The sequence below is a fragment of the Lontra canadensis genome, unplaced genomic scaffold, assembly GCF_010015895.1.
Source record: "Lontra canadensis isolate GAN:19392208 unplaced genomic scaffold, GSC_riverotter_1.0 scaffold118, whole genome shotgun sequence".
Lineage (NCBI taxonomy): Eukaryota > Metazoa > Chordata > Mammalia > Carnivora > Mustelidae > Lontra > Lontra canadensis.
Window position 1 is genome coordinate 2,237,637 of NW_022631112.1, and position 71,294 is coordinate 2,308,930.

At 47.2% G+C, this 71,294-nt stretch overlaps 1 protein-coding gene across 3 annotated transcripts; it reads right to left on the bottom strand.

The window, feature by feature from the left end:
* Nucleotides 1-317: 317 nt before the first annotated feature.
* Nucleotides 318-42,155, bottom strand: ELF5 (E74 like ETS transcription factor 5). 3 transcript variants are annotated; one of them, XM_032841021.1, is made up of 7 exons: nt 42,136-42,155; nt 24,457-24,581; nt 14,178-14,411; nt 11,121-11,171; nt 3,725-3,793; nt 1,980-2,175; nt 318-1,536 (listed from the first exon to the last, which is right to left on the bottom strand). In XM_032841021.1, exons 2-7 carry the CDS (start codon nt 24,575-24,577, stop codon nt 1,440-1,442), a joined length of 768 nt encoding a protein of 255 aa, XP_032696912.1. In that variant the 5' UTR covers nt 24,578-24,581; nt 42,136-42,155; the 3' UTR covers nt 318-1,439. The 3 variants fall into 3 exon arrangements, with proteins under 3 accessions (XP_032696912.1, XP_032696910.1, XP_032696911.1); XM_032841019.1 differs by lacking the exon at nt 42,136-42,155 and adding an exon at nt 31,301-31,432; XM_032841020.1 differs by lacking the exon at nt 42,136-42,155 and adding an exon at nt 29,273-29,439.
* Nucleotides 42,156-71,294: the final 29,139 nt, after the last annotated feature.

Sequence of the window (71,294 nt, forward strand, 5' to 3'; positions counted from 1 at the left end):
AGAAGTGTCCTCAAAGGTTTTTTAGGTCGCTATCGCTTTCCTGAGCCTGCCTTGCCGAATTTAACAACACAGAGACACTTGAACATGTTAAATATTTTATTCACATTGTTTACAAACTATATCCACCTGGAAAACACGAGTCCAAAAATGGATTATTTTACAGTAATTCACATTTTTTTAAAAACAAATTGCTACAAAGTGAAGCTCTAAGCACGGAGGTCCTCAGCCTGTCTCGTGGTTCAGTGCCTGGTTGCACAGAGCCCCCCCACTCTACTGGGGTAGCAGTCCTCAGGGCAGACGGCCTCATCGCAGGTCACCAATGACTTCCCTACCAGTGAGCGATGAGGAGATGTCAGTGCAGACTTTAACCGGTGAACATTTACTGATAGCAATTCACCGTTCCTTCTTTTATCAAGGAAATAGTTTTAGAGCTTGAGTACATGCCAGGAAGACAAAACAAAGGAGACTTCTCAGGTAATCAGCCATTACAGAGTTATCAGGACCTGGCCCGTTCTATAAAGGTTGAATGTCTGGGCCGCAGACAGAATGGACAAGCTACAGTTTTGTGGTGTTGACGGCCCGGATCAGAAACAGTAGTGATTTGGAAATTGGTGCGAGGATCTGTGGACTAACTCAGCTACCCTCCCTTCCCACCACCACCAGGAGAAGAGGGGAAATAAACTCAGTAGGAATTAATAATGTGCCTAATTTTAAGTGTGTGGCCCTAGAAAGATGGCTGTGGGAGTTGGCTGAATGCCCCCAAAGATACTGTGGTTCGGAAGCTTATTATTTCCCTATGCTAAATCCAATCATGCCCTCCAGAATGGGGTCCAAAACAAAAACAAAAACAAAAACAAAATCAACAAAGCATGTCCCCTTTTCTTTTATTAATTAAGAAACTTTTCTATGGCATTTGGCTTTAATGATTTAAAATCTATAGTAGGTCTGTCTTACCCACATCTCACCCCCTCCTACCAAAATAACTACCAAAGAGTCACTTTTCCTGTTTTTCCTTTGCGAGCTGCCACAGTTAAATATGAGAAAACTTTTGAGCCTTTGGAAGGGGAGCCCCTGGTTGAATCTCAAATGGCAGAAGTGGGTCCTTTTTCTCAGAGTAGCACCAACAGCACGGGCTATCGTGTTTCTGTAACTCTCGATTAGGGGAGGAATGTTTGTCAGGGAACCACAAAAGACCATTCCTTCCTTCCCTTGGATAAGAAAACACAGAATTCCTTAAAGGGTTGCTTCACCGTGGGAGCAGACAACAACTCTGAATCCGAATGGAAGCTGAGAGGTGGAGAAATGTTAGCACATTTGCAGGTTAACACGATGACACAACAACAACAACAACAACAACAACGAGACTTTCAAATGTCTATTGCGATGCGATTGTTTGAGAAGACAAGAAATCTGTAGAAGGAGCTTGATGATGGAGCAGATCATAGCTTGTCTTCCTGCCACCCGTGTGCATTTTTTCCAAACTTGTACACTAGCCTTCGGTCGACCCGTTCCAAAATTCCTGTTTTGTAGTAGTACCTGAGAAAGACAGCAGAAGAGAAATGTGGGGAGACCCGCACCCCAGGAAGACAACAGAATAAAAACACTCTTCTCATTCCTCTCGGGTGACCAGGCTGGTTTTCGGTAACCCTGGTATTTCCACACCCTGCTATCAGCTTACACTTAAACCTTTCCCAGACAGCTTGAAGGCTAAGCCTCACCACGCTCAGATCAAAACGCATTTTGTGTATGTATGTGTGGGACGGCCGGCATTCAGAGTGATCCCCAGGGCCATTGCCAAGAATGAGGACGGCGTGTCCATTTACAAACTATAATCCCACCTGTAACTAAGAACCAGAGTGTTGTCTCATGACCTTTCGATTATCAAGGAAAAAGCTGCAAAAACAGTTTTAATTTTCTATGGCTGGCCGTTTTGTATAACTCTGCCCGAAGGCTCATGGTGTTTCATGCTATTAACTCACCTCAGAGCTCGGCTCAACTTTTCATACGTCATTCTGTCATTTTTCTTCCTTTGTCCCCACATCTTTGCCAGGGCTTCTGATTTTACTACCCGAAAAATACCTTGTTCCCTATCTTCCCATTCCAGAATACCGCAGTTTTCTTCAGGAGAGAGAAGCAGGTCTCGCACAAATTCCCATAGATGAGAACTTTGGAGGCCTTTTGAGAAAGAAAAAAAAAGTTACTTAACAGTTAAAAAAAATTCTAAGAGTTGTACCATTTCTCATTAACTCCGAGAATTGCAGCTTTTTTTTTTTTTTTAAGATTTTATTTATTTATTTGTCAGAATGAGCACAGGCAGACAGAGTGGCAGGCAGAGGCAGATGGAGAAGCAGGCTCCCGCTGAGCAAGGAGCCCGATGTGGGACTCGATCCCAGGATGCTGGGATCATGACCTGAGCCGAAGGCAGCGGCTTAACCAACTGAGCCACCCAGGCATCCCAAGAATTGCGGCTTTTTAAATGGGGATATTTTCCATATTATGACCAAGTGCTCTACTTGGACCTGCATTGGGCTGTGAAATATTTCTCTTCTATTAAAGCAATTGTAAGGGACACCTGGCTGGCTCAGTCAGTTAAGTGTCTGCCTTCAGCTCAGGTCATGATCCCAGGGTCGTGGGATCGAGCCCCGCATTGGGCTCCCTGTTCAATGGAGAGTCTGCTTCTCTTTCTACCCCACCGCCTCTCTCTCTCTCTCAAATAAATAGAATCTTTAAAAAAATAAAGCAATCATAAAATACACATACAGGAACACCGAATTTATACCGACTAGAAACACCGTGGCTCCCAGCCTGTCCTTGCTCTGTGGAACTATGGAATAATTCTTAGGAATTAATAAAATGACAGTCATATGATCTTTCTGACAGACAGTATGATGGTACTAATATTCCATAGCCACGCCAGTCTGGCAGACTGATTCTACAATGAATTTTTTCATGAGAAGCTGGTGTTTCTCTTGGTCCATTAGAGTTGTCATTAAGACCGGTTCTAGTGTCCAACCACCTGGGTTTGGGGCCTGAATTTACCTCTTTGTAGCTCTGTAATCGTAATCTCTCCAGTTATCTGTAAAATGGGACCAGAGGGTTACCTACCTCATGGGAGAAGTTGGAGGATTATGGTTTAACAATAAAGTGACTGGCATCGAGTGGGGCAGACTTGATTCGGCCCTGGGTAGGTCTGTCTTAGGGCCAGGAAAGGCTATGAGAATTGCTAACACCCAGTGTTTACTATCGTCCCTGAGGACTTAAGAGAGAAGGACCCTTGGAGTGCCTCGGTGGCTCAATGGGTTAAACCTCTGGCTTTGGCTCAGGTCATGATCTCAGGGTCATGGGATCGGCCCCACATCGGGCTCTCTGCTCAACAGGGAGCCTGCTTCCCCCTCTCTCTGCCTGCCTCTCTGCCTACTCGTGATCTCTGTCTGTCAAATAAATAAATCAATAGAGAGAGAGAAGGACCCTTAGCAGACCGGGAGAAATAAACCCTTATTCAGAAATTCACCATGGTTAGACAATTTCTTCGCTTCGCCATTTTAATTCTCACAACACCATGTCCAAGTGAAAAGAAATGTAATTCTGATAACAGTTTATCTGCTGTTTTCTTTGGGGAGCCCCTGGTCCCCTTCAAACGTTCAGTGTCCAAGCTTATTAGAGTGCTTTGTCTCCTGAACGGTTTTAGGAGATTAGAAATGAGGAAGGGCATCGCTACACTTACTTGTTCGACTATGACTGTGACAGTCTTGACTTTTGATGCCGCTTGTTTTCAAGCAGTTAGAATCAGCATCTGCAATAGAACGAGTTACAGCAATAGAATGAGTTCAGACCTCCAATCACACCAAAATGAGCAACTATGAACGGGACACATTTGTGGTAGGAGATCCCACAGGAGGCGCTTTGGGGGTCATTAGGAGGTCGGAGGTGTTTGCCTTTGAAGGGGGCAGCATTTGTATTCAAATACTAGGGACCTGCCTGGTGCCAGGTTCTGGGCTCTGTGCTGGGAATAAGCGAGAAAGAGTTCTGGTCCCCATGCACTTGGAATTCAAGGATTCGTGGGCAAGGTACAATACTAGTCAAACAAGTCCCCCATAGTGAGTGTTATGAAAGCAGCAAGACATGGGGTAGAGAATGAAGGGTTGGTGGGGGCTGCCTGCTTAGAGTGGCCAAGGAGGGCCTCGTGTGCAGGAGGCATCTACGCTGATGTGAGGAGGCTAGAGAGGCATCCAGAGGGAAGGAGCAGCACAGACAGAGAACCACTGAGGCATGTGGTGTTCCCAGGGGCGGGGAGGAGGGGGGTTAGATGATGATGCTGGGGAAGCCAGCTGCCCACAGAGCCCACGGGGCCTTCCTTGCCAGCCCACAGTAAGCACTTGGGATTTTGTTCAAAGAATAAAGTGAAGACTTGGGAGTTTGACAAGATACACATTTTAAGAGAACTTCTGTGACTAGTGTGTGGGGAACACACTAGCAGGGACACGAGTAAAAGCTAAGAGACCAGAGCTTAGGAATAGCAGGGAGCAAGGCATCAACTCAATACAGAACTCAGTCAGGACTCATGCTGTAAGTAATAATCTGAGACATGTGCACAGCGTTATTTCAAAGGAGTATATGATATCTAAAAAAAAAAAAAAAAATGGTAGTGCCCAATATCCTCAGCCTTGCCGCTCCCCTGGCTCACTTTGCTCTAGCCATACTGGCCTCCTGCCTCTTTCTGAGACTCCCCCTCACCTTCTACCCCAGGGTCTTTGCACATGCCCTCCCTCTGCCCTAAGGCCTCTTTCTTTGGATATCCATGGGTTGGGCCCTCCTCTCAATCTTCACTCCAAGTCACCTTCTCAGTGGAATCACACACACTCACTCCTACCCAGCATTCTGTGTCTACTTCCCTTATTATTTTTTTGGCCACAATACTTATCATCATCGAACATAGGATATTGTGTATTTATTTATTTAGTTCACTCTCTGTTCCCCAGAAGTCAGGAATTGATGTTTCCAGAGGTATCCCCCAAACATGTAGCCCTGAGCACGGCACATAGTAGGTGCTCAGTAATGTACTGGGCAGCCGCTAGACCAGATGCTAGTCTATAGCAACCATATACATGGTATAGTCTAGTAGGTATATTATGTCATAATCTGGATAAAAGAATAAGTATGTTGTCAAGGAAAGGAATAGTGTCTTGTGTACCACACTGCTGCCCAGGGCAATCTCAGTGCCACTGGCTCATGTCATTCCCTGGCTTACCGTCCTGCGGTTGCTTCCCCATTGTCTCTCAGATGAAGGCCGCCACGCTTGTTAGGACTTTGATAGACTGATCCCCACTCAGCAATCTGGCCTTCTCTGCTGCTGCTGCCCAACTTCTTCCCTTTTGTTGGTTTAGAGGGTCCCAGTGTTGCTTGGCTTTCTCCTGCCTCAGGGCCTTTGCATGGCTCCCTGCTCCCTAGTTCCACTGAGCTGACTTGTACTCTCCAGACCTCTTCAGAAAGTCTTCTCTGAACTTTCCGTCTGGGTTAGATCCCCTCTCTGTTCCACACACTGGTGTGTTCCTTAGTATCACAGCACTAGTCCACACCACTGTAAGGACAGACCTCGTCTCTTCTCTACTATAGAGCACTTACTAAATGCCAGATGCCTGTTAAGTGCTTCACATACATTATCTGTTTCAGTCCCTGCAGCCACCCTATGTGGGACTAGGGCTACCTCTATTTTATGGAGGAGGAAATTGAAGCCCAGAGAGTCTAAGAATTTTATCCAGAGTGGTGGAGGCAGAGCTTGAACCAGAGCAGGTCTGTTCTCAGAATTACTACTCTATCTTGTCTTTCATAGTAGGTGTTCAATGCACACTTGGTGAATAATTATTAGCTGTGTTTGGTGAGTGTTTACTATCGCCAGGCACTCAATTTCACCCATCCTTGTGATGAACGTCTATTTCTATGCCCATTTTACAGAGAAGTAAATGGAGGCACAGTGAGGCTCACCGCAGCTCATGCACTCATTCGCTCATTCATTCATGAGCGTTGAGCCACAGTGTGCTCACTGGTGCGGGAGGCACAGGCCGAAACAAGTCACTCCTCTTGGGGACTTACATCCAAGTGGGTACAAACATCTAATGAACAAGCAGTAACTGTGGAGAATACTGAAGCAGGGTGAGGGTAGGGAGACCTTGGGGGTAGGAGAAGGGGGGTGAGCAACCTTGCACTCTTAATTAGAGCCAGTGGACAAGACTCCGGAAGAGGAGTGGGCAAGCAGCCAGCCCCGGGGAAGTTTGCCGGGCACAGTTCTGGTCACGTACCAGGCCAGGGGCAGAGCCCAACTCTGCACCCAGGCCCACTGGCCTTAAGCCCTCGGCTCTAGTAGCTACGGCGCATGTCCGCTGGAACGAACAATGACAGGAACGCGGGCCTTCAGCTTTCAGGGTGCTCTCTGCACCTTTTTCACGGGCTATGGGCTGGAAACGCATCGATGGGGAACACCAGGTCCATGCACCCAGGCAGGGGTGTGCAAAGCCCAAATGGAGGCCCTGGAGGACTCAGCTGACAGAGCCGCCGGGCGGAGGGGGTGTGAGCGCTTGGGCAGGGGCGGAAGGGGTGCAAGCACTTGGGCAGGGCCAGCAGGGCGGTGACTGGAGGCGAGCGGGCGGCCCTTCTGCCTGCGGAGCGCCGTGCTGCCTGGCGCCACCTGCAGGGCACGCCGAGCGCTGCTTCAACTTCATCTTTGAAGAGGAGAGAACGCAAACAGAGGCGCGAGATAAACCCAGGTGAATTCTGAAGCGGTGAGAAGACCGAAAGCTTGCCCTGAAATGCCAAAATGGCAAGAAGAGGGAGGGAAACCTCGCCCTTTTCATGTGTGGGATTTCTCCTGTGTGCCGCGGATGAGGGATCTTTGGCTTGGTGGGCGGATCCCGGGACAGGTCAGTGTGATGTGGAGTTGTGTGGCCCGTGGGGGGTTTCTCCTTGTGGGTCTTGTCAGAGATGTCCCTATGTTGTCTGCTCCCAGTTCCCAGTGGTGGCTTTGATGCTACTCCCGGGTCCAGCTCGCTCTCCTGGGGGTGGCCGTGGGGTGGCCATGGGGGCAAAGGCATAGTAGCTGTCACCAGCATAGCTGGGCTGAGAGGGGTCACCAAGTCACAACCTCCATGGCAGCCCCCGGACCCCACTGAACTCCCCTGCAGATGTCCCCTGTGCACTGGCGACAGTTCCCCCGACTCCGAACTATCTTCCTGTCAGAGGGGTCCCCGCAGCTGGGCGGTGCCTGGTGTGGGGCAACGTAGCCTGGGCTCTCTGCTGTCTGTGCGACTTGGAGAGGTTCGGTGCCTTGAGACTGGAGACTGTTGAAAAGTGGCCACAGGATATATTCTTGGTCATTGACTGAAGTCCCGAAGCAGAGACGGGGGCTGGAGGGGCAGTTTCCAAAACCAGCTCTTGATGTCCCTAGGCCACGAGGGCTGCTAGAGAGCCCACCCTCTGTGCCAGGAGGAGAAGCTCTAAGCCTCAGAACAGAAGGTTCCTGGGGCAACCCGAGGCCTGCAGGCTTGGTTTTCTGGCATTTTGGCAGTGGGGGTGAGAAAAGGGTCGGGGGGGAGCAGAGACAAGTGGCAAGTGGCTGGGGGGTATCACTTGGGCCAGCCCGATGGCTTCAGAGCTTGTCGGGGCTGGGCCCTTTCCACAGGTACTGAGTTAAAAATCATCTTGTTCTCTGGGTCACTGCAGACCTGGGCCCAAACCTAGAAGAGTCTGGAGCCTTGGATCTCAGCTGAGGTGGGCAGTGGAATGAAGGGAAGGGTTTAGAGGTATGTGCACCTGTGTGTGCGTATGTGTGTGCGTGTGTGTACATATGAGCATGTGTGTGTGTGTGCATAAGTGCATATGTGTGTGCATGTGTATATGGGAGTGCATACGTGTGTGCGTGTGTATGCATGTGGTGAATGGCCCAATGTATAGAAGCACAGACGTCGAGAAAATGAGTTGGAATCTCATCTGTACACTTCTTTGCAAGTTCCTACTCTTCTGGTTTCCTCAGATGTAAATGGGGGCAAGCATCCTACCTCAAGGAGTTAGAATGAGGATTCAGTGAGTTAGAGCAGGTAAAACCCTCCGCCCGGCGATGCCCGGGGCACAGGGCTCCATAGGCGGTCAGGGTAGATGTTCGTCTTTGCTGCAGACTGATGGGAACGCTGCTTGCAGCCCTAGGATGTCAGCTGTCCTTGTTGGCCCGGCCTTGGCCTCTGGCCAGCACATCTCCTTTCTGCATTGGGGGTGACAAAGATCACGAAACAACAGCCGGGCCATAGGCATCGTGATCATACATCCTGGATTTTCTAGAACAGGCTCATTGGATAATCTGTCAGTACATTGTCTTCGTTATTAAACCATATGTTGGGGGCTCTGCTTTGGGAGAGCTGTGGGGGAGCCAGAGATGGGCCTCAGGGGCCACATGGGAAGACCATGGTTTCCTGACTGTGGCAATGGAGGCCGCCATTTGGCAGAGCTGTGGTGCTGCTTTTCGGTGTGCTCACGGACCACTTAGCCCTGAATTTGGTCTAGAAAAGGTGCCTCTCTCTTTGGTAAGCCTGGCAAGGCCTGCATGGGGCAGAGCCTGGGGCAGCTGCCATCACGAAGGGTTTGTCTCCATAGAGATGCCAGTTCAGAGCCCGTGTCTTATCACCACCTTTATCTCCAGAAAATTCTCTCCATCCCTCCCATCACTTGGTCTGGGCCTCCACCATCACTCTGCCTCTTGGATAGCAGCCTCCTGGCTGGGCTCCTTCCTGACCAGATACAGCAATCTGGAGGGATCCTCTTAAAATACAGATGAGGTTTTATTGTTTCCTCTTTCAGTGGCTTCCAAGTCTGCTCAGAATGAAATCCAAACTCAAAAGCCGTATGTGACCTGCTCCTGCCCTGCTCTTGGCCTCAGCTTCCATTCCTCCTCCTGCTGTTGTCGCTGATGATCTACCAGGGTGCTATCCAGGAGACCCATGAAGCTGGAAATCTGAGCAGTCCCGAATGGTAGCCACTAGCTGCCTGTGCTATTGAGCACTTGGAATGTGACTCAGCAGCTGAATTTTCACTTTATTTAATTTTAATTAAACTTCATGGCTGCCTGTGGCTACTGCTTACTGCATCAAGCCTCCTGGTACTAGTTTTTTGATTCTTTCTCAAGGACTCCAAAACCGTTCCTGCCTCAGGGCCTTTGCACTTGCTGCTCATGCCCTGTACCCTTTTCTTCCCTCTTCCTGGCTAACTTCTGCTCATCCTTTAGGCTTAATTTAAATAGTTCTTCCTCCAGGAGTTCTTCCCTTGTCCCCAGTTGAAATGTAATCTGTCCCCCATCACACAACACATTACCCTGTCCTTTTCTTTTTTAGTATCATCATACTTAGCCATTGCAAACTTACAACAGGGATTATTTGTTTAACATCTTTCTCTCTCTCTGCTTGCTTTATAAGGGAAAGACCAAGGTTGCACTCGTTGGTGCAGCCATGGCACATAGTAGGTGCCTGGGCCTGGCTCATGGTAAGTGTATACTAAATGTTTGCTGAATGAATGAAAAGGGAAAGGCAGGGATGCATGAGGGAAAGAAGGGGTTAAGTGCTTCAGATTTAGCCACACCTGGGTTATTGGTCACCTTCCTAACCTTGTCACCTTTAATCTCTAAGCTTTAGTTGCTCTGTGGTACAAGGTCTTGTCTTACAGGGTTATGAGAAAGATTACCTGAACTTTACCAAGATTCTAGCATGGGGCCTGGCTCATTTTAAGCACTTGGTGAATGCTAGCTGCCATTATTATTATTACTGCTATTGTTATTATTATTATTATTATTATTATCATTGCCATGACTCTAATTGGGGCTCGGCCTATACTCAGGTAACAAGTTTTAAAGAACTTATGGGACACACTATCTCTGCTGAGCTGTGAGGCAGGCAGGCTGGCAAAAAGATACCCATTTATAGGCAGAGGCACTGGTCAAACTCTCTGCTGCTCAGGAGTATGGCAGGTACCTGCCCTGGGATCGAGCCCCTAGACAGAATCAGTAATGGCCCCCGGGCCTCAGTGGGCTCCTTTCTTTCTGAGGGGCTTTGCCTGGACTGGGCTGGGTGGTTCAGCAGGGTTTGTATGCCACAGACCACTGTGGATGGATGGGAAGGGATTCCAGGCCGGGCCAGGAAACTCCATGGGAGCTTTGTTCACAGGCAGGAGGAGAGGCTCTGCCCTCTGGCCTGAGAGTGGGGAAACCTCATGTTGAAGGCAGAGCTGCTCCTAGGAGGGCCGTGAGGGTCTGTGGGGCACGGCGGGCCTCTGTAAGTCTGCAGCGTGGGCTTGATGGACCCAACTATTCCTGTGCTAAAACTCTGAATGAGATAACCTGCTTTAACCAGATAACCTGAATCCTCAGTTGATTGCTTGGGACTCTCAGGACAGGAAAAATGTCATAAGAAACCATCCTTCCATGTCGGCCCCTCTGAGGCCTCGGGACTCCTCCCCTCCCCCCCAATACTCTGTCCTCCCTCTGCCGCTAAAGGGACTGAAGTCCACAGAGGGAAGGGGCCTGCCCAGGACCCACGTCTCCCAGTGGCCCCGAGGCCAGGGCCATCGTGTGGCACTCAGGAACCAAAAGCAACAACATCATCCTGTTTAAAACAATGAAAGCCTAAACCTCCATCTGCAAAAGCGAGACAGTGTTAATTCTCAGAATCAACAGGCCGCTGGAGGGCCTCCATCATCTTAGAATTACAAAGCTTCGTGAGCTTGGATAGAGACATTGTCCACTGCGGAGCCCCCTGGGGTTGTCATTATGGTAATTGTTGTTCACAGAGAGCCGTACTTGGAGCATCTGGGTCACAGACACTTCATATGTACTGTTTCTCTAACTCACCACAACTGGGGAGGGTCGCTCTGTTTTACAGATAGGGAAACTGAGTCTGGGGGAGGACGAGGAATCTGTACACCCAGACCCCACGCTCTGCCCCCCACATTTTCCCTGCTGTCTTCTCCTGGTCTGTGACTGTTTCGGTCATCAACTTCTTGGTTGTGGTAAAAAAAGAACCGTCAAGCCCATGCGCCCACCGGTGGCCTTGGGCACCACCGCCTTGGGCCGCCTGAACCTGGTTACTTACAGTCTTTGATGGCAGCCTTGGTCTCTTCAGTGTCAGTAAAGAAGGAGTAACCTGGGAAGGAAAAAGAAGTCCACAAACTGTACCAGACGATCCTGGTTTCCCGCCTGGAGAGGGGCTGCCTGGGAGAAGGGGAACACTTAACTGTCCCCTCTGCTGGGTAGTTTTGTTTCAGAAAGAACCTTCGAGAACACCTGGCTCTTACTAGGCCATGCTGAAGGCACCTTTGAGAGAGGACAGTCTCCTAGTTTTTAAAGGGCTCCTGGAGCGGGGCCCGGGGCCAGGCATTCCAGCAGGGGGACCTGGGCCCTGACTGAGGTGGGCTGTGTCACTGCCCCTAGTGTGACCTCACTCAGTCTCCGGGCAGACTGTGACAAGACTCCCACTGAGTGAGTTCCCCTTCCACTTCAGCTCGCAGGGTCCGTGGTCTGTGATGGGGCCTCCAATCCCTTGGGGGTTTGAATGCCATTATTATCTGTCAGGGGGCAGACCGACATAGGAAGCTTAAAGGCGTGCAAGACCCACCAAGAGGCTGTAATAAGAATTTGGGAGATTATGTTGGGGCCTTGGTTTGCTCCTCTGAAGAATGGGGTGGGCTGGGGGCCGCGGATTAAGAGTCTCAAATCAAGTTACCACAAGGAGGCACAGGCCAAGGGACATGTCTTTTCTAGCTTGGTGTCCAATAGGATTAACTTCCACTGACTGAGGGGCCTGGAACAGGACACATTTGTAACTGTTTTATTCAGAAAATGTGCCATTTTCTGATGGGTTCCAGTCAGCCGGGGCTCCTGGGCGCACTCTGCCTGGAGGGCTGCCTAAGAACAGGTTGGAGGACTGACCCATTCCACTCCCACCGTGGAAGCCACTCACGGCCCCCCGCCCTCCCTGCTGGCCTCACCCTCCAGTGACCAGTGTCCCCGTGTTTCTGGGCCCTCGAATTCTATTGAGATGCCTCCTGAGCCAGATATCACACTGGGCCCTACCCCCGTGTAACTCCTTCTGCTGTCCAAACTGCCGGAGTCCTAATCCAGGCAGTAAAAAAAGGCCTCAACGAGGTAATAATCAGATTACCATCTAATTTATTGTACAAATGCAGATGCTTTTGAGAATGAAGTGCTGATAATAATTAGTCTGTGGTAACAGGTGAGACAGCGTGTCCTGGGAACACTGAGATGCTGTAAACTCTGGTCTCAACACATGTATTATGGTCGCGATACGCAGTGTACATTCCTGCTTGAGGAACATTGAAGGAGGAATTTCAGCGTGGAGTGGCGTGGTGTGTAGGTAGTTCTACTCCACACGGTAAGGACCCTGGCCTGAAATTCCTCCACTGGAGTTGGCCTAGTGACCCCAGGGATGCCTCAGAATAAGAGGCAAAATACAGCCTGTTGGAAAAACAATTGTGTTTGGCTTGTTTTGTGTGGGTCCTGAGGTGACGGTGCCCAAAATAGGGACTCGGGGATGTAACAGTGTCAGGGAAGGGAGGCGCCCAGGCTGAGAGAACCCAGCATAGGGGCTGCAAGGGTCTGGAGACAAACTTGACTGACGTGATGTTTGGCAAAGGCTGGCAATGCCAAGCTGCATCCCCTTTCAAGATAGAACACGTCCCTCTCCGTGGCCTGGGGATTCTCCGGCTAAGCGGTTCCCTCAGAAGGTTCTGAATGGAGCCCCTCCCTGAGCTGCTGTGATTTATTCAAACTTTCTCCTTTTTGCGGAGGGCCCACTCTATGCTCTGGGCCACTGCTCCTGGCAGGGTGCTGTCACTGGCTGTCACAAAGCCAAGACTGGACAACGATGGACAGAAGGTCTGTTGGTCCCTTCCTCACCCCTGGTGGGTCGTGGCTCCCAAGGCAGAAGCTGAGAAGTAAGTGGCCCAGGGCCAACATCTATAGCTTTCCTGCCCTTGGGCACCCATGATGGGGGAGAGCAAAGGGGAAGCAAAGAATTTTAGAGTTGGAAGATCCTCTGTGGTTTCCTGGCCAAACAGGAATCCCTGCCTCCGCATCCCATCAATCAGGGGGCGATTAGCCTGCTTGATTATCTCTAGTGATGGAGAGCTTCTTATCTTTAGTATCTTCCTGAAGCAGTCTTTCAAAAAAAAAAAAAAAAAAAGAGGCTAACTTTTAGAAGTCTTTCTTAAAATTGAACTGAGATGTGATTCCTTTATTTTTTAAAATATCTTTCCCCTTGGTTATATTCATAATGACAAAAACAGCTGCCATTTACTACATTTGCATCTTTATGTGCTGCTTCGGGTCCTGTTTGACAGAGTCCTGTCACCCGTGAAGGTGTGTGTTATTATCTCACTGTCCAGACGAGACAGAGGACCTGTGGCTTCAGAGTGCTGGAGTCAGTCAGGGTTACAACCCAGATCCTTCCAAACTCAAAAGTCCTTCCTTTGTGTTGACTTTCCATAAAGCAGCTGTGTGTGCTGTGTGACCTTGAAGAAGTCACCCGATTGCTTGGGACCTTAGTTCCTTTATCTGTGACATGGGGACACAGAATTACACGTTCTCAAATAAACCTTTCCAGTCTGAAAACACCTGTTCATCCACATTCTGGTCTTGCGGGGCCTCATGAAATGTTAACTAATCCCACTGGCGCCACCTTCCGGCCGTTTGATCCTTGACCATTAGGCAAGCGCGGATGAAATGTCAATGTCTCTTCTGGAAACGGAAAGGGAAAGGGTCTAGTTCATTTTCTTCTCCTCCTGCCTAATGAAAAGTCGAACAGAAACCCCCTTTCCCCCCGTGTCTTCTGGTGGCAAATCTTAACAGAATACATTATTTTGTTGTATCTGCCTGGTTCCTGAATGTCTTTTTAGGTTTTCTTTTCTTGCTAAGAAAGTACTCAACTTGCTTCCTTGTAACTTGCTCCTTCTGACCTACAGTCTCTAGTTCTAGCAAACAAGCACTTCCAGGGATTGAGAAATGTGGGTTAAGGGGCGTTCCAGTTCCTGAGATCCCCGGTGTGAGTGTCAAGGTGGGGAAGGACCTCCCGCGGTCACGTGGCCCCACCTCCCACCCCTCCCCCTCCCCGAGGCCGGTCCCAGACACTGACCTTGTGAGCGGATGTTCTGGAGGATGAAGTAGAGGTACTCCCCGCAGATGCCGGCCGCCTCGATGAACTCGTCCTGTGTCATGCTGCACAGCTGCGGGCCACTGATGTTGAAGTGGCAGAAGGAGATGCAGTTGGCGTCCAGCTTGTACTGGTCGCAGCAGAACTGGAGCCATTCCCAGACATGGCGCTTGGTCCAGTACTCGGGGTGGACGGACGTCCAGTAGGAGTCGCAGGCTACGGCAGGAGAGAGAGACAAGTGAGGGACCGCGGTCCCCAGGAAAGTGTCCAGGGGGCCCCCTGAAGGAGGCTCCCACCAGGTTATCATCTACATCTCTTGGCTGTAAGTTAAAAGGGCCTCCGGCTTTGGGGTGTTCTTTGGGGGCCCAGGTTTATCTATTCCACTGCACAACCCAGAAGAGACTGGATCTTCCGGGTCCACCTTGGGCCAGGAGAGAGATGGACCTGCGAGAAAACCTGTCATGGCTTGGGAGTGCTGGGGCCTAGTTTTGGTACTTGGAAAGGGGGACTAGAGGAGAAAGGGAAGAACAAGGCCCTTCAGTGTGGTTGGGTTTCAAACAAAAGGGTATCCAGAGCTCAGTCTTTGGCGCCTGACAAGCCTGGGTTCAAACCCAAGCTGGGCTGCTTTTGATCTGGGCAAGGCCATAGACAGTTAAGCCTCAGTTTCCTCATCTTTGCAATGGGTATAATATGCCCAACTCACAGGGCTGTTACACAGTTCGGAGTGGACATGTGTAGGCTATGTAGTGCCCAGAAAACGATCAACCAGTTTGAGAGTTACTAAATGCCTACTGTGTGCCGGGCACAATTTGAAGCCGATTTGATTCCCTCTGCTCTTAGGCACAGTTGCCAACACCAGCTGCCGGTTTGTGCACTGCCTCTGGTCCTCTTGGGCCAAGGGCCTCAAGCTGGTGAGACGTTGCCCAGAGGCCAAGGGAGCTGTGGAGAGGAGAGAAGTCGGGGAGCCGGTTGTATTGTTGCTTTTGTGGTTTTGATGATGTTTTGAGGAATTTCCATCCCAAAGCTGAGACTCCTTCAAAGGAGCCCCATACAAACCCAGACAGAGGTGGGCACCATTTTGTCTGGGAGGCTGAGAAATGGCCATGGGCCTGGCTTGGAACAGAGATTGGGTGTACCACAGATCTGTCCCAATGCAAGGAGAAACAGAAAGGGTGGCATACAAGGGGTGTGGAGGAAGTGAGATACCAGGCATTTGGTTAGTCCCCTCTGACACACAAGTCTTGTGGCTGCCATGGTGCTCATTCATTTATTCATTCATTCGTTCAGTAAATGAGCTTTAGTCTCCTCATTGGCAAGATGGGATAATGATAACACCTATGTCATAGAATTGTTCTGTGGATTAAATGAGCTACTATATGCGGAAGTATTTAGAACAGAGCATGGAATATTCTAATGCGATTACTAAGATGGTCACTGAACACCTGTTACGTGTGAAGCAACAAATTGTGAGCTAAAGATTCATGGTAAGAGGTTTGGTCCTTGTCCCCTGGAAGATAACAGATTTTGAACCTGAGGGTCACAGAGGACTTGCCCTAAAACCCACAGCAAGTGTGTGGCAGAGCTAGGATTTAAACCCTAGTCAGAACTTGAAAGCCATCGCTCTTCCCATTCCGTCATACTGGTCCTCGGAGCATCAGGGCAGAGAAGAGACAAAACAGGGAGAGGCAGGGGCAGACAGAGAACCAGAGAGAGTGAGAAGGCCTGAGGAGAATGGTGGAGAGGAGAGTGTGGCTCAGGCTATGTGAACGACAGAAAAGGTCACTCATGAGCTAGACACCACAGCAAATATCAACCAGGCTATTCTGATTCTCCCATAATGTTGCACGTACTGCCACTGTCCCTAGTGAGTCTGTGGCTCTTCCAATCCCAGGGAGGAGAGATGTTCTCTGCCCTGTCAGGGGTATTGCTTCCGTGGGAGCAACTCCTGTGTGTCCCCTGCTTAAGTTCCTGAAATCCTCCTAAACAAGTATGATTTCACAAAGGAGGAAACTGAGGCTCGCCCTAAAACTCAGAGCCCTCCCGGAAATCTCCTTTCCCACCATGGAGTGGATTGAGGGGTTATCAACTTAAACAATAGATTTGTTTTAATTTATCTTACATTTTTAATCAGAATTTTATATGCATGTGAGTAAAGGTTTGGTACTCTGCCAGGATGGTTGAGGTCAATGTTGTTACCTGTCCCTGGTGGGTAAGGAGATTAGGGGGCTGGCTCTCTCCTTACTTGCTGGTTGCTGCCTAGAGCTGGCCTACTAGCCTGTGGGGGGCCCCTTGCGGCCAATAGGGTCTACTGAGAAAATAGGGCGGCCATTCTCAGGTCTGGTCTGCACTTTCATCTACTGATTTCTGGCTTGAGTAAACCTAGGGGGCCTTTGACATTCCTGGTATTCTGATGAGGGATGTTTATGACCCTTGAAATTCTACCGTCCTTGGTCCTGAGCTGAGCCCCCAACAGAGTGGCTATCGGTGTGCAGCACTTGGAGGACAGACTTTATTTCTTTTCATGAAAAGATTTCGCCAAGTCTCCATTTTCTCCTCTCTCTACTTCCACCCCCTTGTTATTTTCTTTGGCACGTGAAGAGGGCCATGTTGTTTCTGGAAGCCAATGGGCCTAGAGGATTCGGAGAAACGCCCGGGTGGGGGTGGGCACTGACATGAGGAGGTGTTGCTGGCAGGCTCACCTTCCCTTTAGCTCTTTCCTTTGAAGCTCACCCACAGAGCAGGCTTTGTGTGTGGCTCCTTCTGGAAGGAAGCCAGAGCCAGAGCCAAGAATGGCGGGCTCTCCTCACCAGGAAAGGCCTTCCCCCAGCCTTGGGAGCTGAGAGGAAAATGGCTGTTCTCACTACATGGAGGGCAAAGAGAGCCAGCATCATGGGCTGCTTTCTGGTTGTGGTGTGTTTCTATGGTCCTGTTCTCACTAGAGGGGTGCAGAGGTGAGACCAACAGAGGTGAGCAAAGCCTGCTTCATCTGGCCTCTGCTTCATCTGGCCCCATCGTTCCCTCAGGATTGCTCCTGGCCCAGAACAAGGGCTCCATCTACCTTCTCCTAACTGATTCCTACTCATCCTCAAGACCACAGCTCATGCCTCCATCTCAGAGAGACCTCCCATGCCCACACCTCCTCAGGTGTCCTTCTCAGAAGGATTCATGCCTCACAGCCCCCCCCCCCCCCGCCAGCCATGAACTGCACACAGCTGGCCAGATCTGCTTTGCTCACCCTGAGTCAGGAGTGCTTGGGGACTGGCCTGCCCCGCTGTGGGTGCCCAATGAGTGTAACAGACTGGCCAAATGACCAAGGCTCATTATCCCCACTTTATAGGTGAGGAAGAGGAGGTTCTGGGGGATTGTGTGACTCTACGAGGGCTGTATGGCTAGTCAGTAAGGAAGTTAGGTCCAAAGCAATTCTTCTCTCTTTAAATGTGAGAATTTTGTGTCATATCATGGCCTCACTATTCTTGGTTGAGGAGGACCAAGTTGGACACACATCTCCAAGACTGAATAAAAAAGATTTGGACAAAGGCATACGTACACATTACATATAGATATATATATATGATATGATATATATATATATATGATATATATATGATATATATATATATCATATATATATCTTTTACATATATATAAATTTAGGTTACAAGAGGTTTAAAAAATCAGAAGAAGGATGAGATGCTGGTGATGACAAGGTTTGCAACCTCTGTGGTGACATGAAGACCCTATTGACACTTGGAAGAGATAAACTCAGAGTAAATAAAAGTAGGGTTATGCACCCACAGGATATGTTATCTTTAACAAATTGTGTTGTCTGGAAATACAAAGTGTTTTTTTCAGTGCATGGAGCATTTATAAAATAACCAAAACCCTTTGGAGAAGCTGAGCATTGAAACCTTTCTGCCTGTGTGGACGGGGTTGGGGATGAACCACTTCCCCTACCTGGTACCCTTAATCTAAATGTCCACAGGCCACTATTAAGCATGGTCTCAGTCAGCAACTTTGAAGTTGGAAGTAGGTCAGGACATTTGTTCAAGGGCCAGCTACACTGAGAGGAAGAACTGAGCAGCTAAGGGGGTTTTCAGCAATTCCGGGGGAGGGGGTGGAATTCTCACAAGTGATGCTATAACTTGGGATGTGTTTAAATTCAGAGGGAGCACTTAAGCCGGTAGAGCATGGGAGGCACACCCAAATGCCCACACAGTCAGCAGGGAATGTCCACGGAAGGTGCTTAGAACAGAGGCAGGCATGTAGTAAGTGCTCATTAAATACCATTCATGTATACTTGTTAATATTGGGGCTAGCCATATAACTACTTTATACTTTCTCAAATACTTCTAATATGTTGTGTGTGTGTGTGTGTGCGCGCGTGTGTGTGTGTGTGTGTGTGTCTGTGTGTCTGTGTGTGTGTCTGTGTAGGTCAGTCACTTTGTTCCTTTCTAGAGATTTGGATTTATTTTCTTTACAAAAACTGAGGAAGATATATTATAAATGAAGCTCATTTGTCCTTGAATAGCCAGCTTGAGTGAGGTGGCCAATACTGCTCAAAATGTGGGGATACTGGCCAGTCTGTGTGATTTTGTAAAATGCTTGATGCTCAGGTCACACATGAGACCCATGCTTCTGACACTGGGGTGGAGGGGCAGGGGCTAATTCCCATCCCCCTCGCCTACAGTGGACAGAGGGTGACAAGGGTAACTGTGCCCACATGATTAATGCCTGTGCATCTCCCGTGGAAATGCCAGAGAGTGGGTCCAGTAATCCGCGACTTTCATTCTTTGTTATAGACACCTGTGGTCTTCTGAATCTTAGGCAAAGTGCTCTTAAAAAAATTCTAGATCAGTCCCTTTGCCATCTCTTCCAAATGGATTGCTGCCCCTGAGCCCTTTCTACATTGACCAGCACTGTTCATTTTGGGGGAACCTCCCTTGAAGCAGAAATGTGGGGGAGAGTTTGACTTTTCTTCTTACAACAACATAGATATGCAGCAGAATGCAAAATTGGTGAGACCGGAGATTGTGAGAGTTGTTTGAGCTTAGAGCCCTGAGTTAGGTCCCCGGACCTTCTGCAGGAGAACTCGGTCTTTCTCCTCTGCTGATCGGGGAGCCTCGGTGAGAAGCTCTGTGATGCTAAATGAACCTTCCAGCTCCCGGAATTCAATCAGACTCTCGTTCCCATCCTCCATTCCATGGTTCCATCAAATGACCTGAAGAGGAAGGGACCTGCAGGGAGGGGCCTGGAAGAGAGCTGAGGATTGTGTGGATTTAACTGAGCGTGGGCTGGGGACAGGACCTCCCGATTTGCAGTTCTGCCTCCTCATCATATTAGCTGTGAAATCCTAAAGGAGTTTCCTAACCTCCCTGGACCTCAGCTTCCTTCTACAAGACAAGAACAATAGTGCATACCTCGTAGGAAGTTTGCTGTGAAAAGGAAAAGAAATGATACACGTAAAGAACATAGCCCAGTTATCTGGAGGACAGTAAGCCTTCAATACAAGTCACCTGTAATTCGTTACTATTTTGAGACTGCGTTTGTTCTCCAGGGAAATGAGGCCTTCCTCCCTCTGAAGCCTTGGTCTAGCTGAGGGACAAGCAGAACAAAGCAAGCCCAGGGCTCGGCGTGGGGAGGCAGACAGTCTGGGTCAGAGAAGGCCCGAGTTTGACAGCCTGGACCATAATTAGTATGATTTATTAGCATAGGGAGTTGGGAAAGTTTTTTGCCTGGGGCGGCACTGGAGAGAGCAGGCGAGTGGACTGGGTAGCACGGGACATCATCAATTGTGGCTTTGTCACCAAAAGGAAGGACTTTATGGGCAAGGGGAGCCTGAAATGAAAAATTGCTTCCAGGTTTCCTCCCAGAGATGGTTGAGCTCCATCCAACAGCCCTTCTTGGCATTCCTTCCAAGCCTGTGGAATGATTTAGACCATGAGATGGTGGAATGGGAGGGAAGTCCAGAGTAGTTTAAGGAACTGGATGGAGAAGAGACTAGAAGGGCAGGTGGGGATCAGCATAGAGCTACAGCCTGGGGCATGTGGGGTTGGGAAGGCACAGGGAGCACCACGCCCCAGAGTGGTCCTTAAGCCCCAGTTGCCCAGAAGGCTCAGGCGTGTGGAGGGTGGGCTGCTTGTGGTGAGTGCTGAGGTCTCTCTCTGGAGCTGCTCCCAGGATAGGATCATGAAAACGGGCCCACCTGACACTCTTCAGTGATTTTGTTGATTTGTCTGGTTTTGATTTAGAAATTCTTAGACTCTTGCATGAGCTTTTGGACTTCTATACCCAGCACATGAATCTTGCTGAGAAAAGCCCACGTAGCACCCAAATGCCTTGTCCCCGATCTTCTGGATGTTAATACCCGAAAGGCTTTGCACCTTTTCAGATAAAATTCTTTCTTTAAATAAAATTTCCCAAGGTATAGCAACAGCTGACACATTTTTCGAGCACCTAGGATGCAGCAGTTAGCATGCTGTCCTCTGTGCTCATGTGAACCCTCCCCCCCCCACATGCCACCAAGTCCTCTGAGGAAGTGGCAGGACCGGAAGTAGGTCATGTAAGTGTTCTCCAGCTCCTGCTGCTGGAACTTAGTGCCTTTGAGGTGCAAGAGCTTTGCTTGACGGCGGGGATGGAGAGCAGGAGCTAGAGCCCGGCCTCCTGAACCATCACCCAGGGCCCTGAGGGACCTCTCAGGAACCCCTGGAATGGCCCTAATCTAGAAAGTTCTGCTACAAAGTGGAAACCAGAATCCAAAGCAGAGGGGCACCGCATGTCGGCGTGGTCACCTCAGCAAACAGGGGAAGGATGAGTGGGTGTGTGGAGGTTCACGGCGGAGAGCCAGAAACGAGGTGTGAGGTCAGGGTACCCCATGACTTGTCAGAACTTCAGTGGAGAAATCATCTTTAAAAAGTATCATACGCTTGTCAAGGTCAGACAGCCGGCCCTGCACACTTCGATCAACTTTTCCAGTATCGCTAGTTCTTTATTTTGAGAGAGCGGAAGGGAAGGCCTGAGGGAGTTAATGAAATTCTAGAGTATTTTGCAATCTGTGACAGTCCACTCCAGGGTCTTGCAGGGAGGCTAGGCAGAAAGCCTGCTTCAAAGAGCAGGTCTGATCCTTTGTGGTTAGCGCGTGGCAGGCCCGGAATCGGCTGCTGTCTGCTAAAGCCATTGAAAAAGGTTGTGAAGACAGCTGGTTTTCCGGACTAAGCTGATTATTCCTCCCTGCCCTCCTGTAGACATTGTTCTTCTAGTGGACACATCATTCCTTTCTCCCTTTCTTTTCCCTTTGGTCTCGAAGTACCTAAGCTGTCACATCCTGAATTGGAAAGGATGAGACAGGGCCCTTTGCTGCTTTGGTTCAATAGGAAAAATGACGATGGGAGAGAGACCCAGCTGTTTTTCCACTAGCGGGGGGGAGTTGTGAGGTGTTCCTGGCAATGGTGGGCACCTACCGAGTGCCTGGCACGTCATGAAACACTTCATCTGTGGCACAGCAGGCCTCCCAGCCCTAGGTGTCTGATGTTTTTCCAGTTGGGAAAGTATATCTCCAAGTCATTAGGAAAAACCTGCCAAGGTCATGGCGTCAGTGGTTTGTGGCAGTGTCGGCCTGGGGAGCCTGGACGTGGACAGGAAGCTGCCACGGGGACAACTGTGAATTCAAGGTGGGATCTCCTGTGGGGCTGGGGGATGTCTCACTGGCCACAGATCACGGAGAGTTTGCAGAGGAGTGTACAGAGGCGAGTCTGCTGTCCCCTGCTGCCTCCCTCTCAGAGAGGACTCGGACGAAGGGGTCACCTCTCTCGGAAGGAAAGCACAGAGGCCAGACCAGATATTCTTCCCATGGGGCGTGTTGGCTCTGAGGACAGCCACGGCCTACAGGGCCCACCCAGTGTCCAGGCAGCTCTCAACTATCCTGTCACATCCAACTTCTCTCCACCTTTAGGAGGTCAGAGACAGTCAGCTCCTTCAGGAATCCAGAGAGCTAGGTGGCCAGTCAAAAGCCAGGTTCCTCCCTCAGGGAGGGTGACTCCTGTGGGATATTCATGCCTTGATGAGACTTTGTCTTCTTTCAATGGGTGGTGGGAGAAGAGGGCTACAGCTGTGATGCAGGAATCAGAGAAGCTTCTGGAAGGGGTCTTAGCAATGACCAAGTTCAACTTCTCATTAGACTGTTGGAAATGCAGAGGCCTCAGACAGGAGAAGGCTGTGTCTTTATGTCTGAGACTGTCAGGTATCAGCCCCATTGGCAAGCCTACTGGTGATCACTTCTGTTAACCCTTCGTTTTTGTTGTTGTTGTTTTTTACTGTGGTAAAATAGATCTAGAACGTACCATTTTAACTCTTTTTTAAGTGTAGAGTTTGGTGGCATTAAGTCAATTCACAAGATTGTGCCAACCATCACCTCTCCGTCTCCGTGAACTTTTCATCTTCCCAAACTGAAATGAGTCCTTCATTTTTAAACCCCCGTGTGTGCTTGTCCTGCACCTGACTGTGGCCCAAACACCTCCCACATATTAACAAACACCCTGGTAACAATTCTATGAGGTAGGCGTTCTTGCTATCTCCTTTCACAGATGAGAAAACGAAGGCATGAGAAGCTGCGGTGCTACAGTTAACAAATCTCAAAGCCAGACTTTGCCTTTAGGCTGCCCAGCTCTGAAGTCTGAGCTCTGGATGACTATAGGAACTGCTCCAAGGTCTGGAACTCCTCCCTGGGGCAGGCAGGCCATCCCCTCCTGCCACCTCTCCAGCTGGCAGAATGGGCAGGAAGAGAGGGCTCCCGGGATGGCAAGTCCCTGCTATGCGTGTGGACAGAAGGACCTTCTCCCTGGATCCTGCCATCATGGGATGCAGGGGAGACAATGGGGACACAAAAGCTTTCATTTTCCTCCTTCAAACTTAGCCTCAGCCCAATATTGAGGGTCAGAAATAGAAGACATTCTTCATTATCTTTCTGGGGATCAAAGTGTTTCTTAGGCCTAAAGGAGATTTGGACTGTGTATCTGGCTGAGTCAGAACCCTTCAGATAGGGTGAGAGACACGCTGTGCGTGACGTGCCCCTGCGTTGGTGGTGTGAGCAGGTGTGGGGCTGGATTATGGAAGGAAGCACCCCAAGTGTGTCTGTGATGCCCTGGCCTCTGGTCGGAGGCAGGGGCTTCCTTCTGATGGGGGCCTTTTCATAGCATCCTCAGAGGCTTGGTCTCTCCTGGACCCAACTGCCTCCTGCCCCCGAGTGTGGGCCATGCCGAGCCAGAATGCCCAGGGTTAAGGCCTGGGAGGACTGACAGCCTGGTGAGGACTTACCTCACAAGCCTCGGGGCATGCACCTGCCAGGCTTGCTGGGTTGTGCAGTCACCTGAGCACCTAGGGACAGAGGCCCTCAGAGAGATGCTGGGGCCAAGTCAGCAGGCCCTCCTCTGGCATGGGATCTGCACAAGGCCCCATGCTTCCTTTGTAGGTGGAGAAGACCCGCTGAGAGAGGAGGAAGGGTGGGAAGGCAGGCCTGGTGGACGGCATGGGGATTCATGTCTACCGAGCGCATGCTTTGGGCCGAGCCATATATTTTACGCAGTTAGGCTCCCTTAATTCTCACAGTCGTTCTCGTCATCCCTGCTTGAGGGATAAGGAAACAGAAGCTCCGAGAAAAACAGTCATATTCATACCAATAGCTGCAGGGCAACGTGGTTAGAAGATGATTTAGAAGATGACTGTGTAGATAGTTAAGAGGACAGGTGCTCAAGTCAACTTGCATGAAACCTAAAGAGCCATAACACCTTGGATAAGTCATTGACCTCTCTGTGCCTCAGTTTCTTCATTCATAAAATGGAAATAATAACCATTCATTTCTCATAGGGCTGCTGTAAGGATGAGATGGGTGCTTGGCACAGGGCCTGAACCACAGCTACTGTTCAGCAAATGTTAGCTAAATCCATGATATCAAGAAATCACAGCATACTGGGCTCTGGGCTAAGGTTTTCACTTAAATATAATAACTCCAAGAAATTGATTCAAAGGCGTTTGTAGAGTCCCCCAAGGCCACAGAGCTGGGAAGAGGTTGGGGTGAGGATGCCGGTGCTTTTCTCTCTGTAGAAGCTTCCCCTCCTGCTGCCCAGATCTCCTCCAGTCCTCTGCCCTGAACATCGGTAAGAACTGGCATGTTCCAGCCCCCAGCATGGCCTTGCCGCCTCCTAGAGGCCAGCGCCACCTCCCGCCCCAGCTCCTCCCAGCTCAGATGGGCTTCTCCGGGTTTACGCACCTGTCTGATGCTCAAAGGCAGGGTAGTACTCTTCATTGCTGAACAGATCAGTCCACGACATCAGAGGGTCGCAGAAGGACGTGTTGGGCAGGAAGGTACTGTGTGTCACCGAGTCCAACATCACCCTACAAAGGCAGGAGAGGGCTGAGAGGAGGCAGATGAGGGCCGCACAGGAGYCCCCAGCGGGGCACACTTGGTTTTTAATAACAAACACGCAGCCATCTAGGAACCGGGCAGCCCTCGAAGTGCTTGCCACAACGACGTTACTCAATCCTTGCCCCATCCTGTGAGGTTTGTACATCTGCCCCCATCTTATATACAAGAAAATCTAGATAGTGGGGTTGCAACAGGTGCCCACGTAACATGGCCCGTAAGTGGCTAAGTTCAGGGTTTGACATGGAGATTCTTAGGACGCAATGCTGCCTCTTTCTTTACTTTTCCTATTGGCTCACATGTGACCCCTGAACTCCGGGTTATAAGGTCAGCCATATGCTTCTGAAGGCTGGGCAAGTGTGGCTATATGTTAATACACCCCAAAACCCTTACCCCCAATTCTGAAATCCACAAGCTCTGAAAAGGAAAGTATGTGTGTGTGTGTGTGTTTACAGACTCATTTCCCACAAAACACAAAACAAAACGAAAACCAGTCCTAAATTAGTTATATAGTTTTATATACTGTTACATATATATTACATCCATAAATCTATATTCAGGCATATAAACCATGTACTAAACATAGATGCACACACACACACACGTATATGTATATAAGCAACATGTTGTAATTGTGTACATTATACATATGCTATATAGTTTTGTAATTATAGTTATAATTTTGTTTATTCTACTAGATGAATATTCATAAGATATGTAAAATACATAGGCTTCCTAGGAGGAATACCCGGACAAGAGGATTCTGTATCCTGCAGCATATACATACTGTATAACCTCCCTAGTACCTGAGGAATCCTGAATTCTGCAGCACATCTAGTCCCAGGGTTTGGGTTCAGAGAGCGAGGACCTATGATAGTTGGAACATACACTTACTACGCTTCGGGCTCTGTTCTGAGCACTTTACATCTGTGTATTGATGACTCATGGTCTCCTCGGAACACAATCTGAGACAGGTTCTTTCTCAGTGATGAGGATGGATGCGCTAAGATTTTAGGTCATATACTGCAAACCACCCAGCGGGCAGATGGTAGAATTGGTGACAACTCAGGTTTATCCACTTAAGAAGTCCCTCTTTTTTTTTTTTTTTTTAAAGATTTTATTTATTTCTTTGACAGAGATCACAAGTAGGTAGAGAGGCAGGCAGAGTTAGGGAAACAGATTCCCTGCTGAGCAGAGAGCCCCTTGCGGGGCTCAATCCCAGGACCCCCAGATCATGACCTGAGCCGGAGGCAGAGGCTTAACCCACTGAGTCCCCCAGACGCCCCAAGAAGTCACTCTCTTTATCGTAGGGCTCTCCCCCCTGCATACACTGGCGAGGAGGAAGATTTGGGAGAAGGTGTCTGGTTGAGGCTGAAAAGATGGCAGAACGGGATGGCTGAGGCTGCTGTAAGCTTTCAAGTTTGCTTTTCCCCATATTCTCACAATTAAGGGGAGAAAATGAATTCACATTTGGTAGATTAGAAAAATTGGTCTGCCCAAATTCTCTCTTCTGATTATCACAATCATGTTGATGAGATAGGGTGTTTCTACCCCCATTTTGCGAAGGGGAGCCCACAGCTCAAGGTCACGCAGCTGGTAGGTTAAATGACAAAGATTAAATGAACAAAGATTGGATTCTGGATCTTGAGATATTAAGCATATAGAATTTTCAGATGGCCGGGGTCTTAGTAATCACCTAGTTCAGTGATTTGCAAACTTGATAATCATTTGCCTACCATCCCGATAATTTACTTAATATGCTAAAAAAAATCCACTTTTTTTTTAAACACAACTACATTTATTTAAAAGGAAGACTTTTTATCACCACTATAGATGAGAGTCTGTCTCCTTTCAACATGCAGAAAAATAAAGACAGGATTTAAATAAAAACTGTTGGTCCATGCATCACCTAAATCAGAGGTTAGCAGACTACAACTTACAGGCCCAATCCAGCCCACCATCTATGTTTGAAATGGGCCCCAACTGAAAATGATTTTACATTTGTAAATAGTTACATAGGAAATGGTTATATATGTACCCACTTACTATAATCAGTTTTGCCCTTTGGTCTGTATATCCTAAAATACTAACTACCTGGCCCTTGAAATAAAAGTTTGCCTACCCCTGACCTGATCTATTTCCTGTATCACACGAGTGGTGTGAGTGCCACATGTTGGAAAGTCCAGAGTTAGTCCAATCTTTCCCTTCACTCCATTGTTGTATAGCTGAGACAAGTAAGGCCCAGAGAATTTGTGTAACTCACTCAAGGTCACACAGCCAATGGATGTCAACATTATGTTGTAGCAAGTTCTTAAGGTTTCTGAATTTTGGATCATCTGCTTCCTTTTCTAGAAACACTCACAGTCACATCTGCCTACAGACATATCCCTAACACACTTACATATCAAATGGAACCCCAGTACTGAGAAAGGCAGGGGTTGTGTGATTCTAGAATCAAAGGGCAATTCTTTGAGGGTGCTTGCAAATCTACCATCGTTAGCTTCATCAACTGCATGAGAACTGCTCTCCTGTGATAGAGAAATAACCAAGTTCAAATTCTCACCCTCTGGCACCCTTTCTGGACCGTCATTGGAGAGTCACCAGACCCTACTGGGAAGCCTCCTTGCTGGTGCCCAGAGAGGGTTAACCAGCTCAGTGGGTTATCATGTTCATGGATCTCCCCCTGGGAGCCGTAGCAAACAGAGGTCAAGGCTGCCTGAGTTTAGACTCTGATTTTCCCACGGATTGGCTGGTTTTATATCCTGAGCGGGAGGTAGGACGAAGAGGAATGGGGGTGGGAGGTTTTGAGGGAGGGAAGGGCCCCTGGAGCTCAAAACCCCTCTTCTGCATTTTGGACTTGACCTCAGAAAAGCTCCCGTAAGTGAGGGCTAAAGGTAAAATCTCAGAAAACTGAGGGAGAAGATGGCTGAACTCTGACATGACCTTCCTGGGGGTGTTTGGAGAAAGGAGGGGTGTAGTCCACATGGAAGGAAACAGAATTGTTTCCAGGTCTTCCCTTTCATTTAGAAACCCTCCAGGTAAAAAATCACTGTAGCAGGAGTGGGCACTTTCTTGCTTAACACCTGACATGAATAGTTCTTAAAAGTCATTCGGTAACTTGAATTTGATCACCAAACATTAGGAGTATTTCTGAGCAACAGGATATTTACCTCTTTTAAGGATTTCTCTTCTTCTTTACACCAACCTGCTCGCTTGACCTGCAATCTCCCTACTGCTGTACACAGCGTCTGATCTGATTCCCCTTGGTAATCTCTTCTATGAGGAATTATATCCATTGAGTTTTCTTAAAGGACTCTCTCAGGTGTACCAAGGGCTATTTTTTTTCCCCTGTAATTATTTCTTGCTTCTTGGAAAAAAATTTTCTTTTATAAAAGCAGCATATTTCTTTTTTATTTTATGCTATTACAGTCGGAGAGCATATTATTAACTCTGGGTTTTCCACAAAAGCCCTTGGCCACTTAGCCAGCATGCGCTAGGTGTGAGTTCAGGAATAATGGCTGCTTTGTCTTCAGTCGCTTAGCTTCCTAGGCCCTTGAAAGTCCTTGCAATAACTGAACATTTTAGCTCTTAAGAGTTCCTTAATGTAGGTGGAACAGTGTGAGGGTGGGGGGGGGAGAACCCCCAAACCAGCTGTTTGGGGCCCATTTCTCAGCTAGTACACTGAGATCCAGGAATATGTAGGCCCAGGCTCACAGTTTGACTGGCGTTCCCAGGTGGGTGACGTGGACCTTAGAGGGGAAAAATTGGTTCTTGGGGATCAAAAAAAATAGTAGCCATTATTATGTCTCAAGACCCTCTAAAGGGCCACCGTGCATAAATGATAGGGGGTAGTGACTATGACAAAATTATTTAAAAAACCTCCCCAGTTGGGAACGACAATGAAAAAAATGGTTGAGAAGCACTGGATTAGACCTAGAGTCAGCAGCAGGACAAGAAGGGACATTCAGGGAGGGTCCCAGCCTGCTATCCTAGGCCTATGTTTTTGGGTTTTGAGGGGCACCTGGTTTGTCATCCTGTAAAGAGCACTGGCTGAGAGTCATGATTCTGCCTCTTGTGCCTCTGCTCTTCCTTTGACCACACTGGTGAGGGGGACTCTGAGACATGCCCTGGCTCCATGATTTTCTTCAGACCGTCCACCTGAATGGCCCAGCACATCCAAACACAGGCACGCACACATATGCACATATGTCGGTTATACTGGATATTGTGGTCGAGCAAGCTATCTAAATTGGAGTCAAATCCAGCCACTAAAATGGAGATTTAACTTTAGTTCTCCAAAGTCCCCCTGATTTCCTCTTCCCCCTTCCCTCCCATGCCCACTACTTTCAGCAGTGGGCCCCGGGCATTCTTTGCCTGGACTAGCCCGGTCCCTTAAGCGCTTCAAACCCTCACTCACCTCTTGCCCATCCACACACCCACCGCTGTTAGAATCAGTTTCCCCCAAATACCACCATAGCTGCTTAGTGAGCAGGGAAGTTTCAAGCACAATCCACACCAGGGAAAGGAAGCCGGTGGGTTCCCTTCCACGTGCAAGAAAGCCTGACTGCAGGGACCTGTTGGAATGAGACAGTGATAGTGGAGAAGCTTGGGTCCCTGATGGCTCCACTGGCTTCCTAACCCCTCTGGGAGCCGGCTCACTCACCAGGTGTGCACAGGGAATGGTCCGCACAGTCAGAGGGACAGGCCTGTGGGCTTCTTGCCCCCACACGAGTCAGAGGCAGCAATCACAGGTGTGGTGCCCATGACCTGATTAACCAGGCACCTCTGCTCAACCTTCCAGAGAGAGGGGAAGGAGCAAACCACCCAGGCTTGGCCAGTTTGCCAGAGAAGGAAAATTCCTTCCTGACCCTGGCAGAGATCATCAGCTTCACTCTGGGCATGTGACCAAAAATCCACCCAATTAAGCATCTACACATTGGCTGTTTATGCACTAATATATCACCAGACAGAACAAGGCCATGAGGGTGGAAACCATGGAACGGGGGGCTAAGAAGGGCCTTTCCTGATCCCGCCATCTGGGCAGTCCCATGGGGAAGAAGTTTTTCCTCCTCCAAAGCCTCAGCGAAACCTGAGTGTCCACAGGGTCCCGATTCCTGGGGGCAAAGCAGGGTCAATTGCCCGTACTTTGGACCTCCCAAAGGAGGCACACATGGGGGGAAGTCTCGGTGGGTTATTTTGACACCTGTAGTTAAAGAATTGGGGTGCTTGAATATTTGCTCTTCTGAGAGAAAGCAGAACAGCTGTGAGAATGGACTTGCTCTTGTCTTACCGAGGGACTCCTCATCTTCCTTTAGCTTGTATAGGGAGCTTGCTAGTTTGTCCCTAGTTGTTTCTCCAAAGGTGTGGCAAAGACCCACAGAAGGTAAGCCACACAGTTTACTGGGGGTTCCGATGCAGAGCTCATCAGCTTTGGATGAAATCCTTGAGGGGTTAAATCTTACCTCTGCCACCCACAAGGGCAAGGGACATGGGACATCTAGGTGTTTTACTAGTCAGCCTTTCAGAATTCTTTATTTTTGTTTCGCACAAGGGGAGGTCTATAAAAACCCATGCTCTTCTCTGAGCTCATCTTTAAAATGGGATTTTAACATGCCATTCTCAGGATGTCCTGCAGATTTATTAAAATCAGATCATATATGCAAGAGTCTGGGCGTAATATCTTGATGCCTGAGCCAAGGCAGGGGAGAATCAACTGTCATCAATATATCAAAAAGGTTCTTATTCTGGTGACTTCTGAGAAAGAAAGACAACCAAACTCTGAAAGTGCCTGCCTAGAACACCTTGAGTCACGAAAACCATTCTCAGCGACAACATGAGGACAAAGAATTACGTCTTCACTCAGAGGAACAAACGATCCCTCTCCCAGGATCTTTAAACTAGACTAAAGCACAAAGCTGTCTCCCTAAATCACTTGACCTTAATGACCTCTGACATCCTTTCCTGCTTGTAAAAGTTTTAGTCCATCCATGGGTCCCCTTCTTCAGGTGGAGAAGGGGGCATGTGCTACCAGTGGCGGCCAGAAGGGGGCAGATGCCCACAAACCCCACGTCCTGCAGAGTCTTTGAGAAGGTCTGAGAATACAGTGGAAAAACTCTAACCATTGCTTTTCTGGAAGCCGTCTACACTGAGGTGGTGTAGGAGGGCAAAAAAAAAAAAAAGGGGGGTTTCTTTTAAGCTATTATGTACGGACAAATTCCTGAAAAAGGCCCCAAACCGTAACAAGGCAGCTCTCTTCTCTGTATCAAGGGGGAAGCCGTGAGCAGGGCCAACGGCAGAAGGGGGAGTTTTAGCCAGGGGGCTGGTGGGCTTTCCTTGAAGCTGACTATTTTGGGTGCAAAATCTAGCTCCCCTTCCTACAGACAGGTTTAGGAACAGGTAGAAAATTGAGTACCTGTACATATTCTCTGCGAGTCGCCCTTGGTTTAGCGCAAGGGGGTTCCGGGCAGGGGGTGGCTAGGCAGCCTGAGGAGGAAAAATGAGTGTCCCAGGCAAGCACTTAAATCCCCGTCAAAGAGCTCCCAGGAGGCATTGTGACTGATGGAACTGGCATTTGGTGGGGGGGGGTGATCCAGAGGTGCAGACCAGATGAAAAGACCCAGGCCCCAGCCCGGGACTCTAAGCCCTGATGCCCCTTACAATTCATCGAAAAGAGCAAAGAAAAGGTGCTTACGTGAGGACCGCGGTGGGTGACTAGGTCCAAAGAGGAGGCTCTCAAGGCAAGAGAAGGCGGGTGCTCCCAGCACCAGCGTACGGTGGAAATAAAGGCACCTGTAGCTTTGTGATATAAGTAACACCTACAGACAGGTCCGTTTGGTTTTTCAGGTTTACGCACAGCCCCTTTGATGACGGTGACATACAGTGTGACACGGCTCCTTGGAGGGGGGGAATGGTTCTCACATGCAGAAGTTTACCTTTATCCTGTTTTTGTGCCCAGCTCACCCTCCCTGCCCCCCGCCCCCCCACCTCCGTCGGTCCCCGCCCGCCCTCCCCCCCTTTCCAGGGGACTCAGTAAACAAGATGAGAATTCTTGCCTCTGGGAGCTTTGCTGGAAATGCCCTGTGTTTGCTGGGAATTCTCGTTGGTGCAAGCTGGAGAGGAAAGTAATCCAGCCCTGGTGCCTGTCTCTGCCGCCTCCCTCCTGGGCCAGCGGAGTCCTGCGGTTGTGGAAATCATGTCATTCTCTCAGTTTCTCCTCTGTGAGGCAAAGAACAGGGCCAGGCTGGGGCAGGGGTTAAGCACACAGGCTCTGCTGCTAGGTGGTTTGGGATTCAAATTCTAGGTCTGTCATTTTCTAGCTTGTCACCTTGAATAACTTAACCAGCTAGCTAATAACTTAACTAGCTCTAATGCAAATAAGAGTGCCTACCCACTAGGCTGCTGGGGGTCACATAAGTTCATGCGAGGGCAGCCCCTTGTGAGCTGTTTTCCTCGAGGGACACATCAATGAGAAACCCCCTTCTCTACCACTCCTCCAGCCTGTGCCTTGCAACTTGATGAAGGTAACAGCCAGCTTGTAGGGACAATGTGGGGCCTTTCTTCTCCTTTGTCTCTCAAAGCCATCATTTACCTGTTTAACTTCTAACTTGTTTAACTTCTAGCATCTTCGGATGCAATGAGCCACGGGGAGGCTTTCTCCCTTCCCTTCCCTATGGATGGAGAGACAGAAAAGTTTAGTGGCCCAGGCAGGTGTCTGCAGCTACGAGGCTGGGGGCCTGACTTGCTATGAACTACCTGCTTTGTAGTATCCACGCCCCCCCCGCCTCCTGCCCCAGAGCAGAAACTCGACCTAATTTAGGCTGTGATATGCAGTGTCCCCGGTTGCCTGTGGTACAGCCGTTTATAGCGCTGTGCCTCTTTGCAATGTGCTTTCAGCTCTCTTGGGCAGCCAAGACACTGTGTCCAAACTGCAGACTCCAAGCTTTAAAGTGAGAGCAGGGACTTGTTTGTTGGGTTTTCTTGGGAACTCTGGGCACAGCTACAAACACACAAATACAAACCCACATGGTCTGCAGAAACAAAAGGCTGTTCATTGGAGGAATCAGGGTGTCATGGAAAAATTGCTGGAGGAAGATAAGGTCACCCTAACTTGCTGTGTAACCTCAAGCAAGTCCAGCAGCCTCTCTGGGCATATTTCCTCTCCGGGTGAAAGGCGGAGTTTGGATTAGAAGCGCGATCTTCAAATTCACAGGGACAAATCCTGGAAAACTCCAGAGGTTTCTGGGAGGCCTTAGGGGGGCTGCTGGGGATGGAAGGCCAGGAGCCCAGGCGGTCAAGCTCTAGACCTTTCCTCCCTCATTCAATAAGAGCACCTCAGCTTTTATATAAATCTCCAGGGTAGGATTTCCTTTGAACAAAAGAATCTGCGATGAAAGGGAGTTTGCAAAGAACTGGATTAGATGGTCTTTGCGATCCTTTAAGCTCTAAAATTCTGTGGTTTGCCTCTTGCTCCTTGGTGTCTAGGGAACCAAGACAGTTCTATACACCACATCCCCTGTGCTGGGCACTTCCCATCTTGTCACTGGTTTCTGAAACGATTCTTATGTTCGGATCTGCACACATATGTTCCTCTTGGTAGAGAGGTTTGCAAGGAAAGCATCGTATTCTGCTATTGTATTTGGAAAACAGTCTTTTGGAGAAATTACACCTTTTCCCCCTTATGCTGTCTCAGCTCAACTACTTCAGAGTGAAAACTTTTCTGGCAGTCAGTGCATGTGACAACAACCTCTGTTTGTCTCCTGGTCCTGAATGCATAATATGGCATCTCTGAGGGCCTATGTGGGAAATTACAGGCTTCTGGACCAGTGGATAAAAGGGGTGATTAAGATAAAACCAAAATAAAAGAGGAATTTGACTCTAATTAAGTCTAACTATCACATTGAACCTAAATTTGATTGGAGTGGAGATCTTCGACAACATCAAACACTTAGTTTATAATGACCACATTATGAATGTTGATAGAAGGCAAGAGATGGGGTGGGGGATGGGGGAGAGGAGGGCAGAAGAAGGTATGGAGCATTTTAGAATTTCCAGCCTGTCTTCCTGATGTCTCAACTGCACGGTAATAACAGGTAACCCTTAATTAGGCTCATCAGAGCAACGTAGTGACTAAGACTAGATTCTGGAAGGATCTGGTCTCCTGTTCGAATCCCTACTTGACCACCTGCCAGCGGGGTGAGCCTGGGAAGCTTATTGGACGTCCTTACCTCCTAGTTCCCTCATCTGTAAAATGGGGAAGAAGGGTACATCTCTTACAGGGTTGTTGGGGGAATTAAATGGAGTAAAACATGGAGGGAGAGGCGGGAGCGCTATGTAAGTGGTAAGTGTGAGCTCTGTTACCCACGCGCTGTTAGATTTGTCTAAGTAATTACACGAAGAGGCCACTAGACTTTGGTCGCTTTAATGTCTTGGGAGCCTGCACACACAAGCCAAAACCCAGGCCAGACTCAATCATGAATGCACTGATATTAAAAAAAATGAAATTTAAAAGCCACAATCACGAACTGCCAAGTAGCCTTCCCCAAATAAGGCAAGAGCCTAAGCTCTAGCCTATCAAATAATTCCCTTACTTTGCTGCCGCGCTTCCATTCTGTTCTGTAAAAGGCCTTCCCCTAGCTCTTGTCAGTGGAAGGCCACTAACCCCTTTCAGTTTGGCGACGCCCAGCTGGGGATGATGTTTGCTCAAATAAACACTTGAAAATCTTTACAAATACCTCAGGTTATCTTTTAATATATTCGTGCTATTAAATTCTCACAACTCTTTGATGAGGGAGTTACTTATTATCTCTGTTTTACAGATAAAGGAACTGAGGCACAGAGAGGTTAGGTAACTTGCCTTTGGTCACACAGCTCATAAATGGGAGAACAAGGGTGTTAGTCCGGGCTGCCTGCCTCCAGAGCCTGTCCTCTTAACTACCATGATAACCAATCTATAAGTGCTCCCGGGGTCGTTGTGTGTGGTCAGCGAAGAAACAATCGTATACACATGGGGTGTCTACCATGTACCAAGCATTGTGCTAGAATGCTCTTCTGGCTCACCTTGGTTATTTTTCACAATAACCCTGGAAATTAGATATCACTACCCTCTTTTTTGCTTGAAGAAACAGAGGCTCCAGTCCTGTTGGGTGTCACCCAACTGGGTGGTGGCCAAGCCTGGGCTCAAGTCAGGCCTGCCTAGTGTTAACAACACTGCAGACACAGGAGCTCAGGTTGCCCTGAGCCTCTGTCCTTTTGCTCTGGCCTCAGTACTGCCTTCTGAGGAGATCCTTCCCTCTCTATTGGTTCAAGATCTCTAGGTCTTATCGTTATTGAAGGCATAGTCTATCTCTCACTGTGGAGTGGAAATTCTGGTACCTCATTGATCCCCAGTACCCAGGGTGTCCCATGGTTCTTGGGACAAAGAAGACACTCAACACATATGTGTACCATAGAAGTAAAGTCAAAGACAAGTCACTTGACATAAGACCAAGACTCCTACCTAATTCTTTTTGCTACATATAATAGGTTCCATGCTTTTCCTAGAACCTGCCCTCTTTAACCTGGGCCAATGTTTCTGTAGTCATATCTTCTCCCCTTCTATGTGCCCCTCTCACCACCAGCCCAACCAGCAGCAGAGGCTGAAAACACAAGGGGGTTAAAAAACCACATTTAGGTAAATTCACAGATGATGTCATTAGCATCAGGGAGATGGTGGAATGCATGAGTTTGGGATCAGGATCCCTGTCTGTATTATCTTGATGCCATTTTTAGAAAAGAATCTGCTGGAGAAATTCTACTTTTTAATGCTCTCTTGGCTCCAACATTGAAGAATGAAAAGTGTTCTGTCAGTGAGTGTGTATGACAATGAACTCCTGGGATCTGCCACCTTGAGAACATTCAAAGAGGCAGAAACTTTTCGTTCCTCAGTGAGGCCTTGGGTTCCTCATCTGGAAGTACTTACTGTGATTTCTGGTACATAGTCAGTTCTCGCCAAATGGCGGCCATTGTGGTCTCTGGAGAGAAGTGTGGATGTTGGTTGAGATTGCTGACCTTTGAGCATTACCATACCAAGAAGGATACTGTTGCCCTTCTGCAGTGAATAATGGTAATCACTTCCATTTATCAGCCCTTAACCAGGTAGCAGAAAGTGTCTAGGTATGCTACAGGTATTAAATCATTGAATCCTTACATCTTTCTTCCAACACAGGTGCCATTATTATTATTATCTGAACTTTTCTAATGAGGAGACAGGATTTGGTAACTTTGGAGGAGGCAGAATCGAAGTTGAAGAGATACCAGTTTTCTTAGGCATCCTGTTTTGCTGGAAGGATCCTTGAAAGTAAGGACAAGAGTTGTAAACCCATTGTCCCCTAAAACACCCAGCATGGACTTAACCACAAGAAAGTGCTCAAGAAGTTCTTGTTGGTTGATTGTGTATTTGCTTTACTTCCTCTTGAGGTATCTTTCTCCAGCCCCTTATATCCATCTCATCCTTCAGCTCTTCATGCTGGCCTGACCAGGAGCCCTAGTTCAGTAGATGGAAACAGTGAGGTAGCTCCCCTGACAGTCCCTCCTTGGCCATGAGCCTCATGAAGGCAATGGATCTTTGTGTGATTTCTAGCACTGAAGGCATTAGGGAGGTTAAACAGTGGCAAAGTCAATGGTTGGCAGATGCGTAATGAAAAATGAAGATAAGAATACTGATTTTGGAGCAGCTCTTTCGACCCACGGGTCCCATCCCCATGCTTTAATAAACTACCATTTGCACACACACACAGACAAAAAAAGAATACTGATTTTGTTTTCATTAGGTTGAATTATTATGATAATTTTTATGAAACAGCTATCACACCTGCATGACTGTATTTCTAGTCTCCCTTTGTGCTAGAAGGACACTAGATAGTCAAACTAATCAAAATTGCCATGTTTTGGGTCAGCTTGAATATATCTGAGGCAATAACAACTTTTTAAGGCTCAGATCTGAGAGGTCCAGCCAGGGGAAGCCTTCTCAAAGGCAGGGCTCATGAAGACAGAATTTTCTTTCATTGTCTTCCTACCAAACATCAGTCCCCTGGTAGGTACGAGGGCTTGATTTCTGAAAGAGTTATTGAGGGTGACCATTTGAGAAATGGATGACATTGTTTCCTATGGCCAGTCCATGCTGTTGCTTGAAGGACATAGTGCTGATGGTACTGCCATTGAAATCTTGGAAGAATGGACCAGTGCCTCCAGCAATGGCTAAATAGCTTAATAGTTAATCCAGGAACCCCACTAATGAAGTTCAACATTCAGTAGAAAATCAAGCAATTCCATCTTTAAGGACTTACTCTTCCCACAGTGAGCTGACAGCAGATTTCCTGGATAAAGTTAACTATTTGAACCTCAGTTTCCTTGCCTGTTAAGTGGGAGTGATCACGCATGTAGTTTGATAATGTGTGTGAACCACGCTGTCTTGCATGTCTCCAGATTGAACTCCCTCATGCCAGTTGTCATCCAAAGGCATGTCTTTGGTCAAGGAATGGGGGCTGAAAAGGGTGTGAGGATGGAGAGTGGAGGGTGAGGAGCATTGCTAGGGGAAATCTGTGGCCTGACTCATGCTGATCTATCCTCATCAATCAGCCAAGTCTTACTTCTAAGACACTGTTGATTTTGGTGTACATCATTGATTTAGATCATCATCTTGGGGAAAAAAGCATTGCGTTAAAGGTGCAGATAGATTTTAAAGCCTATCCTGATTTCAGAAATATTAAAATGTGAATGTGATGACATAGTAATTAAATGTGTATGTATTTATATTTATTCAATATCTATTCAAAAATATATATTTGTATATTTAATATATATTTATGCTTATATATATAAGCATATATATATTATATATATATTTATATATATTATATATATATTTATATATATTTTATAAATAAATATATATATTTATTTGTTTTAAATGGGCTAGTGTGCTGAGGAATATTAAAAAGAAACTAAGACCCAGTTGTGTCACTAACAGAGAATTCATGAGGAAACACTTAGAGGAAGTACATAATTCCAAGCCAAACTTTGAATTTGGGGCTGTAGGATTTCAGAGAGAGTGTGGTCAGCAAGGGCTGCAGCCATCAGAAAAGGCTTCCTGTGGGTTGTGACATTTGAGTTGGGCCATGAAAATTGGAATGACTAGCTAAAAATGGTTGCTTATTATGTGCCAAGCACAACAACTGAAAGAGTAGGGCTGTTATTATCCTCATTTTACAGAAGGGGAAACTGAGGCTCAAAGATCTTCAGTAATTTGCCCAAGGTAATAGAGCTAACAAGTAGCAGAGCCAGGATTCAATCCTTGCATGGCCTGGCCACTAGGCTCTGGGATGTGTGGGATGACCAGAAGGAGAGGGTCTTTCCAATAAGAGGAAGCCTGCAGGTGAGTAGGAAGAGAGAACGAGGCGGGGATCCCCCAACACTGCTCGTGCAAGGTTGGCCCGGATTTTGAATCCTGGCTATGAATGAGAGGAGACTCTGGCCAGTTGCTGAGGACTTTGAGTTTGAGGAGGCTCCCCAAATCCTGACTGCTCTTCTGGGGCAATTTTGTGCAGGTCAGCAATGAGATCTTGTCAAAAGCTTTGATTTTTCTCTTGCTCATTGTCCATGTGTTTTTTCTAGGATCACATTGCTATTTCTTAGGGGACCCTGTTGCTGGGCTTTCTCCTTCCACCAAATGTGAACTAATATTGTTTCCAAGTAGCTGTTTCCTTGCCATCCTTTACAACTTTCCACAGTTCAATTTGCCATTAAAAAGTACAGTGGTCTGAATTACACTGAAATTTCCTGAGTTTGGTTTTGTCCAGGAGCTCATTTAGTGATATAGTCTCGGTTATAAACAGAGAATGTATAAGAATTTTGGCATTATGCTTTTTCTAAAATTTCAGTCTATCAATATTATAAATTTTCCTGATTTATCCCTTTATCAGAATATGTCATCACACCCTAACAGAAATTCAGTGATTCCCAGTACCTATAAATCGGAGGGGAGAGCCGTCAAATTTAAGAAGACGCCCAGGCTCACCAAGAGGCTCATATCAGCACTAACTCCCCTGAACCTTGACCTTGTAAATCTGGGGAGGTTCCAATTGGAAACTTGTCATTCCCCAGGGTGCACATCCGGGTCGCACATTACTGGGGAGGAAATGAAGACAGGTGTCTTTTTTGGTTCTTGCCCACATCTCTTTTCATGAAATAATGTTTCCATTTCTTTTCCATGTGTGGGAAGACCCCACAGGCAGGATTCAGTTTCATTTTGAGTCAACAGTTGTCCCTTTTGTTCTAAGGAGCCAATGAGATATGGCACACAGCTGAACATTTTCAGGTGATTTAGCAACTAAACGTGGTGTAGCTTAGAGCAAAAGCCAAATGAGAAAGCAGCAAAGGAAAAAATAGCACTAGAAAAAGTGGGTGGATGTGGGTTGAAATCTCAGAGCTACCACTTGGTAGCCAGTAACATATCTCCTTGAGCCATGATTTCCTTATCTAAAAGCCTGGGTGGATAAACTGTTACTTTCTATAGTTTGGGTGAGGAATAAATGAGATAATGTAAGTAATACTTCTCTCAATGCCTGGCATATATTAAATAATAACGTATGGCTATACAACTACTACTACAGATTATTATTACTATTACTATTAAACTTATCAAAGCCTCAGTTTCCTGATCAGCCAAATGAGAATAATATTAGCTACTCACTAGATTAATTGAAATAATACAGGTGGGTGCATCTGGTTCACAGTAGATATCCATCCATCCATCCATCCATCCATCCATCCATTTTCAGTCCTTTATCTGATATCCATCAAAAGTTTATGGGGGCACCTGGGTGGCTCAGTGGGTTAAAGCCTCTGCCTTCAGCTCAGGTCATGATCCCAGGGTCCTGGGATCGAGCCCCACATCGGGCTCTCTGCTCAATAGGGAGCCTCCTTCCCTTCCTCTCTCTCTGCCTGCCTCTGTGCCTACTTGTGATCTCTGTCTGTCAAATAAATAAATAAAAATCTTTAAAAAAGAAAAAAAAAGTTTATCAACCTTGGGAGTTAGGAGAAGGCTACGGTATTTGGCAAGAGTTCTTAATGATCTTAAATACAGCAATACTTTTTAGAAGATGTTTATTCCCTCATCCAAACTTTGTTTCCTGAGCTCCAATAGGCCTCTCTAGGTCTCTAATGCTGCAAACAGACTGGAGGGAAGGGTGGAGAGGGCCAGGTTGGGTCAGTGGCTCTCCCTCCTAGAGGGGGAACCAGGCCTGGGAGTGTTACCTGACGCGCTCCTGGCTGCTGACGGTTTAACCAAGTTTAAACCAGAACGGAGACTGTATGCGGCACAGCTCTGGGGAGCTGGGCCCCAAGGAGGTCATTTCTCCCGCCCTGAGGTGGGTGGAGTTGACTTCAGGTCAGGCCAAACAATATTCAGGAGGAGCCCCTGCTCTTTCGGGATCTTTTGCAATTGACAAACTGGTTTGAGGTAATGGACATTAAAGGCATGCTGAGATAGGTCTGGAGATAAGATTTGAAAATGGCTGACAATTAGGAGCTAAAGAGGGCACGTGCTGGTGGAATCTCATTGGGGAACTCTATAGACAAGTGCAAATAGGGAAAAGCCTGTTTTTTGGGGCGAACGGAGTTCTGGCCAATGCAAGGTATAGTAGAGGAACAGGCACAATTTCAAGTCCAGTTGTGTGAACCTGAGCAAACACGCAAACACGCAGACACACACACAGGCCATCAGTCCTACCACATGTACTCCCATCCTTCATGTAGAGAGCACACATAACACTGAGATGCCACTTCTAGCCACACGCCCCAAATCCACCATGCCCCCCCGACATCCTGTCCTCCCCATAGACCAACCCATGCAGCACAGAACACCCCCCAAAGCCGTGCACCCATTACACACACAACCATCAGATAAACACAGTCTCCTTAGGAAGCCGATTAATAAAACTATGTTATCTTTAATTACACTTGACTGATAATAATGTCCTCAGAGCCTGCACGGTTAGATTGGCTCAGATTGTAACATCCAGATTAGGGCTGAACTCCCTTTGAACTCTCGCCACACTGCTGGGCTCTCCAGCTCAGAGATTACAAATGGCTTCAGCTGGATTCGCCCCATGGCACTAGGAGGGTAAGTAGAATTCCAGCTCTCCTTGGTTCTCTTTTCTTTCCGACCCTGGACAGATGATATCTCTAAAAAAAACCCCACATGGCCAAGACTGGGAGGAAGGCCCAATTCAAATGACCGCCTCCTGTTCACCACTGTGAGCCCTGGTGGGTCTACTTTCAAACCCAAGTCTGTCTCAGACTCCACGGAAGAATTCACCATGAATGCTGTCTTGAGGACTGACACTTGAAAGCAAACAGTGTAATTCCTGGATCTTGGGCTCTTGGGGACAGGCCCTCATGAGCCATAATTAACTCTTTAAAGTCCTCCCTGTGTCCTGCAAATAGTAAAGTATCTGGTTCTTTATGATGTAACGCTGAATGGAGGCAGCAGGGAGGCCTCTTAGGCTAATTACACGTTGGAATGAGGTTAACGACATGCCAGAGATTCTTTGCACGGCTCCCCTGACATTGACAAGTCACTTGGTAACACGCTGGGGCTAAAGACGGTGATGACTTTTAAAGAGGGTGGGGGCTGGAAACTGAACCAGACAGGCTGCTGACATCATTCCCCAATCTTGTTTCTCCCCTGAGATGAACCTGCTTTCCCCCCACCCCCATTTCCAGGAGTTAAGAGATCTGGATTTTAAACTGGCATTCAGTGCCCTGTGCCCAGAGAGGTGCCGTGACTTCTGCAAATGTCTCCACTCTCTCTCACCCATTTATAGCAGCTGAATTTAGCCAGGGATGAAAGCCAAAGCCCACCATCTGATGGGATGTTTGGGGCTGAGTAGAAGGTACTTCGATACAGATAAACAAGGTGTACATCAAAAAGAACTGCTGGATGCCAGGAAAATGCCCAATTCACAGGAATGAGAGTTGGTGCCAGCCATGGAAAGCTCTTCACGTTATTATGCTCCCATTCTTCTGGTGAGCACGCAGGCATTTCAAAGTCATACAGGGACCACCTGGCAACTGCTCTTTCTCCATCCTTCTACTCGGGGCCCAGCCATTGTTTTAGTCACCTGCAGGGCTGTCCCAGCAGACTCCAATCTGGATCTGAGGGTGCCACATCCTGCACTGCCCATTCCCCAGCATTCCGTAGCTGGATGAAATTGACTAAAACTGAGTCCTCTCTGTAGACCCAAGAGGGAAACAGAGCTATAAAAGACCATCATAAGGAGACTTGTCCTGTCCCTTAGCAGTGGTGGTGGGGGCTGGTTCACGGGTTAGAATGGATGGAGAGGAGCCTCAAAGTTTCCTTGAAACTTGAGAGAAGATACTCCCTTTTCTCCTGGTGGAAGCACTGGGGCAAGGCTAGCTCTGCCCACTGCACCCCTCTCCCACCGGGGGCCCTTTCCTCTCCCTGCACCACGGACACGCAGCACCCACCTCAGATCACTAGTCCCGCCCGGCTGGGCTGGGCTTGGGTCCTCGGACGTTGTCATCACCTGGTCCCTAGAGGGCCCTGGTGGGGTGGGCCCCTCTTCAGCGAGGACTCCGCATGGCTGCCTCCAGGCAGGGGCTGCCTCCTCTGGGTCTCCCAGCCCCACGCAGCCTCCCAGGTGCAGCAGGGTCCCGGAATGGTGGGTAGGTTTTCTACCTCCGACAAGTGCAGGTGTTAGCAGTAGGGTAGGCGGGTCTCTTGTGTTGACGGGAGCTACAAACACAGGGAGACAGACCCCAGCAGAGAGGCACCTGCTCGTGTACGGAGTGCCGTTGAGTTCTGGGCACGGCTGCGGGGGGCTGTCCACGGCCGTGGTCTCCACTGGAGGCGACGTGTGGCGACCAGAGGAGCCGAGGAGAAATGTGTCAGACAGAGTTTGTCAGCACCTCAGCACCCTGCCAAATGGTAATTACTGGAACCTCGTGCCACCCAGGAGAGGGAGGGCCGTATTTTATCCCCAGTTTATGGAAGGGTAAGTGGAGGCCCAGGGAGGTCAGGCAACCACTTTGGCCAGTCAGTCAGAGGCTAAACTTGGCCCTGAGGGGGGCTGACTCAGAGGTTACCAGGGGAGCTTGGGTGAAGCCAGGCCTGGGGGAACAGTCATAGGCAGGTCTGCCTCATGGCTGCCAAGGGCCCCAACAGTTCTGTCTTCTTCTGTCCTGCTGGGGGCTCCCTTATCTCTGGCAGCTCTGCTTCCTCTTCAGCTCTCATCTGACCCTGCTCTCTCTGCTGGCCCATTTAGCATTTGTATAGAACACAGGGGAAAATGCTAGTCTCCTAAAATACTGTATGAAGAAAAATATCCCCAGCCAGCTCAGTTAGGTCAGGCACGTGAGCCTATTAAAGCTCTGAGAAGTCTTCCAGAAAAGAAACCTGTTTAATTTTTCTTAACCCGGCATTTCCCAAACTGATTTGAACAACTTTTTCTAGTAACACCCATTAACATACCACCCAGCTAGTGTTTCACCAGATGCACGTTGGGAAATCCTAATGGAGCCGGTCAACTCCCCAGGAGAAGGGACGGTGTCTCTTTCTCTGGGGTGTTCCCTGCACCACCCACTGGTGGCAGGCTCAGGAAATTGGGCAGAATTGAGCGGTACAGTCATTTCCCTAGTTCCTCAGACATGAAAGCCTGAGGTCATCATTCCTCAGAGCCTCTGCGTGAAGCCAGCCACCATGTCATGTCAAGTTGACGCCTCTGAGCTCCTACCATGATGTTTCTGCACGGATCCCTCTTACCATCAGTGCCCCATGATCTACCACCTCCACAGAGAGGCCTTTTCTGACCACCCTTTCTAAAATGCGGCACTTCCTCTCGGGGCGGCCATGTTGCTCAATCCCAAGGGGTGCGCTTTCCAGTAGACCACGACACCAGTGGTGCCTGATGGAATTATGCAATATGACATCCCCCTTATTTTCAGTTGCCTTATTCATGTTCGTTTTCTTCCCAGTACTTTGTACTATTTAACATGTATTTACATATATATATGTATATTTAATTTTTATTAACACATAATGTATTATTAGTCCCAGGGGTATAGGTCTGTGAATCACCAGGTTTACACACTTCACAGCACTCACCATAGCACATACCGTCCCCAATGTCCATATACTTATATATTGATTTACTTATTGATCACCCTCAGGAAATCAACTAATTGTACAGGTTGCTCGCTGCACGAGGGGATTGGGCCAGGCATTGCCTTGGGTCCTTTGTATCATTCTCAAGTCCACGCCGAGATAGCAAACTCCTACATACAATAAGGGAGAAGAGGCTGCATCTTCCCCTGAAAATTGCCTTGATTCATTTGTACGAGAGGGATATCCGTTTGTCTAGCTGTGTACCTGGGCGCTATGTCCACTCAGCTGGGGACCCTTTGTCTCATTTACACAAAGGTGCCATGTAGAGTAGTCTCATGGTCTATTCCATGTAACCCCCATGACCGTTGGGTGACCTTTTTTTTTTTTTTAAAGTATCCAAACCAGGGCAATTTTGAGGATAAATATGGCACCATTTAATCTTTACATGGGGACAACAGACAAAAATTAGGACTATCCTGGGCAAATCAGAACATAGGGTCACCCTGATTGTGTGGAACAGATTTTATCTTTATTGTCTATAGAGTATAAGGCACATCTTGTTTGTGGAAAAATGATTAAGAGAATGACTCCTGCTGTACTCCCCAAACTGAGCTCCCTGCTTCAAGTCTCTCCCTCTTCTGATCCATCCTGCCAGATTAATTTTCCTAAAATACCACTGCATGTACACGTCTCCCACTTCAGCAGCATCAAAGCTTCCGCAGCTCCGTTTCCCAAAGTGTTCTCAAAGAAGCACTGAATCCGGTTACATGACTGACTCATCCCATAGAGCACGTGACTCTGGATCTCGGGGTTGTGAGTTTGAGCCTCATGTTGGGCATAGAGCCTACTTTAAGAAAAGAAAGAAACACTACATCTAGTGAGATGTGTTTAAAAAAAAAAAGAAACAAAAAACAAGAGGGTTAAGAGTTAATACTTGGGAACATTAGGATATCCATGATGACATGGTAATGGTGAAAGAAAGAGTTATAGAAAGGAAACTTGTTAACCTTTATTTAGCTCAGTGATCCCAAAATGCATTTGAACCTGGAATTTCTGTTACTGACTTACTGCATCCAGTGGACTTGGATGGGAAATTTTGGAATACTTTTCAATAGGCCAAAATCCTTGGTTGGATATTCAAAGATAATCACATCTGAGCCCATGTATTTTTGACATGGAGCTCCTGCAAATTCTCCTACAGGAAACCTTGGTCCATTCATTCATCTAGTAAATGTTTCCTGAACACCTGCGATGTGCCAGGCCCTGTTCTAGTTGCTGGGAACACAGAGTTGAACAAAGCAAACAAGGTCCCTGTTCTAGAGCTCATAGTCCAGATGGCAATGAAGGAAACTGAATCCCTATTTTAGATGGACTAATTAGGGAAGGCCTATCCAAGGAGGTGACAGTTGAGCTGAATGTCAGTTGAATGACTTTAGTGTTAGCTACATGGGTTTGCTCTTGGTTCCCTGAAGACTTCCAGTACATCTTGTGTGCCTCTGAGTGTTGGATCACACTCTCCTTTAAAGTTGGACTTTTCCTCTCTATTATCCTCTACTTTTCTTGAGTGGAGGATTATTTTTCCTTGAGTCATTCCCTGTAGTATAACTTCCTCCAGGAGTGTTCTTGGAGACATCTCAATTCCCCCAACATGTTGACCTGTCCCACGTTGCACCCTTAGCACAGGCTACCTGGTGTTTGTTGCCTTGTATCTCTTTTTTGTGTTTTCCCGAGTCGGTGACCTAGACTGTAAACCTTTGTATACATTAGGAGCTCAGTAAATGTTTGTTGATGATGAAGATATATTCTCCAACACAGGCTAGGTAAGAAATGGGCGGTGACTTTTATGTCCCAGGTCTAATTGGACTGATGGCAATGACTGCCCTTGGAACTGTCTGGAAGAGTCCCGATGTTATGTGTAAAGAGTGCCATAATCTGTTAGAGATGTTTTCCATGTGTGTGCATATATGTGTGTGTGGCAGGCAGAGCATAGGCACACCTATCTGCTATTCCTGAACTAGACCTTGCAGAGGTTCAATGTTATCAGCTCAAAGGAGACTCAGTGAGTGTAAGACTGAAGGAATTCTCAGGTAGAAGTCTCCTTAATATAGCCAACTCTCAGGAGCCCAGCCTCTGGGTGTGGTTCCTTTTTTTTTTTTTTTTTCTGGGTGTGGTTCTTGCCAATGTTCTCTGTGCCAGAAGAAAGAAGGGAAACTGATAGGACAGTCATTATGATTATGATTATGATTGTTATTATTATTATTATTTTTTTTTTTAGAGAGGGAGAGAGAGAGAGAGAATCTCATGCAGGCTCCATGACCAGGGCAGAGTCCAATGTGAGGCTCGATCTCACGACCCTGAGATCGCGACCTGAGCTGAAATCATGAGCCTGATGCTCAACCAACTGACCGACCCGGACGCCCCATATGAGTTCTTATAAGAGAGACAGGCCATTTAGAGACAGGTGCACAGAAGAGGCGAGGTAATGTGGAGATGGGAACGGAGACCAGATGATGGCGGACTCAAGCCAGAGACCGCTGTCAACCAGCTGAAGCTGAAAGAGGCTGTGCATGGAAGCCCTCAGAGCCCTTTGGGGGGAGCACGGCCCCACCCGCTCCTGATTTCAGACTTCCGACCTTCAGAGCTGCAAGAGGAGAAATCTGTGTTGTTGTAAGCCACTAAGTTTGTGGCAATTTATTAGGGCTGCCCTAGGAGTCCAATATACAAAGTCCTATATACTCTCTGCAGAAAATGCAGGCAAATCCCAAAAGAATAAAGGTCCCAGCAATTCCACAGTTAAGTAATTCTGTGGTTAAGGGACACACACACACTATGGGATTATTCTAAACAATTTTCCATGTCTTATTGTTCGTTAGTATGATGTTAATGACTTCCATCCTATTCGTTCTTCTGCAAGTGGTATAACCGAACCGATGATCCTCCTGTTTGATGTTTTGGTTGTCTCTGCTGCCAACACCATTGCAGATCTTTCTGATGGTAGCAGCTGGGGCTAGGGCAGGGTAGGCACCTTTCCAGTGGCTCTAGTGTCCTGAGCTTCCCAAAGCTGAGCCAGGGAACCTGCAAGTGGCAGGAGCCTGGGCGGGGTGGGGGCAAGGAGGGGAGGCTGCGCAGGATGGGCCAAGATTACTAGCAGGAGGGAGTGGCTTCAAACCCACAACAATACCTTTTTTTTTTTTTAATGAATAGGATTAAGAAAAGATTTATGACCCTAGTGAGAAGAGCAGAAGGGTGTTTTCAACTTTGGATTCAGAGAAATGAATGTAGATTGTAGATTTATGGGCAAATATAGATTTATGGCTATGCCATAAATATTGGTTAGAGGCTGCCTGTTGCTTCAGCCCTGCTCTCACCCCGTGGGATGCAAAGCTTCACAAGGCCATTTCCTGCATGAAACACACTCCTGCCTGAAAGGGCAATGGGTGGCCATAGGGCCTTCAGAAGAATCTGGAGTTATCACAAAACGTTATTGGGAAGAATACTCATTACACTTGTAATTGGGAAAAAAAGAAAAACCATTTTGTGTTTCTTCAGTATGTAGTCACAGTCTCGTGCGTTATCATGTCTCCCTATCTCCATTTGGGAGGAGGGTGACCTAAATTGGTGGTGGAAACAAGGAACGAGCTTAGGAGGAAGTGGTCCGAGAGGGAAGTTCTGACCCATGGTACCACCATGAGACCTAAGATGAAGCCTGAGGACATTATGCTAGGTGAAATAAGCCAGTCACAAAAGGACAAATGCTGTTTGAGTCCCCTTGGATGGGATAGTCAAGTTTACAGAGACAGAGAGCAGAATGGGGGTGGTGGGAGAAGCGGAAGGAGGAGTTCTTAACTAATGAGAATTTCAGTTTGGGAAGATAAAGTCTGGTGATGGATGGTGGTGATGGTCACGCCACATTGGGAACATGTTTAATGTCACTCAACTGTATACTTAAAAATCGTCCAGGTGGGAAATTTTATTAGATATATTACCAAAAAAAAAAATGCTCTTGTAGGAGTCCTAGACAAGAAGGTGCAAAATACCCAGAAGGTCACAGGGAGACAAAGGGCCCCGTATACTGGGGAACAACTCCCTGAATTTACACATCAAGGCTATACCAAGCACTTTATGTACCCATCTCATGAATTATCTAGGAGGTAGGGGATGATTTTCCCCATTTTACAGATGTGGGGACTGTGAGGTTAGTGGCTTCCCAAGGGGGTTCTGGGACAGACCAGCTTTTAAATTCCCAAAGGAATTTGAACCCAGGCCTGATGTGTGCAGAACCCACTTTCATTTTATGTATGGAGTCTTGACCTCCGCAGGATGTGCTTTGCATATTTGTTTCACTGAATTCACATAGCAACTGGGCCAATTTGTTATGCTTGTCTTGTTTTACAGATGAAGAAACCAAAGACTTGGATGTTAAGAGGTTTGCCAAATTGTGCAACTAGGGAGTAGCAGGGCCTGGATTTGAACCCAGGTCTGCTGGGATTTGGTACCCATGTGAGGTTTTTCTATGGCTTCCTGGTTTAGACCAAGCTCCAGGGTAGACTTTCTTCTCCGTTCTCCTTTCAGTCTGGCTGTCTGGTGCTGCAGGAGTGGGGAAGCTTCTTTGCTTAGATTAAAGATGGTCCCAGGTTTATAGGGTCTTTTCTCCAGCTACAGAAGTTGGGCAAGTCCTAACTGGACTGTTTTCATTACTTTTCTACAAACTCCTGATACCAACACTCTTGACTCTGAGACAGTGTATTACAATGACGTATTGACTCATCTGTCTTGTCTACCAGGTTAGAGGCTCTCAGGGACTATGGAATCTGATTTTTGCTTCCTTGGTGCCCAGCACTGTACTCTAAGCATAGGAAGGACTCATGAAATGTTTGTTGAAAGAATGAACAAATTAAGCCAGGGGCCGATGAATGATTTTTATGAACTCTCCAACATAAGCCTGATCTGGTCCGTACATAAAATAATCTATGAAGAACGGTGGTCTGCTTTTGCCCCTGACCGTGGTGTTCACTTCTATTTATCTGAGAGATATTGACTGAACCCTTGCTAGATGGGCTGGGAAAACAGAAATTAATATGATAAACCCCTGCTTTTAAGAAGCTTAGAGTCTAGAAGGGTGGTGCAAAGTTACATACAAATCCTTAGAGTAGTCACAAGGTAAACAGTGTTGAGTGTCCCAAAGAGAGATGGGATTTCTGGAGAAGGACAAGAATGGGGACGAAATGAAGTTGTTAAGATTCCAGGCCTTTGCATTCAGGCAGGTTATAAGCTGTGTGACTCTGGCAAATTATATAAATTCCCTAAGGTTCAGTTTTCTCCTGTAAAAAAAAAAAAAAAATGGGGGGGGGGAGGGGACGGGCGGTTAATCAGTCGAATTGTGTTCCTCCACAAGATGTTGAAGTCCTAGCCCCCCAGTACCTGTGAATGTGACTTTATTTGGATATAAGGCATTTGTTGATGATCAATTTAAGATGACATCATTGGGCTGGGTCCTAATTCAATATGACCGGTGTCCTTATAAAAAGGGTAAGTTTAGGGACGCCTGAGTGGCTGGGTCGGTTAAGCGTCTGCCTTCGGCTCAGGTCATGATCTCAGGGTCCTGGAATCATGTCCTTCACTGGGCTCCTTGCTTAGCGGAGAGCCTGCTTCTCCCTCTGCCTGGTGCTCCCCCTGCTTGTGCTTTCTCTCTCTTTCCCTCTTTCTGACAAATACATAAATAAGATCTTCAAAAAAAATTAAGTATATGTTTAGACTCAGAGACAGACACATACAGAGGGAAGAGGATATGAAGACACAAGGAGAATGCCTCCTACAAGCCAAGGGAGGCCTGGGGCTACCAGAAGTTAGAACAGATTCTCACTAAGCATTTCAACATCTTGATTTCAAACTTCTAGCCTCCAGAGCCGTAAGATAATAAATTTCTGTCATTTAAGCCACCCAATCTGTGGTATCTTGTTATGGCAACCCTAGCAAACTAATACAGGGCCGATGCTTATCTCACGGAGATGTGGGGATTAGATGAGATAATACGACAAAGTGCTTAGCACAGTTCTCAGTATAGTAAGTGCTGGATAACTGTGGATAAGATGAACGTCCTAGGATTGGGGGAATCAGGCAAGGCCTCCCAGGGGTGGGGGGACTCAGATCAGGGCTGAAGGGCTGCACAGTTGCAGCCCTTTCTCAATGTGGGCATTGAAAAAGTGTAGGAGGTGGGATTCATAGGACTGTCATTTGCAATGAAATCTTGCTCCCAGTAAGAACGGAGGCTGAGATCTGAGGTACTTGCCTTCTGGCTCACGAGCAAGTAGCCATTGGGGAATGGAGAGGATTCCTGTTATTTTTACATTCCTTTTGATAACGACCATTCCAGTTTTCCTTTTGAAAAGTCACCCCTCCCCAGCTCTAGTCATAGCTCTGTCCCTCCTTGGACTGGCCAGTTGGCCTCGAGATGAGTACAGGAGGTAGCAAGCGCCCCAGACAGGGCCAATCAGAGTTCCCATTGATAGGACTGGACACTGAGAGAGGGAGAATTTCTGTTCTTCCGGCATGGGGAACATGGCGGACATGTTCTAAGGACAACGAATCTGGTGCATCTTGGGGCTGTGTTTCCTGACTGCGTGGAAGAAGCCGTCTTGGGATGAGGGATGCAGGCTACTGTGCAAATGGAAGTAAATCTAAGAGTTGGAAAGTGATGGAGATGGATGGATGGAGTGAGTGAGAGAGAAAGAGAGAGATCTGAAGACAGTGAGATAGTGTTTGTGGCCCAGGACCCAGCATTCCTGAATCCATGTGTTCATGAAACTTTATGTTTGTTTGTTTTTCTACTTACAGTAGTTTGTGTTGGTGTTGATCGCATGTGTCTGGGAGAGTCCCGACATAGTCATTGTTTTTAGGGGCTGAACTTTCCCCTGGGGAAGCAGCTCCTGGGTGTGAACTTCCAAGAGGGTGGTGAAGGTGGTCATGGTGTTGATGGTGCTGACAGTGGTAATGGTGGCCATGGTGGTGATGGTGGTGAAGGTGGTCATGGTGGTGATGGTGACGACAGTGGTGATGGTGGTGATGGTGGTGAAGGTGGTCACGCTGGTGATGGTGGTGAAGGTGGTCAGGCTGGTGACAGTGGTAATGTTGGTCATGGTGGTAATGGTGGTGAAGGTGGTCATTGTGGTGAAGGTGGTCATGGTGGTGATGGTGACGGTGGTGATGGTGGTGATGGTGGTGAAGGTGATGGTGGTGATGGTGGTGATGGTGGTGATGGTGGTGATGGAGGTGAAGGTGGTGATGGTGGTGATGGTAGTGACGGTGGTGATGGTGGTGAAGGTGGTCAGGGTGGTGATGGTGATGAACATGGTCATGGTGGTGATGGTGGTCTTTCACAGCCTGGTGGATCACAGAGGACAGAACAAGCCTCCCCTGCAATTTCACACTGAGGTTGGTGTCTGTCTGTGACTTTCCCTCGCATGTTCTCATCATGCTTTGACAGGTATTTGTGTCTTTCTTTTTGGACCCAACTCCTCTGTGGAGAATAAGACCAGTCCTGTGAAGAATTTCAGAGGTTTTAGGAAGGCAGGGTCCTTACTTCTCACATTGAATGGAGACTTCTAGGGGTCTGAGTTGAGAGACCTTTGGGCCCCTCAGAATGTCTCTGGAGAGGCATTCCTTTTCTCTTGAGGTGTCAGGGAGCTAGATCTGCTTGGCATTTCCACTCAAGCTTAATGTCTAGTGCCCTTCATGTGTCTACCTCAGTGCTGACTGAGTTGTTTTTCTCATCCAAAGGAATCACAAGAAGCCCTAGTGTCCAGATTTCAGTCTGTCGACCTTTGCTTGATCATGTGCAAGAACTCCTATGCAGATAGAACTTAAGTTACACTTACATTGATCAATTCCATGCCAGGAGGCTTGAGGGAATGATGAGAACACCGTGGCTACATTTTTTTCTTTTTTTTTTTTTTTAAGATATTATTTATTTGACAGAGGAAGTTGTGTGGGGGGGAGGTAGAAGTGGTTGTCGTACATTTTAACGAGAAAGTGACAGGTGAGCTGGTAACTCCCACTCCTCCTTCAGGTCCTCCCTGAGCTCTAGACTGGGTGAGCACCCCCCCTGCCACCCATTTCAGGTTCCCAGATTATCTTTACTTCCTTTGTCATTACAGTCTTCCTAACTGCAATGATTTTATGGAAATGTTTTTCTGCTGGATTGAGCTTTACAAAACTAGGACCCATGACTCTGTTCCTGCTGCCTGGGACTGCCTTGCCCTCGACAGACATTCTGTGAATGTTTACTGGGTGAACAGACAAATGAAAATGGGACATCACTTAGAAAACATCCTATGTTTTCCTACTCACTATGTATTCCATATAAATGATGTATTGACTCTTTGATTGTTGTACATATTAGGGACTTTGGAAAGCAAAGTATCAAATAAGTAGTGAGCCTAATATTAGTGTAGTGCAGGGCTTCTTAAACTTGAATGTGCATACCAGTCACCTGCAGACCATACTGCCTAGAGATGGCTGTCCAGAGATCCCAGCCCATGTGATCCTCTTATGGTAACTTCTTATGGTAACGTTGACTTTCTGCCATTGAGAACTGGGGTCTCTCTCTCTCCTTTCCAGTCTTGGTGGAACCATGACCAGTTGAAGTGACACTATGAGACTTTTTGAAATGTTTCCTTTTGGAAATCAGCCACCAGGCTGTGAAGAAGAGACTTAATGTCAGGATCTTTCTTGGAGCTATTGAAAATAATTTCTCTTTCTTATGGATTTGTAAGCCTGGAACTGCTGCTGAGGGTCCATGATGCGGTAGGAAACTGCCCAAGAGTGAGACCCATATGTAGGGAAGCAGAGCTGACACAGGGAGACCAAATCCTGATGACTGTTTGAGCTACATGATCCAGCCATGCCTGAAGTCCCCTTAGAGTTTTCAGTTAGAAATGTCAATGATCTCCTTCCCCCACTTCATTAAAAACTACTTCAAGTTGGGTTTCCGTCACCTGCATCAGAAGATTCATGATGGATATGAATGTGTACCAGTCTTCTTGGCAGCACAGAGTCTATAAACCTAGTTTTCAAGAACTATTTAGTGCTATAAAAAAAAAACAAGGCTATTGCTAATCCTCCTTCCCTAAGAATATCCTCGAGGAGCCTTATCCATCAATTACTATTAATGAGCACATCCCAAATGCCAGCCCTTTGATGATCTAGGCACCCTTGTTTAGGTATTTCCGCCTTCTTGCCTTCATGACCCCGACGTTTCCCAGGCTATCCCGACTCAAGAATAATCTACAACTGATCTCAGCATTCCCTGCTGAGGGCAGGACTGGTTCAACCCAGGCAAACCCCTTGGAGCTCCTGAGTGACTCATCTTGAACAGAGCCTCAGGTTTGCCTGGGGACTTTCAGGGCAGTTGTGTGAGAAACTCTAGAATACACATGAGTTGAATACATGGGGACTCAGTGCCAATTTGGAGCGATTAAAGGATCCCGTGAAAGCTGAACCTCTGGAGAGAGGTATATGCTTCTGTTGTATAATCCCCTAAATGCAATGGGGCAGAGTTGTATCCTCTTTTGATCGAGCACCTGTTCACACCCACTCTTGTCCCTTGGGTTCTTGGCACCAGCAAAACTCCTGTCATCATGGCGGCCAGCCCCAGGCTCTGCCCTATCACGCTGGGAGTGCCTTCTAAAGAATTCGTCCAGAAATGTGGTTCCAGGCTGTGCTGATTACTCTTCGTAGGTTTAGACCTGGCCTCTGGGTCTTAACAGCAGGAATGAGTTGCCAGAAGGATCACATTCTTCCTTCGAAGCAGTGCGTTCTTCTTCATTTCTAGCAGGAAGTGGTGATGCGTTCTTCCCTAGGTGCCTGTCCTCTCTTTCTAAATCCCCATCTCCTTCAAGACTGTCAAATGCCGCCTTATCTGGGAACCCATCCATGACCTCCTTTCTCACTCAGGCCTGTCTAGTTTCTACAGCCTTAGAGTTTCCAAGACTCGTTATACAGGCTTCGTTAATGAAGTTTTTGGCACTTCGTTAATGAAGTGTCCAGTGGTGATGATCCAGGATTCAGAACACCTTCTCCGACTCCTGTTTTTTTGTGAGAGCCTTTCACGACTGCCTGGTGGTCTATGTTGTAACCCTCAGGGCTTCAGCCAATGGACTCCCCCTCCTCCCTTCTGGAGAGCTGGGCAGCTGAACTCCGGAGACCAGAGACCCACTCCGGCCCCTTCTGGCTCTGTGAGCTTTGGGACTTCTAGCTCAACTTCTCCCTCGCTTACTTTCCTTATCTGGACAGCAAGGATAATGATGAGTCCTACTCCTCAACATTGCTGGCTATAGCACTTTGTACAGCATGGGGCACGTAAGAACTCAGTCTTGCTATCGTAACTATTATTAATCAATACAAATCAGTTGAATATCAAATAGAGGACAGGGAAGAGTTTTAGTTTCCAGCCTCCGAGCCTCACATGGAATTGACTTCTTGGTGACTTGAGACAATGTCCAGACCTTATTGTGATCTGCTGCAGGCTTTCTCATCATTGACTCATTTCTCATCATTTGCTCAAAATCTCTTCCCTGCCTGCTTCCTAGGTGTCTGCCATATACAAGCGATAGCTCCCATCATCGTGTTGTGGGAATCAGGATTAAGGCCAGGAAAATATTTTGTAGTTTTGGCTGAATGATGGATTAGCATTCTACACTGTTTATTTCTTCACTAGAATTTACTTTGCCAGCTCCCAGCCCTGTGGTCAGGGACAGGAGATCCCTGCTTTACTTTAAATGAGAGCCGAGGGGGAAAATAATACTGATTCTGCTGTTTCTGAAACAGGAACCATAAAGGAACCTTCAGTGAAAGTGTGTGGGTTCAGACAATGCTTTCTGGCTGGTAAGGAATGAAACCACGAGGATTAGGAGGTACACTTCACTTGCTTCATTTTTTTTTTTTTTTTTTTTAAACAGGAACAAGCAAGGGACTTAACTCTTTTCGTGCCGGGGTGAAGTTCAGTATTCATAATCCAGTCTTTGGCTAGTAGTAGTATTGTGTTCAGTAAATATCTATATATATTTAGCATGTATGGTGTTCAGAATGTAGACCCCTTTGCCTGACCCTAGATGGAGGAGCATTTGTTATACATAGTGCTTTGACTGTAGAGTAGGATTCTGTAAACAAAACTTTCTCCCTTAAATTCATTCTGCCCAAATAGTCAATGACCAACATATAAAACTCTGGCCGGCTGGGGAGGCTGGCTGGCTCAGTCAGGGGCGCATGCAACTCTTGATCTTGGGGTCATGGGTTTGAGCCCCATGTTGGGCATAGAGAACAGCAGCAATCCGGGCAGGCTGTGGTTCAACATGCAGACCATTCTGTCTGATGACAGGAGTTCAATGTTGATTGCTTATAATTCTTCAGCAAATCTGAGCGCTATTACCAGTTCGGGTATTATTCTTATTTTTGCTGGACTCTCCATTGCATTCCCACTAAAAGCCAGTCACCCCTTCCAGTTATTACAATTGAAAATGCCCCTGCACCCCAGTTTCCAAAAGCCCCGTAGGGGGACGGCAGCACCCCCTCTTGAGAAAGACTAGATGAGGTGGCATCGTCTCTAACAGATTGTCTTGTTTGATGATGGTGCAAAGTTGAGTTCAGAACGTCCCCCACTGGACTAGAAGATCCACGAACCCTGCACAGACCCACATCAGGTTTTAGTCTCTGTTATTTTTTGGTGCTTGGAACAGGACTTAACCCTTAGTGGATTCTTGATAAATACTGTACTGGGATGGTTGGAAAATAATATAGTACAGCATTAATTTTGCATCACTTAGTCAAGCTGAACTGTGGACCTTTTGGTAAGTAAGGGGGATATTCAAAATATTTAACAAATAATATTGCACAAGCTCTGACCAATAAGAACTCATTTTGGAGAGTCTGGAGGTCCCCTTGCTGGCCCAGGAACCTTTAGCTGCGGGCTCATGGGAAGGTCCACAGGGTCCCAGAAATAGGAGACGTGAAATCAGGGGAACGGGAGGGGACAGTATCAACCAACTTTTAACAACCAGCAAGGCAATATGAGAAGCTGCTTCTGACTCTCATCAGCGTGGTGACTGCGTCGAGTGCAGCACATAGAACATTTTCAGGACACCCCAGGAGCTATTCATTCATTGACCAAATATCCTGAAATACCTGTACCAAAGGTTCTCCTCCAGCCTCCAGGCTTTCTCCACTTCTTTTTTTTTTCCCCTGGAAATTTCTCTGTCCCTTGTTAAGTCAATTCTAGTTCAGATTGTTCAGGAAAAGAGTGAGAAAGAATATGGAGATACCTCCTGGATGTCACAGATGTAACCCACAGACAAATGCCTGTTCCTCGGGAGCCTGGCAAGGTTCCCCACCCTAGCAATACCTCTCACCCACCTTGTTCCTGCCACTGAGACCCTAAGCCTTTTTTCCAAGTGAGCCTTGTAGTCTTTTAAGTCTCTACAATTTGGCTTAGCAGCTAACTGGGTAGGAAGGGAGGGATAGTGACAAAAGTTTGGATTCCAGGAGACCTGGATTTTAGTCCTGCCTCTTACCTTACCAGATGGGTGATTGTAGGCAAAGACACAATAAGCACACACTCGAATTGAGTGCCTTTGGACAAATCACTTAGCCCTTCCGTTCCATCTGCTGGAAAATGAGGGATCTGTACAGGCTGCTCACTAGGACTCTCCCTGCTGAGTCCTTAGGTGGAAGGCATGTCCCTGTTTGGGTCCCATGCCCACTGCTCTGGACTCACCTGTGTGGCAAGTGCCCGGGCACCTGTCCATGGGATCCAGGCTCTAACTGCTCTCTTCGGCTTGGTCCCGAGGGCCTCCAGCCCTAGACCTCAGCTCAGAGGCTCTCCCACTGGAAACGATGGCCATGCCTGCTTCCTCCTCATGCCCTCCCCTGCACCCCTCTCTCCTCCTCTCTCACTCGCTCAAAGCTCTTGCTCTTTCTTTGTTCTCTCTCTTCTTCCCCATCTCCTTTCCTTCTTCAGCACTCGGGGGACCTCATCCCCTCGCCTGCTTCAGTTCCAAAGAAACCCAGACATTAAGTCTTCCCTCCCAGTAGTCAGACTGCTGCTTTCTTATTCTTGGTCCCTGGGAAGTTCCTGCATCCCTGCCTGCCTGGGTTTCCTCATCCCAACATGTGATATTCCTTCCCACCTCATCGAGTTGGTGGGACAATTCAGTGGGATTCTCCCTGTAAAGGGCTCCAGCCGTGTCTGGCAAATGGGAATCCAACCATGTTAGTTAGTATTTCTCTCTCCTCTGCAGCAAGCTGATTTGGCTCATTGAAAACATACGGGTGTGATAGGATTCATCTGCCCTGGAAAGTTTGTGTTTTCTTTCCTTCAGGAATTTAACATATAGGAGGAACCTACTCTCTGAGTTTTCTTTTCTCATTCTGTGGCCTGCCATTCCTATTCCATTTTACAAGCAGACATTCCACAGCTTGACTGAACTATTTGGAGTTTGAAGACTCATTAGATATTCTCATTTTTCCTGATCTTTGTATTTGGCCAGAATGTTCTTTCCCCAGTCTATCTTCTTTGTCTTTGGTGGTGGGGGGACAGACTGACCTCTTATTAATAGATACTTCAGGAATTGGGTCACATGCTGCCTCCTCCAGGAAGACTTCCTTGGTTGCTTGCCAATCCCCAAGGCAGAGTCAAGTGTTTTGTTTTTGTTTTCTTTTTAGATACTCTTGTCACAGTGCTGACACCATGACAGCACCATTATTTCTATTTCCTTGTCTCTCTTTTTAGACTGGCAAATCCTTGAAGATAGGAATTTGGCTTTGTCTATCTTTATGTCCTCAGCACCTAGCTTTTTTTTTTTTTAAATCTATTATGTGCTTAATACATGTTAAATGAATGAAGAGGATGGGAAAAGATGTCCTAAGATCTCCCTAGAAAAGTCATTGTACAAAAGGACATTCATTTTTATTAAGAGGAGCACCTCTCTCTGTTCCTGTTTTTTTTTTTTTTTTTCTGGGTATATGTATCTACTTGAAGCACGATTATAAAAACTTCAATTTTTAGAAAATCTGTAGCTGTTGGAAAGAACAGATTAGAAGGGGTGGGGAGACGCTGTTAGAGCTAAGGATATGGAACATAGAACTGATACTGATGGGGATAGAAAAAATACAAAACACACAGCTGGGTGCCGAGCACGGGGAAAGAATTTTCTGGAGCACGGGGAAAGAGCTTTCCGGAGCACGGGATATTTCTACACAATCTCTCGGGTGACCTTCACAAGGAAGGGCCTGAGTTACTGAAAGGTTAAATAATACTGAATACTCTGCTTGAAAAAACAAAGTTTTAAAGCCTATTGCGCTTTTCATGGAGTAAGTTTCAGTCCCCAGGAAGCAGCGTGGAGGCTACTCAGTCATTAGGATGCCGTTTGGACATTGTAAGACGGGAACTATGTTCTGGGTCTAGAGATGATCCTGTCATCTAGTAAGCACTTTTGGATATCAAGGGCATCTTGGTGATAAACAACAGAACAGTAAATGGAAGATACCTTAGGACATTGCCTTTTTAACTCATCTCTTTGGAGCCCTGGGGGTTCCTTGGCATCCTCTTGAATATTGCTGAATGTGTAATGCTGAGAATGGGGAGCAGGGAGCTGCGTTCTCTCTGTTGCCATCTTCTGCTTCCTATTTTCTATGCAACAGGCTGGGAGTAGGGTTTTGTTTGAAGGAGAGTCCTCCGCTAACAAACGCGGCAACTGTGTTCTTGGAGTGGGTAAAATGGATGTCCAGATATAGGTTCTTCGAAGGCAGCGATGATGAGCATCGTCTGAACGAGTTCAAGTCCCAGCGTCTGGGCCTTGCCTCTCTGTACCTCAGTTTACCCATTTGTAAAGTGGGGATAATTATAGTCCCTGTCTCACTGACCTGTTGTGAGAACTACATTAGTTAACATAGGTTAAGGCACTTAAAAAATTGCTTGGCATAGAAGAAATCCATCCTAGTGTTTGGTATTTCCTATTTAAGCGGCGCCTTGACCAAGCCTGCTTTATTGTAACGAGCGAGGCAAAGCTTTGGAAGCCCGTGCTATCCGAGCCTTGAAGAATGTAGGGGGGGGCAGGGCATTTGAGTGAAAGAGCAAAGTGAGGAGGAGTAAGATCCCAGGTTCAGGCCCCAGGTCAGGACGCAGGAGAGGCACAGTCAATGGCAGATATGTTATTACTAAGCAGAGTCTCAGGCCAGCCAGCTGGTCAGGATGTGGGGGTGAGAGGGAGGGGACGGAGCACAGCTGGAGGGAGCGGGAAGTGGCTGGTGCCCTGGCGTGAGCTCCCAGTCTTCTCCACCTTGCTCATGAGCCAGAACTTTATTCCAAGCGACAGCTTCAGTTTTAGAAAGACACCGTGGTGGTGCCGTGGAAGATGGAGAAATCAGAGGAAGAAAAGGAGGACCAAGTCCGTGGCTTTTTCAGAGATAAAAACGTACAGGGTGGGGTGGGAGGCAGGGGAGAGGTTGAAGATGATTCCAGAACTTCCTGGTTTGGGCAACTGGGTGGATATGTGATGCTGTTCATCAAGATAGGGAAGGCAGGAGGAGGAGCAGGTTTGGGTGGGGAAGGCAATGAGTTCATTTCTGGGACAGGTTGAATTTGAGGTGCCTAAGGGAAATGGAGGTGGAGATCCCCAGTAGGCATTTGGAAGGCTGAGTTTGGAGCTTGGAATGGAAGGGCAAGGCCAGAGGTACTGATGCCAAGTTGCCAACTTATAAATAAGAGTCTGAACTTTGGGAGCGGTTGGGTTCAGTGAGGGAATGAGTGCAGAGTGATAGAAGAAGGAGAATGGAATGCCAAGGACGAAGAAGGCTGAGGAGGAGTGGGTGTGAGAGACCAGGAGGGGGTGCCCGGCTAAGCTAAATCCTTGGCTTGAGCAGGTGGGATGCAGAGTGGCCTTCAGAGGGGCCCTTCCCACATCTTTACTGCTCTGATAATTTAACTGAAAAACGTTATTGCTCTCAAAGGGCAAGAATGGATTTATGGTCTTGGAATTAGTGTGCTTTGGAGCTGGGAAGAATCTCAGAGATTTTATGGGTTTTGTGTGTGGTATGAGTGCAAGTGTTTTTTGTTACGTGTTTTGCACAGACAACTTAAAAAAAAAAGCAACCTTGTTCCATATCCCAATAGATTATGATAGAGTGATTGACAGAGGTGCTGTCCCCGAAGCCGGGGCTGGGTGGCTTCTCCTGAATGTCTCAGAGCAGTACTCACCCATTCGTCCCACAAACATTTGCTGGATGCCAAGCGTCCGGCAGGTCCTGTGCTCAGCTCTGGGTATAGCTGTGGACAACAGTTTCTGCCCCTGGGGCTCACTGGTTCTCAATCTTGACCGAATCTTAAAATCATATGGGGAGGGGCCCCTGAGTGGCTCACTGGGTAAAAGCCTCTGCCTTCAGCTCAGATCATGATCCCAGGGTCCTGGAATCAAGCCCCACATTAGCGGGGAGCCTGATTCCCTTCCTCTCTCTCTACCTGCCTCTCTGTGATCTCTGTCTGTCAGATAAATAAATAAATAAATAAATAAAATCTTTAAAAAAAAAAAAAAAGAAAATCATATGGGGAGTGTTGAAAAATTCCCGATGTCCAGGCCATGTCTCATACCAAAGAAGTCAATATCCTTGGCAGTGGGACCAAGTTCAAGTAGCTGTCAGACTTCTCCAGGTGACTTCAATGTGCAGCTACACCCGAGAACCAGTGTCATGTAGACAATCTAGCCCTGGGAAGTATTTCCCCTGAACCCAAATGGCAGGCTCTTGAGTCAATCCATTTTCGATTTCTTCACGAGGGGCCAGAAGGTAGTTGGCCAAGGTGGCCACAAAGGGGCTGGGCCTAGAGCCTCAAATAAGGAGGAGGCTTGCACAGTGGTGTGGCCTCAGCCCAATCCATGCGGTGGCCCTTAGCCTGGTTGGTCACCCAGCTTTGATGCTTAAGTGAAAATCTGCTGAATGATTTGCATTGTTCTCTCTTTTCTCTGGGGCTGTCTTCTTTCTCTGTGAAAAACCAGTGGAATTCTTTGTCTAAATGGGGTATTCATTCCGAGGACACACAATGAGCCTCTTTCACTGGGAATTCAATCTCTAGTAACAGAGACCGTGGGGCCTGCCAGGAACCTCCTTGTGCAACTGGCCTGCACCAGACTTCTGAAAATGAACTGTGGGCACCGATGCCTGGAAGAAAGGTGGGCCTCACACTGTGTGTGTGTTGGGAGAGGGTCCCTGAGAGCTGTGGATGGCTCTGACACTGCAGGCAGGGCTCCGAGCTCATGACCAAGCCCTTTCCTCTAGGAGACCGACCGAAAGTATGAGTCTGGTGACTGCTGTCTAAGCCAGGAAGGGTAGCTGTGTGACGTTGGGTCAGTGGTGTGAGCTCTCTGAGCCTTAGTTTCAGGCTGAGATGCTGGGGATAGAGAATTACTGGGAGGATCAAATGAAATGATATATACAACGTGTGGGGCACCTACCCTCACCTGCCAAGTGCTAAATGAAGGCCCTTCTATATCTAATCCCTAATCGAACCCAAAGGACTAAATCAGCAAACTAGCTGTTGTGGATTGTTATCCCTCATTTCTAAATGAGGATACTGAAGCCCAGAGAAGGAAAGAAACCTGCCCCATGTGGCATAGTCATGGGAGAAGCTGGACTTGGATCTCAGGCCTCCCACAGTGAAAGGGCAACAGTGAGTCAGGGATCACTATTCTCTGGATCTTGTTTAGAATTCAGACAGGAGAAGAGAGGATGGTATGGGAAGTGGGGAAGACTTTTCTTATTATTTGGGGGGTTGTATCCAGAACCCTGATATTTAACCTGACAGCTGCTGAGTCTCATCCTAGGAACAGAGGAAAAGGACCCCAGTTTTGCTGGGACCAACTAAGTGCCAGGCAGCCTGCAAACCCCTTTTGGTGTGTGCTCCTGCATTATTTGATCTACAGGAATAAACCTGCCAGGAGTGTGTTACAGATTTTTCACCCTAATTTGGGAGGGAACATTCAGAAGCTCAGAGATGTTACACAACACGCCCAATGTCACAGAGTAAGTGCTGAAGCCGGACTTTGAACTAAAGTCTGTCCGGCCTGAGATGCATCTGCTGTCTTGCTTTTGCCAAATGTGTCCTGTTGACCCTGAGAAATGACATAGCCCCCATGTTTTTGGCTTACTCTTTTACTTCCTATGGATCTCGTGTCTATTTCCTAGGTCCTAAACGATCAGAGAGGTCAGTTTCCTAGGCTGTTTTCTCGGTAGCCACATTGGGAGGAGAGTAGCAGTGATACTAATACTACTACTAATAATAATTACAACGTTGAACACTGTGTTCCCAAGTGCTCAATCTGTTCTAGACACTGTGGCAAGACCTCAGCAGACTTAACCTCATTTAATCCTTACAACACTCCTGTAGGGCTGGCATTATTACTCTCCCTGTTTTTGCAAATGGGAAATGGGCACAGATCAGTTCAGCGACTTGCCTAAGGTCACACAGCTAGCCACCATGGACCTACGATTAGAACCTCGAGGTCCATCCCAGAAGCTACTTGGCAGAACCTGCTGGAGGCAGATGTTGTGGTCTTTGTGCCTCCTGACCTGCCTTCTGATTGGCGGTTGCCATGACACATGTTCCACAGGGGAACGATTGCTGGTGGAGAGAGGAGTGGGTGATGATTCTCCTCTCACTTCATCTTGAGGAAAGGGTCGTTCCCAGTATGTGCAGTTTCAGAGTGGTGTTGAGAGGGCTCCTATTCTTTCTGCCCGTAGATCTCCACGGACTTGGTCTTTGTTTCTCTTGGTTCTCCATGCTCCCTCAGCTGGGTGCTCAGGCCCACCAAGTCCTTCACTGACCTCCTTTAAGAAGGAGGGGGGCTCCCTTTGCAGAAGGTCAGTCTCCTGTGCCTTCTTGCTTTGTTCTCAGGCTACACAGTCCTCTGCAGCCTGCCTCTGTGTCCCTAGACCTTAGATCCTGGAGCCAGACCCAAATCCCATCTTGGATGTGGTTGGAGAACCTGGCCACGGTGGGCACTGGCTCATGTCTATAACCTTGCACTAGGGGCTGATATTTCAGGCAAGGGAGGTTCCGGTTTTCCCCAAAAGGGCTTTCATTCAGTCCCCTCACTCTCATGAGGGTGCCAATCCAGTACATTCTCTACTTGCATTCTGCCCTTTGTAGCTTAATAACATGAGCAGCAGTGATTTATTGAGCACCTACTATGTGCCCAGCATTTCACAAACATCACCCCGTTTTAATCTTCTTAATGTTTCTGTGGGGAAGGCCTTGATTATCCTGTTTTTATGGCGGAACTGAGTGTGGAGAGATTCATTTGCTCAAAGCCACATAATAAGCAGTGGCCGAGCTGGGATCTCAGTCCAGGTGGGTCTGACACCAGCGCTCTTAAGCACACTCCAGACTAGCTCGCGTGTCTCTCCTCACCCGCCCTCCCTCTGTCCGGAAGTCCAAATTGTCGCATGGATGGGTGGCGAACTTGGACGATCTGGGTGACAAGAGGAGCCATTCTAGTTGCTGTTTGCTCTCTGCCCACGCTGTGTGCCTGTAGTTTCTTCAATCTGGGACTAGGGGAGTTGGGGGGGCACCTCGTACAGTCTGTCTGGGGCAGAATATCAATAAGTCACTTGTCTTTCTCAGCCGGACGGGAACAACTTGGTCATGTGTGAATCTGCTTGTGCGTGCGCGGGTTCTGCCCTTACTTGCCCTTCCTGACAGATCGCTGGTCCTGTGCCTGAGTTTGATTCATTTCCAGTGAAAAACAACCCCAACCTGAAGATAAGAATTCACTCAAGCAAGATTAGAGGATGAGATAATGTGGAGCTTGCCATGAGTTCGTTTTCACTGGTGACTTAGTCCACTTGAGAGTTCTCATGCATCAGGAGGGAGTCCGGGTCCGGGGAGGTGTGCAGGCAGACATGGCAAGGCAGCTAAGTTCTGCAGGAGAGCCTAGGCCTTCTGACTGCAAATGCTTAGGAGCCCAGACCCTGGGCCGGGAGCAGAGGGCACAGCATGGCGGCTGGCGCAGGCTAGGGAGCCGCCATTTTCCATGATGGTGGCACCTAACTTTGGGGGATGGTTGTCTCAGGTTTGTCTCTGCATAATGAGTCTTGATTCCCCAAATGGGGGAGCTAGATGCCTGCTTTCTGTGCACTGAGTAGGCAGTCGTGACTTAGGTTCCTTCAAACGCTCCTCTGCCCCCCAACTGTCTTTGATCTCAAGGAGGGTGGTGCTGTGAAGGATCCATTTTCAGGGTCAGCCACGGTTAGGGTTCTGATGGAGTCAGAGGGGCCCGGGCAGGTGGTGGTGGCAGGGACATGAAGGTGGTGGAGATCAAGTGGTATTATCGTTCTTGGTGGCAGAGCTTCCATGTCTGACCCTCTGACCCCCACAGGAGATTTGTGAGTTACCCCCAAATCCTTGACATTTGTTGAAGTTTGCTTAATGGTCCAGGATATGGTCTCTTTTCATGTATGTTTCATAGATGCTTTAATATTTATTCTGCTGCTGCTGGGTGGCGTGTTCTCTAAATGTTGATTGGATTCCATTGGTTGCCGGTGTTGGTAAGTTCTGTATTCTTGTTGATATTCTGTCTAGTCATTCTATCGGTTACTGAGGGGGGGTGTTGAAGTCTCCACCTATGATTGTGGACTTAACTAGTTTTCCTTCCAAGGTCTAGTGAGAATTTTGCTTCACAGAATTTGTAGCTCCACTGTTTAGTGCATGGATTCTTGTGGATCGATGGTTTTAAAAACATTATGTCATGTCCTTCTCTGTCTCTAATAATTTTCTTTGCTCTGAAATTTACTTTGTCAGATATTAATATAGCCAACTGCTTTCTTTTGACTAAAGTTGGCATAACATATCTCCTACCATCCTTTTAATTTTCAGCCTACTATATCATTATGTCGGAAGTGAGAGAGCATAAAACGGAGCCATGTTTTTAAATCCACTCTAATGATTTTTTGAGTTTAATTTCATCTCAGAATGTCTGATTTCTCATTTTTTTCGTGAGGGATATTCTTGCTGGATGCTGAGTTGACAGGGTGGGTTTGTTTTGTCTTGTTTTTTCTTCAGCATTTGAATAATGTTGCATTATTCCCTTCTGGCTTCCACAGTTTCTGATGAGAAATACACTATAAGTTAAATTGTTTTTCCTTTAAAAGTAAGGCATTGTTTCTCTTTAACTGCTTTAAAGATGTTTTTATTTGCCTTTCCTTTTCAGAAGTTTGACCATGATGTGTCCTGGAATGGATTCTCCCCATCCCCCATTTATCTTGTTTGGGGCTTGCCATTCAGATCTTTAAATCTCAGGTTTTGTCTTTTACCGAATTTGGGAAGTTTCAGCCATTAGTTCTTTGAATGCTTTTCCAGCCCTGCCCTTTTTCTCCTCTCCTTCTTGAACTCAGATGACATGAATGTTAGATATTTCATCCCACAGGCCCCCGAGGCGCTGTTGAGCTTTTCTTTCTGGTCTGTCCTCTCTCTGTTGTTTGCACTGGGTGATTTTTACCATTCTAGCTGATTCTTTTGTTTGTTCCCTCCATTCCACTGTTGAGCTCATCCACTGAGGGTTTTTTTTTTTTTTATTTTAGTCATTTTATTTTTCAGCTCTAAAATTCCATTTGTCTGTCTTTTAGGTCTTCTATTTATTTACCAAAATGTTCTGTTTCTTTTTTTTTTTTTTTAAAGATTTTATTTATTTATTTGACAGACAGAGATCACAAGTAGGAAGAGCAGCAGGCAGAGAGAGAGGGGATAGCAGGCTCCCTGCTGAGCAGAGAGCCCCATGCGGGGCTTGATCCCGGGACCCTGGGATCATGACCCAAGCCAAAGGCAGAGGCTTAACCCACTGAGCCACCCAGGTGCCCCTAAAATGTTCTATTTCTTTGATGAAATGTTCGATTTTTCTTTCAGTTATTTCAAGCATGGTCATCATTGCGTCTTGAAGCATTCATATGATATCTATTCAAAAATACTTGTTGGATGATTCTAATGTTTCTGTCATCTCTGGTTTGGTCCCTATCAATTACCTCTTTTACATTCAAGTTGAAATTTTTCTTGATTCTTGGCATGAAGAATTATTTTCTTTGAAAACTGGACATTTTGATTATTATGGTATGAGACTCTGAAGCCTGTTTATACTTTCTGCTTCGACAGACTATTTTTTTGACCCTGCTCTGTCAGGGGAAGCCACAGGTGTTGCTCTATTACCACCAGGTCAGGTTGATATCTGAGTTGGGGAGGGAGTCCTCATTCCTAGGGTGGAAGTGGGAATTCTGGCTCCCCATTCGGCCTTCCCTGATACCTACCCTGGCTGGGAGGGGTAGGAATGTCTTGTTTCTACTCACACGTGTCTTCCTCTGGACACTACAGTAAAGGGAGGTGGTCTCATTGCCTCTGGGTGGTGATGAAGTCTTCCCTCGCCCTCCTCTAACACCAGAGGGGAGGGAAAAAAGCACCTCATATTCCTCGCTTGAGGTTGGAAGTACAGAATCCCACAAGAGCTCCACAGACATCATGGTGGGGCAGATGTTGTTACCATCTTGGGGAGGAATTTTCCAGCTCCTTTCTTGGCCTTCTCTGACACCACACTGGCAGGAGGGTTGGGGAGCCTCATTACAGTCTGCAAGGGTAAAATCTAGGTTCTTCTCTCTGCCTCACTCTGTGGGCCTGGGTGAGGGGAGGCACATTGTTTTTCTGTGATGTTTGTCTGGAGTAGAGCAGTTGTTGTCTGAGAATTTTCCGTCTTCATAGCCTTTCCTAGCTAGAGAGAAGAGGCTTTCATTGGGGCTTTCTCATATCTGGGTTCATTGGTGTTTCTGGGCTGCAAGTTTTTTTAGCTCCCTGTCTGGGATATATGGGACAAAGAGAAAACCCAGAATACTCATCTCCATGTCATTCCTTGGGTCCAGTCCCTTACCTGTCTGCCTTCCTCCCCGACCTTTCAGAATTTTTTTTTTTGAAGATTTATTTATTTGACAGACAGAGATCACAAGTAGGCAGAGAAGCAGAAGGCGGCGGTGGGGGGGGATGGGGAAGCAGGCTTGCCGCAGAGCAGAGAGCCCGATGTGGGGCTCGATCCCAGGCCCCCGGGACCATGACCCGAGCTGAAGGCAGAGGCTTTAACCAACTGAGCCACCCAGGTGCCCCCAGGATTTTCTTATGATTGCTTTATAGCTTTATACCTCATGTTTATGGTTTTTAGGAGTACTTGGTGGGAGGAATAAAAAGAAGTATGTCTACTCCATCTTCCCAGAAACCAAAGTCCCAGCATCCTTTAATGCATTGCCTTCCTGCTGAAACTGGCCACAGTGGGCTCTATTGTTTGCAGGGAAGAACCCTGACTGATACACCATCCCTTTGAGAAGGACAGGGCGACAGAAGAGCTGTCCCTTGAACTGGGAATTCCAGTCTTGTCAACAGGTTTTCAGAATTGGTAGCTCTCTGTTTTTGTATAAATGGTTTTCTTCTGTCTTCTCCAAACCACACAGCTTGTCTTCTGAACACACACAAAAAAACCCTTTTTCCATTATTTTTTTTAAGTTATTTTTTTTTTTTTTTAGTAATTTCTACATCTAACATGGGGCTCGAACACATGACCCTGAGATCATGTTCCTCTGACCAAGGCACCCAGGTGTCCCCATTACTTTCTTTTATTAAAAGAAAAAAATCAGTAATTGTTCTTTGTAAAAAAAATTAGAAAATATGGATAAATAAAACAGCATCTCACACCAAAAGAGCTACTGCTAATATTTATATACATATATATAATAAAAATGTGATTGTGATACACTTTCACTGAGTAATCCACTTTTTCACCTAACCAGATGTCTTAGTATCTTTCTACTCCAATAAATATAGTTTAGTTCATCATTGTTTTAGATAATTTCTAATGGTTATATAATATTCCAATACAAGAGCACAGTTATTTACATATCTGTTCCCTACTGTGTCCAGTTTTTTCCCACTGTAAATGTTTCTTCAAGGAACATCTTTGTAGATAATCATTGTATACTTGTCCGGTTATCTTAAAATTACCCCCTAGAAATGGAATTGCTGGGCTGTAGGGGACACACATTTCTTAAAAAAGAACTTTTGATACATATCTTTACTTATCCTTCCCATCTTGCTTCTAGTCATAGTACCATTGCTTGGTTCTCCTTCTGCTTGAGTTTTCTCATTCACAGAGCACTATGGGCATCCCCCCTTCGGGATCCCCTTTACTTCTCTCTGGATGACATGTGACAAATTAATGCACATGTGACACCTTCCACGTTCCACTTGCTTACATCCTGAGGATCTTTTACCATTCAAGGCATGGTAGAGTTTCCATACTGAGGTGGCAGGTAATTTTAAGTTCAAGTGCTGAGGGTTCAGATGGAAGATTCCAGAAGTAGATGTGATCAGCCATTTCCTTCCTTCACCATTGGCCTCTGGTCCTCAGGGGAGAAGAGAGATAGAGATGAAGTAAGATGGTGAGGTATGAGTATGAATGGCCCTGTCTCATGTCTCCCTCTACCCCACAAAATGAATCTTGGCCAGGGGCATGATAAAATCTGCCTTTAAGTCAAGAGGATCTGTTTCAGGCTTCCTGGGGTATAGTCTGGGGACTCATCAAGTTGCAGGTCAGTTCTCTATTCTTCATGGAAAGGCTACCCTAGATTAGAGATGGTAGTATGGTGTGTCTAGTGGGGAGGGAGAGCAGGGAGAGCCTTCCCATTTTCCCAAGACCTCAGAGCGCTGAGGGTTAGACATCTGAGTGTCTCTGTGGCATCAGGTTGGGGTACAGAGAAAGAGGAAAGAGAAGAGGAAGTAGGAGCAGGGGGGAGGAGCGGGGGGGGGCAGGAGGAGAGAGAAGAGAGAGAGATGATAAGAAATAAGAGCTGGGAGGCCCACAAGTGCTCCTTGGTGAGTGTTGTGGACCCTATGACAGAGGCTGAAGTTTGGGTCATGTTTGCAGGCATCCGATGAGGGCATGGTTGTCTCTTTCAGAATTTTCTAGCATGGAACACAAATAAGGACGAGATGAGGTGAGTTACATTTGAAGCCAGAGGCCAGCATGGGACGAAGACAGGTGGAGACAGTGCAGTAATTTCTTTCTTACCATATATGCAGGGTAACATTCCCATAACACACACCCATAACACCTATATACACGCAACACACACTGAACTAAAATGGTGATTAAAAACTACTCTTTTTCTCTTAGTTTACTTGAAAGTAACTAGATTAGCCATTCTACAATGGCCAGGATAGGAATCCCAGGCAGAAAGTACACTGTTTGAGAAAACAGTGGGGTGGGGAAGGAAGGAATTTTTGCAGTCCTGAGTTCACATTGATTGAAAATCCTTACCAAGTCAGTTTCTCTAAACTGCCTTGGCCTAAGAAAGTCTGTTTTCCAGGTTTGAACCTTTGCATATTCCCAAACAAAATCTCCTTTTATTTATTCCTATGTTACCTATGCATAGTGGTTATTGAATTATTTAAAATCCCGTTTTGCTCAAGCAAAAATTTTCATGGATGGCCAATATCATGTAAAGCAAATAAAAATCAGTTGGTGGGGTGGGGAGGAGGCCTCCCCTCAATCATCTGAGGTTCATAAAGGGACTCTATGGAACCTTTAGGACTCAACAGATACAAGGCTGCCATGTATGGTTGTGCAGTGTGCAAGCTGCACAACAGTATTGACCAAGGCACTCTGTGAGAGCTGAAATCTAGCTTGTGTTCTGCTCATCAAGACTTGGGCTCTAGCACAAGGCTCTTCCCACCTGGGAATAGGGTTGCCTTTTTCTATGTGTGAAGTATAGTCTGCTTATAAGCCATGTGTCTACAAATCAGCATGTACCCAGAGGAGATTTCTTCTCAAATTTGTCCACCCAGGTGGGGCACCTTTTGTACACAGGCCACATAAAGGCAGGTAATGGTCCTGCATGAACATACTTTGAAAACAACAGTAAGCACTTGCTGATACATAGAATTTGGCTTTCTATTTTGAGTTTGCTGATAAATTTCAAAACAAGTTCAGTACATTTCTTGTTCCAGACTTAGAACATAACCACTCAAGTGTGGTGAGGGGCCATTGGCCTGTTGGAAGAGCAGTGACTGGTACTGTCATTAAACTATGGAGAAATGTGCCAGTCAAGACTTTCTCTGGGTAGAGTCCCTTGTTGTTATTTAATTAATTAATTAATTAATTAATTTATTGGTAACTGTGAAAATCAGAACTAGGAGATCAACCGATTACTTTAGGAAAACCTTCTATTTTACAATCAGGAAATGATGATCCTGAGAAATGATGGCTTATGTTCAAGGCTACCAGAGTCTAGTTGGTAGAGCTGGGACTCAAATCTAAAGCTTCCTGGCTATGGTCCCAGGACTTTTTAGCCAGCTGTGTGATGACAGAAATCATATAGCCAGAGAAATGATATGATCTTCCTCTGTGACCTCCTTCTCCAAAGACAGATAATTTATCTCTTGGAGATGTGCTGGGTATGGTCTTACTTTGAGGGAATAGAGCACCTCAATCTCCCTGGGGAGCCTGGCAACATGGCTTCGTGTGATGTCATTGAAATGGGCCGTCTCTATATCAATGGCTCCCCCAGCACTGAAACTCCTCCTTAGTCTGTCTTGGTGCTGAATCAGCCATGGGAGTCATGCCTACTTCCTGGGCTGCAAGATGGGTGCCCCCAACAACAACAGTAATAATAACAACACTAATGATGGCAAGCCCCATCATCATCTTATTGGGTCCAGGCAGAGCACCTTTGATCTGGGGATTTCCGAGCATGTTGCCAACATGATCCAGCAGCTAGTGTCATTATCCCTTCTTTACAGATGGAAAATGAGGCACAAGACATTGAAGCTAGAGGCTTAAGTTCACGTGGGGCGTCATTAGTGGAGACATGTGAGGAACTCAAGTTGTTAGCTCTGAAATAAAATCTCTGGGCACTTAACAGGCTTTTGGTTGGCAACGGCTGCTCTTTACGAGGACTGTCTATTTTTATAAACCATGCCATAAAAGTGAATACTGATCATTAGCTTTCATTTCAAGCCTGTCTTTCACAATCTTAAATGCTGTGAGCATGTGGCAGACATTCTCCTTGCTCCAAACAGCCTGCTGCACGCAGAGTCCTCTGTAATACTCAGTGGCTCCCCAGTGGTCCAGAAAGGTGAACCCTCTCTGCCAAGATTCAAAGCTGGCATTATATATATGACAGAAGGAACACTGGTCAAAGGCTCAGGGGTCCTCAACTTGTTGTTTTCCCCCAGGTGTAATTGACAAAATTGTATATATTTAAAGTGTACAACATGATGATTTGACATACTCTGTGAGATGGTTTCCACAGTTCTGTTAACTAACACATCTATCGCTTCACAAGCTTACCTTTTTTTCTTTTCTTTCTTCTTTTTCTTTGTGCGTAGTGAGAATGCTTAAGTTCTCCTATCTTAACAAATTTTAAAAATACATCACAGTATTGTCCACTATGGTCGCCATGT

Coding starts and splice junctions, on each gene's coding strand:
- ELF5 (XM_032841021.1), bottom strand. CDS start 24,577: ATGTTGGACTCGGTGACACACAGTACCTTCCTGCCCAACACGTCCTTC. Junction 11,172..14,177: donor CCAGAACATCCGCTCACAAG/GTCAGTGTCTGG, acceptor TTTCCTTCCCAG/GTTACTCCTTCTTTACTGAC. Junction 3,794..11,120: donor CAAGGCTGCCATCAAAGACT/GTAAGTAACCAG, acceptor GTTCTATTGCAG/ATGCTGATTCTAACTGCTTG.